Below are 72,089 nucleotides of genomic sequence, written 5' to 3'. Positions count from 1 at the left end.
TACATTTATGTTAGCTATCTGGCTAAGGCTATCCAACACTCCAACGCTTCCAATTCAAGGTAAGCTTTGGTTTTATTAATTTATTGCCAGCGGGCCCACCGGTGTAACTGCTAAACTGCTTGCTGTACACTACTGTGTGACAGTACACATGGATTGGATTGTGGGTTTACTAACATGTTAGTTCTAGTAGCTATATTGACTATGACATTAGCTAATATGGGGACAACTATGTCAAATGTGTGTAGCGGTTATGGTATGAAGGTTTGGTTTGGAGAGGTTTTATCCCCCCTGGTCTCAGAGAGCTGTTGTGTTGTGCACTGAAGTCCACAAGCAAAGGGAACATGTGAGAGGAGGAGATAATGTTGTTTGTATGGCTGCTATGAAAGTGAACTGTGTCTGCCGTGATTAGGGGTGGATCATTCTGCCAATTCTGTTACAAAATGTTTCTTAAACGAAACGAAAGCGGGGATGTCCAATATAAACTATTTTTTTAGTTGCTTTTGCAACTAAATACTGAACCAAAATGTAAATGCAACATGCTTTACGATTTTACTGAGCTACAGTTCATCGAAGGGAAATCAGTCAATTGAAATAAATTCATTAGGCCCTAATCTATGGATTTCACATTACATTTAAGTCATTTAGCAGATGCTCTTATCCAGAGCGACTTACAGTTAGAGAGTGCATACATAATTTTTTATTTCTCATACTGGCCCCCCGTGGGAATCGAACCCACAACCCTGGCGTTGCAAACGCCATGCTCTACCAACTGAGCTACATCCCTGGCGGCCATTCCCTCCCCTACCCTGGACGACGCTGGGCCAATTGTGCACCGCCCTATGGGTCTCCCGGTCACGGCCGGCTACGACAGAGCCTGGATTCGAACCAGGCTGCGATGCAGTGCCTTAGACCACTGCGCCACTCGGGAGACATTACTGGTCAGGGGCGCATCCATGGGTGGGCCTGGGAGGCATAGTTCCACCCGGCTTGGGAGCCAGGTCCACCCACTGAGGAGTCAGGCCCAATCAGAATGTGTTTTTCCCCACAAAAGGGCTATATTAAATACAGAAATACTCCTCAGAACCCCTGTCCCCCTCCTCAGATGATCCTGCAGGTGAAGAAGCCGGATGTGGAGGTCCTGGGCTGGCGTGGTTACACGTGATCTCGGTTGTGGAGGCCGGGTTGGATATACCTCCAAATTCTCTAATTGCATGCTCCCCTCAAAAGCTTGAGACATCTGTGGCATTGTGTTTCGTGACAAAACTGCACATTGTAGAGTGGCCTTTTATTGTCCCCAGCACAAGGTGCACCTGTGTAATGATCATGCTGTTTAATCAGATTCTTGATATGCCACACCTGTCAGGTGGATGGATTATCTGGGCAAGGAGAAATTCTCACTGACAGGGATGTAAACATATTTGAGCACATAATTTGAGAGAAATAAGCTTTTTGTGCGTATGAAACATTTCTAGAATATTTTATTTCAGCTCATGAAAAATGGGACCAACACTTTACATGTTGCATTTATATTGTGGTTCAGTATAGTAGCCTAAATCTATCGATGTGACATTGAGCTAGTTGTAATAAAAATAAGCCCATGCTCCTAGAAAAATAAATGTGTCCTCCCTAATCTTAAACGGCACTGACCGCCACTGGCCAGCGATGAGTCCAGATCTGAATCCCATCAAAAACCTATGGCAGATCTGAAAACAGATGTCTGTGGAAGGCACCAGTCAAACATTGAATAATTGGAGCAGTTTGCAGCTGAAGAATGGGCCAAATTGCCAGTAGAAAGATGCAGCAAGCTGATTGATGGCTAGAATAAGTGTTTGTCTGCAGTTACCTTGTCCAAAGGCTGTGCAACCAAATACTAGCTCTGGGGTGCCTTTTTTTTCAATGCCATGAGTTTTTATTTTCTCAATTTAAATTGTAAACTTAAGTTTACCCAAAAAAATTGTTCTACAATGTTGAAAATCCTAAATCTATTTATTTTAGAAGAAATAGGAAATGATTTAAGAAAAGTGCAAGGATACCAATATATTAGACCGCAACTGTATGTTAAACTGTGTCAATGTATTGAGAAAAACGTCAACCCTGTGGCACTCATCTTTTCCCATTGACTGCAATGTATTGAGAAAAACATCAGCTACTGTGACATTTTACCTTTTTGCAAAAATGTGCCAGGATGATGTTGCGTACTGAGAAAAACGTAAACCCTGTGAAACTCATCTTTTCGTTGACTGCAATGTATTGAGAAAAACATCAACCCTGTGACACTCATCTTTTCCCATTTGTATTTGTATGTGTATTTATTATGGATCCCCCATTAGCTTCTGCCAAGGCAGCAGCTACTCTTCCTGGGGATCAGCAAAATTAAGGCAGTTCATAAAATTTAAAAACATTACAATACATTCACACCACACTGTGTGCCCTCAGGCCCCTACTCCACACACTACCACATATCTACAGTACAAAATCCATGTGTACGTGTGTGTATGGTGCGTATGTTATCGTGTGTGTGTATGCATGTGTCTGCACCTATGTTTGTGATGCTTCACTGTCTCCATAAGGTGTTTTTATCTGTTTTTAAGTCTAATTTTACTACTTGCATCAGTTAGTTTTTTTTTTTTTTTTTTTTGTCATTTAGCGACGCTCTTATCCAGAGCGACTTACAGTTAGTGAATACATTTTTTTTTTTTATACTGGCCCCCGTGGAATCGAACCCACAACCCTGGCGTTGCAAACGCCATGCTCTATCAACTGAGCTACATCCCTGCCGGCCATTCCCTCCCTACCCTGGACAACGCTGGGCCAATTGTGCCACGCCCATGAGTCTCCCGGTCTCGGCCGACTGCGACAGAGCCTGGATGTGGAATAGAGTTACTTGATGTGGAATAGAGTTCAATGTCTCTTATGTAGTACTGTTTCGAACTCCCATAGTCTGTTCTGGACTTGGGGACTGTGAAGAGACCTCTGGTGGCATGTCTTGTGGGGGTATGCATGGGTGACCGAGCTGTGCACCAGCAGCTCAAACAGACAGCTCGGTGCATTCAACATGTCAATACCTCTCATAAACACAAGCAGTGATGAAGTCAATCTCTCCTCCACTTTGAGCTTGACATACATATTATTAATATTAGCTGTCTGTGTACATTCAAGGGCCAGCCGTGCAGCCCTGTTCTGAGCCAAGTCCTTTTTTGTGGCACCTGACCACACACTGAATAGTAGCCCAGGTGTGACAAAACTAGGGCCTGTAGGACCTGTCTTGTTGATAGTGCTGTTAAGAAGGTAGAGCAGCGCTTTATTATGGACATACTTCTCCCCATCTTAGCTACTGTTGTATCAATATGTTTTGACCATTCCAGTTTACAATCAAGGGTTACTCCAAGTAGTTTAGTTACCTCAACTTGCTCAATTTCCACATAATTTATTACAAGATTTAGTTGAGATTTAGGGTTTAGTGAATGATTTGTCCCAAATACAATGCTTTAGTTTTAGAAATATTCATGACTAACTTATTCCTTGCCACCCACTCTGAAACTAACAGCAACTCTTTGTTAAGTGTTGCAGTCGTTTCAGTCGCTGTACTAGCTGACATGTATAGTTTTGAGTCGTCCACGTACATAGACACTCTGGCTTTACTCAAAGCCAGTGGCATTTCATTAGTAAAGATTGGGAATTACTGATTCTACCTGGAATATGTTGGAGAGGCTTCCATTAAAGAACACCCTCTTGTGTTCTGTTAGACAGGTAACTCTGCATCCACAATATATCAGGTGGAGTAAAGTCATAACACATACGTTTTTCCAGCAGCAGACTATGATTAAATGTCAAAAGCCGCACTGAAGTCTAACAATTTCTCTCAGCCAATCATCAGTCATTTGTGTAAGTGCTGTGCTTGTTGAATGTCCTTCTCTATAAAAGCGTGCTGAAAGTTTGTTGTCAATTTGTTTACTGTAAAATAGCATTGTATCTGGTCAAACACCATTTTTTTCCAATAGTTTACTAAGGGTTGGTAACAGGCTAATTGGTCGGAGCCAGTAAAGGGGCTTTACTTTTCTTAGAGTAGCGAATTACTTTTGCTTCCCTCCAAGCCTGGGGACGCACACACATTCTAATAGGCTTAAATTGAAAATATGGCAAATAGGAGTAGCAATATCGTCCGCTATTATCCTCAGCAATTTTCCATCCAAGTTGTCAAACCCTGGTGGCTTGTTATTGTTGATAGACAACAACAAAAAATCCCTCTTCCACACTCACTTTACGAATTCAAAATTACAATGCTTGTCTTTCATAATTTGGTCAGATATACTTGGATGTGTAAGTGTCAGCAATTGTTGCTGGCATGTTATGCCTAAGTTTGCTAATCTTGCCAATGAAAAAAAATTAAAGTAGTTGGCAATATCAGTTGGTTTAGTGATGAATCTGATTCAATGAATGATGGAGCTGAGTTTGCCTTTTTTCCTAAAATGTCATTTAAGGTGCTCCAATACTTTTTACTATCATTATTTATGTCATTTATCTTTGTTTCACAGTTTTTTTCTTCTTTCTTTATTCAGTTTAGTCACATGATTTCTCAATTTGCAATACGTCTGCCAATCGAGTTGCGCAACCAGACTTATTTGCCATTCCTTTTGCACTCAACTCCTCTCAACCATTCATTTTTTAAATTCCTCATCAATCCACTGGGATTTAACCATTTTTACAGTCATTTTCTTAATGGGTGCATGCTTATTAGTAACTGAAATAAGCAATTTCATAAATGTGTCAAGAGCAGTGTCTGTTTGCTCCTCTATTACACACTACGGACCAACAAATATTATTTACATCAACAACATAGGAATCCCTACAAAACGTATTGTATGACCTCTTATACACAATATTAGGCCCGGCCTTTGGAACTTTGGTTTTCCTAGATATAGCTACTATATTGTGATCACTACATCAAATGGATTTGGATACTGCTTTCAAACAAATCTCTGCAGCATTAGTAAAGATATGATCAATACATGTTGTTGATTTAATTCCGGTACAGTTTGTAACTACCCTGGTAGGTTGACTGATAACCTGAACCAGGTTGCAGGCACTGGTTACAGTTTGAAGCTTTCTCTTGAGTGGGCAGCCTGATGAAAGCCAGTCAATATTTTAATCACCCAGAAAGTATACCTCTCTATTGATATCACATACATTATCAAGCATTTCACACATGTTATCCAGATACTGACTGTTAGCACTTGGTGGTCTATAGCAGCTTCCCACCAGAATGGGCTTTAGGTGAGGCAGATGAACCTGCAGTCATATTACTTCAACAGTATTTAACATGAGATCCTCCCTAATCTTCACAGGAATGTGGTTCTGAATATAAACAGCAACACCTCCACCATTGGCATTTCTATCTTTTCTGTAAATGTTATAACCTTGTATTGCTACCACTGTATCATCAAAGGTATTATATAAGTGATTTTCAGAGATTGTCAGAATATGAATGCCATCTGTTACTAGCAAATTATAGATTTCATGAACATTGTTTCTTAAGCTACATATGTTAACGTGGGCTATTTTGAGCACTTTTCTTCTGGATGCTTACTTGTTTTTATTGCTTTACTGGGAAGCTTAGCAGCAGTAGATGTGCTCATGTTCTTTATGTTAGTGCAGGGTGAGCTGCACACAGTGGACTTCCTCCTCAGGCACACTGGCTCAGTGCTAACAGTATAAATCTGGTTCTTAGGCACATGATTACTACATACAATAGCTGTAGGATCAGCAGAGGTATTCAGGGCAGTTAGAGGGACATAAATTAGGTTACTTATATTGTGTCTACCGACGCCTCTGGTGTAATGTACATTTGCTGAAGCATTTTGACAACTCTGCATCACAATGGTAGGGATTAGCTGAGCTGGGCTTGGGTCATTGCTAAGTCATTGTCTCAATGCAGCCTTATAATGTTTTGAAAGGATGCAGGAACCCAAATGATTTGGGTGGATCCCATCCTCCTTATAAAACATGTTTTGTTTCCAAAAGGTATCGAAATTGTCAACAAAAGTTAAAGAGGCTTCTAAATAGCTTCTACCCCAAGCCATAAGTCTCCTGAACATCTAATAAAATGGCTAACCAGACTATTTGCATTGCCCCCACCCTTCTTTTACTCTGCTGCAACTCTCTGTTTATTATCTATGCATAGTCACTTTAATAACTCTACCTACATGTATATATCACCCCAATTACCTTGACTAACCGGTGCCCCTGCACATTGACTCGGTACCAGTACCCCCTGTATATAGCCTTACTATTGTTATTTTTACTGCTCTTTAATTATTTGTTTCTTTTATTTCGTATCATTTTATATTGTATATCTTTTTTCTTTTCTTTTTCTTTTTCTTTTTCTTTTTCTGCATTCTTTCTTAAAACTGCATTGTTGGTTAAGGGCTTGTAAGTAAGCATTTCACTGTAAGTTCTTCACCTGTTCTATTCGGCATGTGACATTTTATTTTTATTTTATTTTATTTGAAGTTACACCCATTGAGCTGCAATAATCACGTAGCCAGTTGTGAAGAGCAAGAATCCTGCTAAAGCGTTCAATGCCATGATTCAGAGAGGGCACAGTGCCAGATATGATAGGTTTTTTGTTAGTGTCTAGCAGAGAGTCAATCAGCTCTTTAAAATCCAATTTCAACTGTTCAGAGCTGCCCTTCATAACCCACATGGACTACGATAGAATCGATTTCCATGTCCTGATGTAGTACATTCGGGAGCAGCTTAGTAATGTCAGTTATCCGAGCTCCGGGATAGGAAATTGTTTTTGTACCAGGAATTGTCACATTTCTTACCATGGAGCTGCCCAAAATCACGGCTGGCAAGAAGGACGAGGACGGCTCCAGGGACGGCGAAACTATTCGTTGTTTGTATCCGCTCTGGGCCTCTCGTTGGGACTGCTTTGCGGGAAGTCGCTGTCTTCGGCTTCAACGGCTCGTGACATGCGACCATCGTTGATTGCCTTTCTCCTCATGCTGTACTCCTTCGACAGCGGTATCAGATGGGGAGTTCGGGCAACACCCGGCCAGTCGGATAACGACAAACGACAAGTGGAGATGCATCCAACAAGCGCAACGCCGTCCAGCCACCGGTGTAGAAAATGTAAACATTCCACTCTGAGTTTTCCCCAGTTTCTTACGTAGGCTGGTGACCTGCGTAATCAAGGAAGCCACCTCAAGCCTATAACCCTCAGCAAGTAAATAATTGATGCATTGGAACTCCGAGTGATCCGGTTTGTCCCGAAACAAAGCGTAATAGATACAGCTCCTACAGCGCTGGAACCGTTCATTTAGTTCTCCAGACAAGAGGGCTCCATTGCAAAACAAATCTGGTACCAACCCGTTAGCTTGATGGCTAGCAGCTAAAGCGTTGAATGCAATGTGCTGAGAAAAACATCAACCCTGTGACACTCATCTTTTCCCATTGACTGCAATGTATTGTGAAAAAAGTCAGCTACAGCAACATTTGACCTTTTAGTAAAAACGTGCCAGGATGCCATTTTTCCCTATAATATCATCTTAGGTCTCAACTATTAATAAATGGACTTGGCTCTATTCAATACGCATCGCGAAGTTCAGCTTTACAGCGTGATTGGAAATGTAAAAGGCAATGTTTCCGCTTTGCGGAGACTGCATTCACGTAAACACTGCATATGTCGGCACAATCAGAAATTACCTTTACATTTCTATTGCGGAATCTGTAACACTTCAGCGTTACAGACTGTATGCATGCATGAATGAACAAGTTCTAGTCCCGTGTAGCTCAGTTTGTAGAGCATGGCACTTGCAGCGCCAGGGTTGTGGGTTCGATTCTGAAGGGGGACCAGTACGAAAAAATTATGAAAATGTATGCACTCACTACTATAAGTTGCTCTGGATAAGAGTGTCTGCTAAATGACTGTCACGATCGTTGAGGAACGGGTCAGACCAAGGTGCAGCGTGGTATGCGTACATGTTTATTAAACAGGATAAACAATAGACAAAATCAACAAAACCGTGAAGTCCTTTGGGCTATACACGAAAAAAGCCAAACAGGAACACAAACAAGGTCCCACAACCCAGGCAAGAAAACTGGCTGCCTAAGTATGATCCCCAATCAGAGACAACGAGCGATAGCTGCCTCTGATTGGGAACCACACCCGGCCAAACATAGATAAACACTACATAGTTTCACACCCTGACCAAACTACCCAGAGAATAACAGTCTCTCTGATTCAATAACAATCTGACTCATTAGAGTAGGGTCCGGGTGGGCATTCAGCCTCGGAGGCCGCTCCGGCTCCGGGCGTGACGACCTCTCCCTCTCTGCCTGCCCGTTGCACCCCTGGTCTGGTCTGGACCTCGGCGCGATGCTTCCCCTCTCCTTCCTCCCCACAATGCACCAAGCCCTGTCTGGACCCTGGTGTGGGAGGCACTGAACCTGGAGAGGGGCTGACGTCTGGGCATGGATCGGCAATCCTCCCGCGATGCACCAAGCCCTGTCTGGATCCTGGTGTGGGAGACCCCGACCCTGGAGAGGGGCTGACGTCAGGGCCTGGAGTGGAGCCGCTGACCGGAGCTGAACTGGACCCCGGTGGAGCGGACTGCTCTGGCTCCGGAGTGGAGCCGCTGACAGGAGCTGGACTAGGCATCGGTGGAACGGACTGCCCTGGCTCTGGAGTGGAGCCGCTGACCGGAGCTGAACTAGACCCCGGTGGAGCGGACTGCCCTGGCTCCGGAGTGGAGCCCTGACCGAGAGCTGGACTGGGCACCGGTGAGCGGGACTGCTCTGGCTCCCGGTGGCGCCAGTGGAGCGGACTGCTCTGACTCCGGAGTGGAACCGCTGATCGGAGCTGAACCTGACCCGGTGGAGCGGACTGCTCCTGGCTCGGAGTGGAACCGCTGACCGGAGCTGGACTGGGAACACGCACCACTGGTCTGGTGCGAGCAGGCATGGGTCGTGCCGGACTGGAGACACGCACCACTGGTTTGGTGCGAGGAGCTGGCATGGGCCGTACAGGACTGGATACGCGCACCACTAGTTTGGTGCGGGGAGCAGGTACGGGCGTACCGGGCTGGCGACAGGCACCACTGGTTTGGTGCGAGGAGCTGGCACGGGCCGTACCGACTGGATACGCGCACCACTGGTTTGGTGCGGGGAGCCGTCACGGGGCGTACCGGGCTGGCGACAGGCACCAATGGTTTGAGTGCGAGGAGCAGGTCGGGCGTACCGGACTGTGGAGGTGCACTGGAGGTCTGGAGCGTAGAGCTGGCACAACCCGTCCTGGCTGGATGCCCACTTCCGCACAGTACGTGTGTGGCGTTAGCACAGGACGCACTGGGCTGTGCACGTGCACTGGCGAGCACAGTACGTAGAACCGCGCAGGATATGCTGGACCGAGGAGGCTTACTGGAGACCAGGAGCATTGAGCCGGTACAACCCGTCCTGGCTGGATGCCCATTTTCGCACGGCACGTGCGTGGCACTAGCACAGGACGCACTGGACTGTGCCGGCGCACTGGCGACACAGTGCGTAGCTCCGCATAACACGGAGCCTGCACGGTCACACGCTTCCTAGCTCCGCCAACCACCCCGTGTGCCCCCCAATTTTTTTTTATTGGGGCTGCTTCTCGGGCTTTCTTCGTGACCGCGTCCTTTTAAGTCGCTGTTTCTCTCCTACCTGGGCCTCCTCCTTCGCCCAGAGTCCTTTATCGGCTACACTCACCTTCTCCACCCTCATCCCTTTCAGGGCCTCCATATGCTTGGCCAGATCCTCTCTTATCTTCCCCCAAGTCCATGATCTCTGCTCCTCCTCCTGGGCATGCTGCTTGGTCCGTTGGTGGTGGGATCTTCTTTACGATCGTTGAGGAACGGGTCTGACCAAGGTGCTTGCGTGGTATGCGTACATGTTTATTAAAAAAGGATAAACACTAGACAAAATAACAAAATCAACGAAACCGTGAAGTCCTATGGGCTATACATGAAACAAGCCAAACAGGAACACAAACAAGATCCCACAACCCAGGCAGGGTTATCTGTCCACTGTGTCTCGCATTGTGACCATACTACCTGGTCCATCCCTCTATGCAAATTATTTCACAGCTATTCTTTCTAAATAATATTTATTTATTTATTTATTTTAAGACACATATTGGTGGTATGAGTCAATGTTGCCTAGCCTCGCGAGTCAGCTTGATTTGCGAGCTTACATAAATGATTTGTTAGCGAAGATAAATGATAAGCTCGCAAGATCAGGCTGGCTCGCAAGGCTAAATGGTACTCACCTGTCAATGATTTGACTGGGCAGGATAATGATTATTTAAATGGTTTCACTGTCCAGATCTGTCTACACTTGTAAGTTATTCAGCCACAATGCGTTCCTGTCTACCTCCAGAAGTTCATCTGATAAGGAAGATCTGATCACAATTGGATCAAAATGCGTCTTTTAATCATCTACATTTGTCAAAAAATGTGGGAACAATCAGAATGTGGATAAGATCAGGACAAAGGACGCATGTTAGAACTAGGTATAAACGGGACTTCAGCCTATCGCTAGCCATCTTCACCTAACAAAGCTGCTACAGTACATCAGCCACACAATTATTCATGGGCGTGATATGGAACTGTTACACTCATTGCATCAACGGCAGACAAAAAACAGCACTGACAGAATTTTAACACAATGTTTGCAGTGTAACTTCACCATAGATGAGAGCAGCAACTGACACCAGACTAGTACTTTTACACAGCCTGTTCTCCCAACCAACACCTTTGGTTTCACACTCTGATGTGACTCATTAGTGTTATAGTGTTACCGATTAGATAACTTACTCATAGGGATGACTCTCTCATACAGAAGGCATTATATTATAATTTACATGATATTATACATCACATGACATTATTACACATTAGTCATTGGGGTTGGCAGGTAGCCTAGAGCAGTGGTTCCCATCCTTTTTCAGTTACTATACCACCAACTAAATTTTGCTCTGCCCAGAGTCCCCCTGAAGTACCCCCTCATGTACATTTTACCAGCAAGCCTATGGTCTCATGAGTCTTCTCAAGTGCCCCCTGTGGATAGACGAAGTACCCCCATAGGTCCTAGTACCCTGCTTGGGAACCACTGGCCTACAGGTTACGCAAATCCCATGTCTGACACTGACAAATCTGATCAGGAGTGGGCTGGCAACTGGAGGGTTGCTGGCATCATTGTCTTGATGCCATCTCCTGCTGTCGTGCCCTTGAGCAAGGCACGTAGCCCTTAAACCTCTAAACTGTTTATACATATAACTATTAAGCATAAACAGTACATTATGATTAGCAAATGCTACCAGGGGTATATCAAATTCCTGGGGATATATTGTCAGAAAATGAGCCTATTAGCTATACTTTTAGGACTACCAATGTCCACACTGGATGGAGCACTGGCTGTATAGTGGCTATGTAATGACATCTTGTGGTGCAGGAGAGCATTACTGCTTACTACATGTGGGTATCAGTATCTGTGCTGCAAAGTTATGACTCAGGAGTCACACTCCTCTAGTGGCTTCACACCTGCAATGCCGGTGAGGATATTGTGACAGTGTTTTTCCTAGGATAAATGTACAAATATTGGCTGCATTCTACGTTGACTACATTGCAGATGCCTGCCAGATCTCACAACGGCTGGATAAGTGTTTAACATTTCAGCTAATCACATCATATGATATAGGAATCTGATGCAGACTGTGTAGCCTACAGTGAATAAATGCATGTGATTGAGGCTCTCTCTCACTAAATGATTTCATAATGTACGCACATATGATTTCAGTTTGTGAGTGGGTGACTTTTTTTTCGACATTATAAAGAAAACCTTTTATAAACAACGGCAACACTGCCATGTTGATCTGAGCCTTGCTGTTGGAAAACCAGATTAGTGTCTGACTTTCGGCTGTGGCAGATGCACCTCCCCTGACTTCACTCCTCGACTTTCGTCTAGTCGGTTTCTTAAGCCATACCACTCAAACACGTCCACAATCTGGGGCCCAGATTTACTAAAGGTTTGCACCAGATTGATGCAGTTTTTAAATAAAACATCCAAACGGAATTAAACAGTGAAGACCCAATCAAAGAGATAAAATAAAGAAGAGAAATAATAAAACATAAGGTGAAGTATAAATTAAGACAGTTTTATGTTTTAGCTTAAATTTGGATGTTTTATCCCTTACTGAAAAAAAAGCTGCAAAACTTTGCACCTGGTGCAAATGCAGAGTAAAACTGGCCCTGGAAGTTTAGCTGTTTACCAAAAAAGTGCCGGGTGAAAAGTGCCGGGTGAACGCTTTGTTGTTGTTTGAATCCCAGATTGCCCACTTACCACAGAATGTTGGCCAAATTCAATTGGTCTGGTTATAGGCCTACAGTCAGGTAACCATGGTCAGTAGTACAAATTAAAATACAATCCAAAAGAAAGCAGACATCAATCATATTTAACATAATTTGTATTTTATTTTGAACAAAATTTTAATAAATGTAGCTGTAGTTCTCTTACGTTCAAAAAAGATGATGACTTCCGAGACGCATTATAAATTATTTAATCAAACTCTTTTGTAGAAAAAGAAAAGATAATTGCAAACTAAAGCATCTATCGTATGACAATATGACAATAGTAAGATAAATAAGGTATCTGTGTATATTTTTTTTTACAATTTTCATCATAATTCCCACCTTTTCCTTTATTATTTTCCTTGCACACACCTATCACACCTTTTCCCAATCCTCCCTCTCCTACTGATCTGACTTACAATGCTGTAGACAGTTCTTAACATTGTCCCACTTTAAACAAAGGTCAACTTAAAAAGGCTTTATAAAGCATACATAAAGTCTTCATAAGCACTACATACTGTAGATGCTTGTAGTTTGTTTGAAGTGGGACCATTAACATAAAATGCAACCAAAAACAAGAAAAACAAACACAAGAAGCTAACCCTAAAAATAAAAAATGAAAAATCTCCAAGAGGCGGACATCTTGAATATCTCACTTCTCTAGGACATATTTACAACAGAGATAGGCCCAGTAAACACTCCGTTGTACAACTGAAGTACAATGCATATGGCATAACATTTGTCATTTTCTCACAAAAATAATTACACAACCATTGTGCAGACAAACTCTCTGTTGAATCACAAAAACATCAGTTGTATCACAACCACTGTGCCAAATGTGTTGTACATCAGTTGTGCAACTTGAGTATGTACTGGGCCAGACAGGGGTAGGACATCTGCATAGATCCACAAGGTTCAGATCATGAATATTTGGGGAAGGTTGTGGGAGGTTATTTCTACATAGAGGGGGTTACATCCTCTGCTGTCTTTTAGGGGAATAAAGTAAATATGAGGGAAACAATAAAGTAATGTTGTTGATTGATGGTTACAAAGAACAGTTCACCTCGATGAGTGTCTGTGAGAATATCAACTGTAACAAGAACCTAAGGGGGAAACAGTATAATGTGAGAAGACTAAAGCACATAGTCTTTCAGTGTGAGCTCTGGGGTGAAGTTTTCCCTAGGTAAAGATCTAGGATCAGTTTTTCCCCCAATTCTAACACCTAACCATTAGTGGGTAAAATGCTAAACTGCCCAAGATCAGCATCTTGGGACAATTTCACCCTACTCCTCATGTCTGCATGCCCGAATATGGTTGACTTCAGAGTAATTCCGGCAGTACTGATTATATGTACGCGTAGAAGAACAAATGTGCCATCATATGCACTACTCAGTTGAACAGGAATGATAAGACAGGGATGTAAGGAGCCTATCAGATTTCTTCCCCTATGTGCCGTATCAATGAGTACCGGTTAGCAGCAGTCACACCAACGGAAGGAAATACAGTATGTAGAGACAGCCCTTGAGACCTCCTTCCCCTCACACAAACACCTACTAGCTAAGGCCTTAGCTCTGTGTAAAGATACAAGGTGATTATCTTGGTCACGATGATATTAAGGTCAAATAGAGACAAAGAGGAGAGGGTATGTATGATCCGACCTGGGTTCAAATTGTGTCCGCTTTCTGTCAAATGTGTTGAGCATTTCATTGAGCCTGTCTGGAGATGCCAGATGGGCAGGGTTTTCAGTTATACTTTTGGGACTATCACATTGGTTACATTGCGCCAGGCAAGCTCAATCGAGTGCAGCTAAAGTATTTCAAAGAGAACGAATACTATTTGTTGATCTTTTCAATGCTGCTCAACTAGCACTTTCACATAGAAAAATGACTCAGTAGGAGATGTATTTTGTTTCGATTTGTTCCTGTGTCTCACCTTGTGACACCTCTCCCACTGTGTGAAGAGAATTGGCTGTAATGTACTGGTATGATGTACCAGAGCCTTATATTGAGAAATATATGAGTCAAATATAAAAGCCAAACATACAGTTCTGGGATGTACTGCTTTAGAAAAACAGAGTCTATCTAAGCCAACAGGTCACTTGATTTGAGGTAAATTGAGGTTCGCTGATCCGACGTCCCCTTTGGGCCCATCACATACAAACACATGGACACAGGATAATGAGAGAGAAACTTATTGGCTCAAATAACATGAACTCTGAGGTACACTGAAGCCCATTGGTGGGATAGTTTTGAATCCAAGTGACAAGACCTCCTGCTACCCTATTCACACTACTGAGCCAAGCTAAGACAAGCTGAGCTGAGCTGTACTGTACTGCACTGGCCCAGTTACACATTCAGCATATTTGCTGGAACCATGCAACCGTGTAAATAAAATAATCCAAGCGAGCACAATACGGTTCAGGTCGGCAAAATTGTGTGAAAAGGTATTCTACACCTGCTCTTCACTGGCTCTGTATTAGAGTCATATGTACTGCCATGAGAGAACCCTGTTATGACTGATCTCTTCAATGTCTCCACCACTCTGTGTGTGAGTGTTTGAGTCAAGAGTGTTGTTACCATATCCAGTCTGGCACCTCAAAAGCAGCTAAATGTTACTGGTGAAGAGAGGGGTGGATAGAAACACACAGGTTGGTGATAACTTTTTCAAAATTCTCTGCCTCTTATATGTTCTAAGACAACCCATTTACATTCCAACAAACTCCACAAAAAAGTGAACAAGGAGGAGAGAGGAAACGATATAGTACATTCTGATGAAACAAGAGACTGAAACGGTGAACTCAGGTTTAGATTGACACGGTAATATGATGTTGATCCTTTGGTCTGAGGTGTGTTAGCCCCTCCCACGTCATCACCGCTCTCACTTCCTGTGACCCAATGAGGCTTCGACAGCACATACCAGTGACCTTCCAGGGTTGTCACTGAACGGAGACACAGCAGTCAGAACTGGTCAGAACCGGTTTTGCAACTCACTCATTCCCAGATAAAACCCAGAGTTTTCTTACAAATTTGTTCCCATCATTCCTCGCTGGGGGAGCTTTCCTCCAGGGGGAAAATGGCCGCCACGCCGACGACCCCAGTGGAATTGTGGGAGGTGGTGGTGATGGTGACTACGGTGTGCAGGAGAACGAAGACCAGCAGGCATAGCTTCAGCCGGCCGCTGCTGCTGCACAGTCTGGTGGGTGTGGCGGCCGAGGTGACTGATGTCGACACCCCCTCTTGGTGATGGCAGGAGGGAGTTGGAGTCCTTTTCAGTGTCCCACGGGAACGGTTGTCCGGTTTAGAGTCCCAACGGACGTCGCAGCACTCTGCCTGGCTGTTAGGCTGCCCATGGCTCCCTAGTAGCCCTGTGAGGGACGAAGAGAGTAGTGGGTAAACACTGATATAAGCCATAGATGCTCATGTCTCTGTGCATCCCTATCATGTATCCATGTGTGTTTGTATCATCCTGTGTCTGATGATGATGACAAACCCAATTTCCCCAATACCAATAAACTGTGTTCATTCATTCAGATGACCCACAATAAGCTAAATAAATGACCCAGCCTAGTTCCAGCCTTACTTGCAGTGTGGTAATGCAGTGTTTTGTTGAAGTTTATCACAAAAGACAGATTACCATGTGCATAAGAACATAAATACCAGTCAGTATGCACATTTAAACCAGTCTTCATATGATTCAACTATCAGTATCATTATGTCATATGTTATATCATAACCTAACAATAATGACCTTTTACTGAACTCAAAATGAAAAAAATACGCAAGTGACATTTTGTAACGACCCCATACTGCAGCACGGTAAATATAATCTACACCACTGATGTCACGCCTTGTGTAATCTCTCTTCAAAGCAACTGCCAGTGCACACTAAAGGAAGACATCAAATGAGCAGGAGAAAATGAGGGATCTCAAAAGGCAAAGCCTAACATTTAATCGCTGACGCACAAGTAATAAAAAAATATCAAAGGCTGTTCTAATTACAGTATTGAAAACCTTCGAACTTTGGGGGCTGGGGGAGGAAAATGACATGTTTTCAGAGCACCCCACTGAGATCAAATCAGGACAGGGCAGGTCATGTTATGCTGGTTCTGTTTTGATCACTGTGAACTCGGGAATATTAAAATACTACCGTGGAGTTGTACCCCATCACAGTCACTGCCTCAGAAATACACTTTACACTGAGAGGGAAGTGTCATTGATTTGACTAACACTGCCTTATATGGCCACTAGATGTTGCCAGGGACAAGTTCTATAATTAATTATTGGCTAGGGTACCAGAGTTCAAAACCAAACAACTTTATCGATACCACTGAAGAGCTATTATACAAGGCATCATCAGGGGCACAAGAGCACAATTACATATATTCTGCAATATACAATTCCATCTAAATTCCTGTCAGTGGACATAGGAATGCAAATACATTCCCAAGCCCATCTATCCTAGATCCATGGTGCTTCTCAGCTAAACACAGCATAGCCCTAGAGTGGATATCGCCCACCCGTATAAGATGTGGCTACAAATCACATTGATTGATTGATTGACTGACTGATTGATCAGTCCATACCACCACACCCACCTGTACATATGAAGCTGGGGCTTCCTCCGTGGATGAGATCATCATTGTCTGGCAGTATGAATGGACACCTCTGCTGAACCTCCAGGCAGAACTGGAGACACGGTACAGTCCTCCCACAATGCCTCTGTGTGGTGGGGAAATACTGTGCACACAGCCACGGTTTGTAGGCAACCTGAGAGGTAGAAGATAGAGCATGTTAGTTAAACCAAATGAAACCCATATGTAAATTCAAACAATTTAAAGGGGAAGTTCAGTTTTAACACATCATAAATAAGCAAACTATTACTTTGACATCAAGACTAAGCTATGTCTATTCAATAACAAAGGTCTCAGTGGTCTTCTGTATGGCTCTGAATGTTAGTAAATAACATCTATCCTGTCTTCATAACGAGAGATTTTTCAGTACACATATTTCCAGAAAAAACTACAGGCATTTTTCAGAAACAGAGATTCAACCATTTCTCACAGATCTTGCAGACTAAAGTCCCATTCGATGTGATTCAGCCTTATACGTTGATATGTGTGAGCGATACATGACTGTATAAAAGACAACCAGATGCCAATCATCATTTGTCAACATAATCCACCCATGACGTGACTAAATCATATTTGTTGTAATTAGGATTGCTTTGATTTAATTAAAGTATCTCGAGGAGAACTAGGTGAGCTATTTTGGTAAATACAGAGGCAATGTTCCTCTCAAACAGTGGTGTAAAGTACTTAAGTAAAAATACTTTAAAGTACTACTTAAGTAGTTTGTTTGGGTATCTGTACTTTACTTTACTATTTATATTTTTGACAACTTTTACTTTAACTTCACTACATTCCTAAAGTAAATTATGTACTTTTACTCCTTACATTTTCCCTGACACCCAAAAAGTACTCCCAATTCACACACTTATCAATAGAACATCCCTGGTCATCCCTACTGCCTCTAATCTGGCGGACTCACTAAACACAAATGCTTTGTTTTTAAATGATGTCTGTGTGTTGGAGTGTGACCCTGGCTATCTAAATAAATGTAAAAAATATATAAGGAATTTAACATTATTTTTACTTTTACTTTTGATACTTAAGTATATTTTAGCAACTACATTTACTTTTGATACTTAAGTATATTTAAAACCAAATACTTTTAGTATTTTACTGGGTGACTTTCACTTTTACTTGAGTCATTTTCTATTAAGGTATCTTTACTTTTACTCAAGTATGAGATTTGAGTACTTTTTCCACCACTGCTCTCATACTACTTGTCCTTATGTCCTTCCTCTTATGCTGCTGCCATACTTACCTGGTACCTAAAGGTATATGAAAACAACATGAAAACAATAGCAGAAGGTAAAGATTCCAGTAACTTTCCCACATTTTCCCAGTTTTCCCGTAATCCTGGTTGGAAGATGATTGGTATTAGGAGGGAATAAGCAGGAAGTAGCCTATGGCAATCCTCCAACTGGGACTTCTGGAAAAAACTGGGACATTTTTGGAAAGTTACTTGAATTTTGCAACCCAAGGAAGGTAGGCTAGATGGGGTTGCTGCCATATTACTTTCAAATGTCCAATTATACAGTATCAGAACCTAAGGAAGACAATTATTTTGAATTCAATGATTCTACTAATTACTGTTCAGTACATTGTATTTGGAATCACCTGGGCCTGTATTCATAAAGCTTTCAGTTCTTCAGCACTCCTGCTCTTGCTGCTATGACCTATATACAACCAGTAGAGGGGGCTGTCTCTTCCTAATTGATCATCAGGATAAGGTTATCTGATACCAGCCAAGCCCCATAACGTATGACATTTACCATAGTACGTGCATACATTTACATATTGGTTGGCCCAGCGGGAATCAAACCCATGACCCTGGCGTTACAAGCATCATTCACTACCAACTGAGCCAAACAGGACAATGGACTCTTCCCTTAAACAAATCAATGGCCCCCATCCCCAAGTGCACGCTTTCTCCCAGTAGACGACACTACCTTTACACAAAAACGCATAATGTTCCTAACAGGGATTGACTGGTAAAAAAAATATCAAATCACATACACATATTTAGCGGATGTTATTGCCGGTGTAGTTGAAATGTTTGTGTTCCTAGCTCCAACATTGCTGTAGTATCCAACAATTTACAACAATACACACACATCTAAAAGTAAAAAGAATGGACTTAAGAAATATACAAATATAAGGACGGCATTGACTAAAAATACAGTCGAATAAAGTATATACATATAAAATGAGTAAAGCAGTATGTAAACATTATTAAAGTGACTAGTGTTCCATTATTAAAGTGACTACTGTTCCATTATTAAAGTGACCAGTGATTCCATGTCTATGTACATAGGGCAGCAGCCTCTAAGGTTGAGTAACCGGGTGGTAGCCAGCTAGTGATGGCTATTTAACAGTCTGATGGCCTTGAGATAGAAGCTGTTTTTCAGTCTCCCAGTCCCAGCTTTGATGCACCTGTACTGACCTCGCCTTCTGGATGATAGCGGGGTGAACAAGCCATGGCTCGGGTGGTTGATGTCATTGATTATCTTTTTGGCTTCCTGTGACATCGGGTGCTGTAGGTGTCCTGGAGGGCAGGCAGTGTGCCCCCGATGATGCGTTGGGCAGACCGTACCTCTGGAGAGCCCTGCGGTTGCGGGGGGAGCAGTTGCCGTACCAGGAGGTGATACAGCCCAAAAGGTTGATCTCAATTGTGCATCTGTAAAAGTTTGTGAGGGTCTTAGGGGCTAACACAAATGTATTCCGCCTTCTGAGGTTGAAGAGGCGCTGTTGCGCCTTCTTCACCACACTGTCTGTGTGGGTGGACCATTTCAGATTGTCAGTGATGTGTACGCCGAGGAACTTGAAGCTTTTCACCTTCTCCACTGCGGTCCCGTCGATGTGGATAGGGGTTCCCTCTGCTGTCTCCTGAAGTCACGATCAGCTCCTTCGTTTAGTTGATGTTGAGGAGAGGTTATTTTCCTGGCACCACTCCGCCAGGGCCCTTACCTCCTCCCTGTAGGCTGTCTCGTCATTGTTGGTAATCAGACTGTTTAGTTAGTGGTTCAGTGGATCAGTCTATCTAAGCCCACACAATAGTGAAGGTCAGGGGATCAAAGCTGGCAAAGCTTCCTAGGAGTTGTAGTGTAAATTAGTCTTTGAGCATGCTAAACAGTGATGATAATAATGATATCGACCCGAACGGCCCGTGTCATTGGCTGAGAGCCAAGGTCAGAATTTAAGTGCCCCTATTTCCAATGGCTTCAGCATGGCCATGTTCCATTCAGAGGAGAATCAATAAAGAGTGAAAAAGGCAAGTGATTAACAACTGGTGACATGATATTAGTCATGTTCAGGAGTGTGCAAAAACACTAAATGTTGCAGATTGAAATGTCACGAACACAGCAGACATTATTCCTTACCCTACATATACTGTATGAGAGGCATGTCTGTTCTCATAATGTATTTCTAATTGAACGTTACACAACATTGTGCCGTGCTGAATGCGGCCCTGGAGTGACCTGAACACAACTCTAACTCGTAAAAGAGATAAAGAATCCTTTACAAGAGAAGAAAACATAATCACCACTCATTCTCCATTTGTGACGCAAACCGCACAGCATTCTTTTACATGACCAAACACAGGTGTGTTTGAGCAAAAACTGCATTTGAATGAGACGCACATGCACGCAGGCACGGACCCACCCACCCACGCACGCGCACACACACGCGCGCACACACACACACACACACATATATACACACACACTCACTCACTCTGTTCACACACCCTCATCAGTTCACACACACCCTCAGGACCACGGTTAGATAAAGCTATGTCTGTATTAACTGTGAATAAATATACATCAGCTTTGCAAAGGACATCACTTTTTTCAGTACCATGGACAGCATCTATCAGGTTACATTAGACTCCCCACCAGACTGACTGTAAATCGGCACTGTCCATTTCAGCACCATGGACAGCTTCGCCAGGCCTCCCCAAAACTGGTTGTAGAGCTCATAGAGATAGTATCTGTGACATTAGGGCATCTGTGACATCATGGGCAGCGCCATTGAGGCCATCTTCATTTTAAGGTAGTCCATTTATTTCTTATTTTGTGGTTGAAAAAAGCGTAAAGCTAATATTGGTGATTCACAGCCACCTACAGTGATGGAGTCCTGAACCAAATCTTGTGTGTCATTCAATTATTGTGGCCATTTGATGGTGGTCCACTGTAGCCCATTAGGTAGAGCATGTCGCTTGCAATGCCAGGATAGTGGGTTTGATTCCTGGGACCACCAATACGTAAAATGTATTTGACTGTAAGTCGCTTTAGATAAAAGTGTCTGCTAAATGCCATATATCATATATTATTATATTATGACGGTAATATAGCTTAAAGCCATACGCTTTAGTCACGCAGCCGCCATTTTGAAACGAAGCGAGGCTGAGGTGGGAAATCCCTAGGGGGAACCCTGGAAGTCAAAACAACAATGGCGTGACTTCTCGGTTTTCAAATTTGAAGTTTGAAGTTTTAATGTCACGTGCACCTAGTTTAAAACTGTTACCGGCTATAACATCGACTTATATCGATAAATGGGCAGATGAAAACGTCAGACTGCCCAAGGAAGTCCAACTAAAAGGTTACAGTAACTGGATCGGGGGTTACATTTGCGATGTACAAGGTCAGATAATGTATATACGTGCTTTTCGCAGCCAGTTTGTTGCTAGCGCGGTAGCTAGCTATCTATAGCTAAAGTAACATCGTTGACAATATTACTGAATGCTTTCAGCTATTGCTACATTCAACCTTTGTAGCTAAGTAGTTCCCTGTTGTTGTTGTGGCTGTGCTTGTCATCTTGACTCGTCCAATGGTTTCACAGTCAGGAGGAGTGAGGCAGGCAGGTGTAGTGTGAGGGCAAGGTCATTTCGCTGAATGCGAAAGGAATGAGACTGTGCATAATTGAGATAGTTTGCTGGTCAGTTAGGTAAGTGGGGGTGTCAATTGAGTATGGCAATTTCTATGTGCAAATTAGGCAAGTGTGGTGGTATGCATTCTAGTCATGCGCTGGGATGCCATGAGCTGCGGAATCCACAAATAGAAGGTACTGCATGTGTGTAAAACATACCCAATTCCCATTTTCATTTGAATCTAGAATAATGCAATATTAAAATAATCAATAGCCACTCTGCCATACTCAAAATGTAGCTGACATGACACCACCTTTATATTCAGCTTGTTTCATTTCGCAACATGATTTCAAATCTGCTTGCTAAACATGCTGCTGAAATGGAAATGGTTTATGGAGCTTCAATTAGATTTAATAGACCCAAATTGAAAATAAATAAACTTTTTTTATTTTTTTACCTATCACTACTGAAAACCCGATATCTATGCAATAATCAAACCTCTAAGTTTTGTTTTCAATTTCAGGTAAGTAGCCTTTTTTGCATTGTTCTGCTTTTGGTTTCTGCTTTGTTATAGCTTAAGTTAATGCATTATGGAATTATATGGACAATCCATATCATTATCTGTTCTTCTTTTGTGTCCCTTATGGTATATTAAATAAATATTAGGTTGACTTGTCTTGTCTAACTCAATTCTATTTTTATTTTGTTTCCAGGTGGAGTTCTCCCCTGAAAGTCCATTCATCATGGAGACTAAATGGAACTACAAAGCTGGCCAGGAACGGTGCAACCATGCCATCGGTTTACTGTACACCGTAGCTCATTACATTAAAATGGGCTACACAGAGCGTGATCACACAGTCGTCCAGAACAGCTGGTGCTCTCATGCATGGTTCAGTGTTGCTTGCATCAAGCGGCTTAAAGGCTGGGTTTCCCCTTCCTCAGTTTGCAAGACCTGGCACATCCGACAAGCGTCAGAGCCAGTGGAGTAGGATTCAATCTTAGTCCTGTATTGACCCTTTGCCTGTTTGATGACTCGTCAGTGGTTGTAGCGGGATTTCTTATAAGCATTGGGATTAGTGTCCTGTTCTTGAAAGCGGCAGCTTCTGGTTGGGATATGTATGTACGGTCACTGTGGGGATGTTGTTGTCGGTGCACTTATTAATGAGCCGGTGACTGATGTGGTATACTCCTCAATGCCATCAGATGAATAAAAATATAAATGCAACCTGCAACAATTTCAAAGGTTTTACTGAGTTACAGTTCACATAAGGAAATCAGTCAATTGAAATGAATTCATTAGGCCCTAATCTATGGATTTTGATGACTGGGAATACAGATATGCATCTGTTGGTCACAGATACCTTAAAAATTGGTAGTGTGGTCAGAAAACCAATAATTATCTGGAGTGACCACAATTTGCCTCATGCAGCGCGACACATCTCCTTCGCATAGAGTTGATCAGGCTCTTGATTGTGGCCTGTGGAATGTTGTCCCACTCTTTAATAGCTGTGTGAAAAGCCTGACACACCCACTAACTCAAAGGCTCCTCTCCGCCTCCACCACTCTCCAGATTTATAAACAAAAATGTCGGTCGGAACTGGTACCAGAACACAGGTCCCCTAAAAAGGGGACTATACATCAAAGAGGTTAAAATCCTTCTTTAACCTGTCTCCTCCCATTCATATACACTGATTGAAGTGGATTTAACAAGTGACATCAATAAGGGATCATAGCTTTTACCTGAATTCACCTTGCAAAAGTATTCATCCCCCTTGGTGTTTTTCCTATTTTGTAGCATTACACCCTCTAATATAAATGGATTGTCATTTGGATTTCATGTAATGGACATACACAAAATTGTCCAAATTGGTGAAGTGAAATGAAAAAAATAACTTGTTTCAAAAAATTCTAAAAAATAAATAACGGAAAAGGGTGCGTGCATACGTATTCATCCCCTTTGCTATGAAGCTCCGAAATAAGATCTGGTGCAACCAATTACCTTCAGAAGTCACATAATTAGTTAAGTAAAGTCCACCTGTGTACAATCTAATGTCACATGATCTCAGTATATATACGCCTGTTCTGAAAGGTCTGCACACACCACTAAGCAAGGGGCACCACCAAACAAGCGGCACCATGAAGACCATGGAGCTCTCCAAAGAGGTCAGGGACAAAGTTGTGGAGAAATATAGATCAGGGTTGGGTTATAAAAATATCTAAAACTTTGAACATCCCACAGAGCACCATTAAATCCATTATAAAAAAATTGAAAGAATATGGCACCACAACAAACCTGCCAAGAGAGGGCCGCCACCGAAACTCACGGACCAGGCAAGGAGGGCATTACTCAGAGAGGCAACAAAGAAAGATAACCCTGAAGGAGCTGCAAAGCTCCACAGCGGAGATTGGAGTATCTGTCCATAGGACCACTTTAAGCCGTAAACTCCACAGAGCTGGGCTTTATGGAAGAGTGGCCAGAAAAAAGCCATTGCTTAAAGAAAAAAATAAGCAAACACGTTTCGCGTTCGCCAAAGGCATGTGGGAGACTCCCAAAACATATGGAAGAAGGTACTCTGGTCAGATGAGACTAAAATTTAGCTTTTTGGCCATTAAGGAAAACACTATGTCTGGTGCAAACCCACCTCTCATCACTCCGAGAACACCATCCCCACAGTGAAGCATGGTGGTGGCAGCATCATGCTGTGGGGATGTTCTTCATCAGCAGGGACTGGAAACTGGTCAGAATTGAAGGAATGATGGATGGCGCTAAATACAGGGAAATTCTTGAGGGAAACCTGCTTCTGTCTTCCAGAGATTTGAGACTGGGACGGAGGTTCACCTTCCAGCTGGACAATGACCCTAAGCATACTGCTAAGCAATACTCAAGTGGTTTAAGGGAAAACATTTAAATGTCTTGGAATGACCTAGTCAAAGCCGGACCTCAATCCAATTGAGAATCTGTGGTATGACTTAAAGATTGCTGTACACCAGCGGAACCCATCCAACTTAAAGGAGCTGGAGCAGTTTTGCCTTGAAGAATGGGCAACAATCCCAGTGGCTAGATGTGCCAAGCTTATAGAGACATACCCCAAGAGACTTGCAGCTGTAATTGTTGCAAAAGGTAGCTCTACAAAGTATTGACTTTGGGGGGGGTGAATAGTTATGCACGCTCAAGTTTTCAGTTTTTTTGTCTTATTTCTTGTTTGTTTCACAATAAAAAATATTTTGCACCTTCAAAGTGGTAGGCATGTGGTGTAAATCAAATGATACAAACCCCCAAAAAATCCATTTTAATTCCAGGCTGTAAGGCAACAAAATAGGAAAAATGCCAAGTGGAGTGAATACTTTCGCAAGCCACTGTATGTCATGGAAGGAGCAGGTTTTCTTAATGTTTTGTATACTCTGTGTATAGACACACAACACAACATGTGGTTGTAAAGGCGTATTTAACTCAAACTCTCTCACAGGCAACACATTGTGTTTGATAAAGCAGTTTGATCAATGAAGAACACACACATATGCAAACACTATACACAATAGTAGAGACACAAGTGTATTTGGATATGACAATTTTTTTTTCCTACTCAGCACATATGCATTTAGATTATAAAGAAAAACCTGGATGACTCTCTCTCTCTCTGCCTCTCACTCTGCCTCTCTCTCCCTCTTTCTCTCACTCCTCTCCATCTCACGCATGCCTTTCTCTCCTTTTTCGCCTGGAACTAACGTATCCCTGAGATCCTAAAGCATGTAACGTTGCTCTCCCTTCCCTCCTCTCCTCTTCTGTTCTGTTTCTTCTCTGCCCAGGGAAAGAGAGGAAATGTGCACACCACATCAGGGAAGGAATTGAGAGTTGCACACTGTACACCTTCTATTGTGTGAATGCCATGAATACTAGAATACCCTATACAAGATGTCAACGTAACATGTTGGTTCTCATCTTTCTGACAAAAAGTGTCTGAACAGAGGACAATTACTACACAACAGAGTCTGACTTTATTTAACCTAGGTAATTATGATTAGCTAGGCTAGGCTATGCAAGGCTGAGCTATGCACTATAGACCTATATGTAAGAACATGTTGATGTAAAATCCTACAAAAATTGGTAAAACAAGCTAGAGAATACAGGCAGCGAAGAATCAATAAGGAGATTAGATGACCCAATAACACAGAGGTATCGCATTAGTTTGATGTGGCACCAACGCTGCCATTTCCTAAATAATACTAATGCAAAGTGAACCTGTTGCAAGGCACTGGATAATGCTATGCTCAACAGTGGAATGAAGTTTAGCTCTGGGTAGGTTGGCTGAGTTGGTGCTCACAGTTCAGCAAGGATTGAGCTAGTTTTGTAGAAATTGGGCTCAAATCTGATGCCTGATGAATAAAGAATGAGTCAAAAGCTGTGATCTGCTATACTGTATATCATTGCCATTCCCCATCCTAACATCACAGAAACATGCAATCCCAAATTAACCGCCCATATCCCTATATTCCCCTTACCACGTACAGTTGAAGTCGGAAGTTTATACACTTACGTTGAAGTCATTAAAACTTGTTTTTCAACCATTCCACACATTTCTTGTTCTTCTTGAATGGGCCAACATTCACCCAACTTACTGTGGGAAAGCTTGTGAAGGCTACCCGAACGCTTTGACCCAAGTTAAACAATTTAAAGGCAATGCTACCAAATACTAATTGTGTGTATGTAAACATCTGACCCACTGGGAATGTGATGAAATAAATAAAAGCTGAAATAAATCATTCTCTCCTACTATTATTCTGACATTTCACATTCTTAAAATAAAGTGGTGATCCTAACTGACCTAAGACAGGGAATTTTTACTAGGATGAAATGTCAGGAATTGTGAAAAACTGAGTTTAAATGTATTTGGCTAAGGTGTATGTAAACTTCCGACTTCAACTGTATGCGATCTGTGAGGACTGGATAGCAATATGGTGGAAGGTCTACACCTGTTGTATTCGCCACATGTGACAAATAAAATTTGATTTGAAAATATACATAACCTATCAGATCGCAAGGTGGAGCTACTTTCATATTGCCTATACCCACACAATCCTCAAATGTACACAACTGCCTAGGAGCTAGGGGCTGATTTGGGATTGGGCAGAAGGGTAGTGGGTGGGGTCATGCCTTGGCAGCATAGCACGTTTGTTTGTAATTATCTCTCCATCAAGCTGAGGCATGTACTTCGGGTGGCAAGTCCATTTATCCCCAAATGAGGCACAACTGAATCAGATGCGCTTCACTTCAGTCTGAGGCTGTGAGTGGTGTAGCAAAACAAAGCGTATCCCCCTGATATGGGGGAGCCAGCCAAAATTCCCTGCCACCGCTGCTAGGGCCTTAAATCTGTTGGCTCTTTGAGGTAATGCCACCCGCCACAAACAAAAAAAGCTTAAAATACAAATCACATTGTCTGTGATTGTCAGAATGATTTTCATTAAGGCGCAGAGTCATGAAGTGCCTCTCTCCTCTCTGTTGGCTTGACCTGTCCTTGTGCACATCCTGCCCTGCTCATGCTCCCCTCCCCCTCTCCTCAGTCTACACATCCTGGAAGCCCCGCTGGAGCTTTCACTGGGGAAAGATATGGTGCATCACAAATGACACACTATTCTCTACAGATGTGGGATCTTAATGTGATCACTCTTTTGTTGCTGAGAATTTGTAGTGCATTCAATGTTTAAAAGGCTTCTAAAGATTGTAATTTCCACTTTAAAAATGTCAGACTTGATTTGCCCCTACCTAAATAATATCAACCCCTACAAAAAATGTTCATTAATTATCATCCACATAATAATTCACATTTCCTGTTGCTGCAGTATTCGTTTCCTGCTGTAGCAAACTGGTTCAAATTAAGATCCTACATCTGTATATAATGCACAGGGCCCTGATCAAAAGTAGTGCACTACATAGGGAATAAGTGCAATTTGGGACGCAGACCAGTTACAGAAAATCATACATGCTTTCGAACAATATATAATCTCCCCTGTCAATTGACCATGTGAACCAATTCCTTTAACCAAGTCCTCTGAATGAGGTATAAATTAATTACATGATGAATAGGCTTATAGTACCTTCAGAAAGTATTCATACCCCTTGACTTAACTTCCACATTTTGTTGTGTTAGCAGCCTGAATTCAATATGGATGAAATAATTGTTTTTACTCACACATCTACACACAATACCCCATATTGACAGAAATAAAATGTGTTTTTAGAATTTTTTGCAAATGTATTGAAAATGAAATAGCAGGAATTTCTCATTTACATACTGTAAGTATTCACACTCTTGAGTCAATACTTTGTAGAAGCACTTTGGGCAGCGATCAGCTGTGAGTCTTTCTGGATAAGTCTCTAAGAGCTTTCCACACCTGGATTGTGCAACATTTGCCCATTATTATTTTCAAAAATTCTAAGCTGATCATTGCTAGACAACCATTTTCAGGTCTTGCCACCAGCTTTTTCAAGTAGATTGAAGTCAAAACAGTAAATCGGCCAAAGGAATTATTCACTTTCTTCATGGTAGTCAATTCCAGTGTAGATGTGGCCTTGTGTTTTAGGTTATTGTCTTGCTGAGGTGAATTCATCTCCCAGTGTCTCGGTGGAAAGCACACTGAAACAGGTTTTCCTCTAGGATTTTGCTTGTGCATTCCATTTCTTTTATCCTGAAAAACTCCCCAGTCTTTCACAATTACAAGCATACATAACATGATGCAGCCCACCACTAATGCTTGAAAATAGAGAGTTGTACTCAGTAATGTGTTGTATTGTATTTGCCCCAAACATAACACTTTGTATTCAGGACAAAAAGTTAATTGCTTGGCCACATTTCTGGTTGTATACTTTAGTGCCTTGTTGCAAACAGGAGGCATGTTTTTAGAATATTTGTATTATGTACAGGCCCTTCTTTTTTCCACTCTGTCAATTAGGTTAGAATTGTGGAATAACTACAACGTTGTTCGTGATCCATCCTCAGTTAACTCCTATCTCATCCATTAAACTATGCCCAACTGTTTTAAAGTCACCATTGGCCTTATGGTGAAATCTGATCGGTTTCCTTCCTCCCGGCATTTTAGTTAGGAAGGGACACCTGTATCTTTGGTAGTAACTGGGTGTATTGATGCACCATCCAAAGTGTAATTAATAACCTCACCATGCTCAAAGGGATATTCAATGTCTGCTTTTTATTACCCATCTCCGAATAGGTTCCTTCTTTGTGAGACATTGGAAAACCACCTGGTCTTTGTGGTTGAACCTGTGTTTCCGAAATGCACTGCTCGATTGAGGGACCTTACAGATAATTGTATGTGTGGGGGTACAGAGATGAGGTAGTCATTCAAAAATCATGTTAAACCACTATTATTGCACACAGAGTTCATGCAACTTATTATGCTGACTTGTTAAGCAATTTTTACTCCTGAACTTATTTAGCTTGCCATAACAAAGGGGGTTGAATACTTATTGACTCAAGACATTTGAGCTTCTAATTTTTATTAATTTGTAACATTTCAAAAAACATAATTCCACTTTGACATTATGGGCTATTGTGTGTAGGCCAAGTGTCAAACAATCTCAATTCAATCCATTTTAAATTCAGGCAGTAACACAACAAAATGTGGAAAAAAAAGTCAAGAGGTTTGAATACTTTCTGAAGTCACACAGACACAGCTTGGATGCACACACACACACACACACACACACACACACACACACACACACAAATACACACACATACACACAACACACACACACACACACACAAATAACACTGCGTCACCTACAAAGACAAACATGTATTGTTGTTGTTTTCTATTGAAAAAGCCAAGGCAATAGAGAAAACAACAACAATACATGTTTGTCTTTGTAGGTGAGCAGTGTGTGTGTGTGTGTTGTGTGTGTGTGTGTGTGTGTGTTTTGTATGTGTGTGTGTGTGTGTGTGTGTGTGTGTGTGTGTGTGTGTGCTGTGTGTGTGTGTGTGTGTGTGTGTGTGTGTGTGTGTGTGTGTGTGTGTGTGTGTGTGTGTGTGTGTGTGTGTGTGTGTGTGTGTGTGCATTCAAGCTGTGTCTGTATGACTGACTGTGTGTTGTGTCTGTGCGAGGAAAGAGAAACGTGTCGAGGGGAATTGAGTTATGTGTATGACTGCAGGAAGCAGGCCTCTCAGACAGATTAGATCAGTCAGTGTAAATGTGCTGGCTTGCGCTCTCATTACAGGAGCGCACACACACACACACACACACACACAAACACACACACACACACACACACACACACACATACCAGGCCAAACACATTGCAGACATTACATTGCATCAACCATTGGTTGTGTCACATCAACATCTGCGCAGTTGGGCATCAGATTGCTATATGTCACACCAGCCTTCGCTATGGCTCCCCTCCTGTCCAGCTCAGGCGTTCGGCGTCGCCAGCCTTCTAGCGGCTGCCAAACCTACTTCTGGCAAACGCCCTTCACTCATCAACCCCAGACTTGTCTCGTCATCATTACACACACCTGGTTCCAGTCCCCACTCTATCTCTCTACTATTTCCTGTGTACTTTATATTTTGCACTTTGGGTTCGCCCTGTGTCTTTTTGTTTATGAAGATATATTTTGAGAACAACAGCGTTTGGGTTTTGTCCCTCTTTGATCTATGTTGCTTAAATAAATTCAGTAGTTCTATCACTGCGACTGCCTCCTGCCTTCTCCTCTCTACACCAGTGACACTATATCATATGATGTTAAACACATATAGGCATTGTAAGATCTGGCAGGCGTCTGCAATGTAGTCAGCCTGGAACTTGGCCTTCATAACTAATTTCAGCATTACATCCTGAATTGAGAGAAAATGTACACCCCTGCAACCATGCACATCTGTGGAGAGATGAATCTACTAGAATACTGAGGTAATAATGCCAGCAAATCGTATTGTTATTTTACTCTAGTCTCTCTGATTGCTGCCGTTTGAACAGGTCTCTCTTGTAATAAAATGTAGGTTTAATCTCAATGGGATCCACCTGTATAAATGATAAATAAATCAAAATGAAAAACAGTACATTGAACAGAGCATCATCAGCTGAGCAAGTGCTGCTCTTCTCTGGAAAAGACAACCTGACATTCCTCCTCCTCCCCCTCTCTTCCATAAAGAAATGGGAAATCCCTATTTTTTCCTTTATCTCCTTTTAAAATCCCTCTCTTCCAAACAAAACACAGGTCTCCATCAGTGCACACGGCCAATAGAGTTAGGTCCTTTTCCTACAGAGAACCACACTTCAAAGGAAGCCCGCTGCCTTTGAGTGACAGCTCCTAGATCTGAGGTGCCTTGACTGCCACCGTCTCTTCAAAAGCAACCTCTCGTTCCCATTCTGTTTAACACACTCATTCAGGCTCCGGCTCCTTTTAACATACCTGTCGTCTGCCTGACTGATGGAGAAGAAATGAAGGAAGAGTAATTGTAGCAGTCAGTGAAAAACGAGTGCAGGGAACACTGTAAAATTCAGTTGTTTGAATACACCAAAAGGCACATTCTGTATATCAGGTGGGTGTGATTACAACCATGTAAAAACATAATTTTCTTTGTCGCAAAAAAATAACATCCTTCTGCAACCAGTATACAACCTGACCATGTGCACAATAGACATCAACAAGATGTCATTGCAACCACTTTTGCTCCATGGGTTACATTTTTGTTTTTGTTATTGCTTTGGTGCTATTTTCACAAGTATGTGGAGAATTTAGAAAGTCTGGTAACACAGCCGGTCTTACATTCAAAACCTTTCATTGTGCATTCATTTTGTCTGGAGACATCTTTCGCCACACAACCATTGATCCAAAATATAAGTTTACTGTGAAATATAATGATAACATTGATTTAATCACCAAAACACAACATAATGATATCTTCTCAATTTAGTTGTTTTAACAACCAGTTAAACCAATAGCAAGTGCTGAAAGTATGCTACAGTACTATAAATTACAGTACATTACACTGTTTCACATTAGGCTATTCACTTGCACTACCCATCAAAATTGACAGAAATTCTAATTTTCCATATTTTGTGTGGTCATTGGTGTGATCATTGAAGACCTCTTCCACAATCATGTATTGTTTTTTACAGTATTGTATTGTACTTATGTATTGTAATGGTCCTTTGTGGCTCAGTTGTTAAATACATGGCACTACCAACACCATGGATGTGGGTTCGATTCCCACTAGGGTGAAAATGTATGGACTTACTGTTGTCACTTTGGATAAAAGCATTTGCTATGTAAATGGAATTTATTACAGCACTCTATTGGCCAATGGAGTTTTAGTAAAGCAGCAACTTTCATTTTGGATACATGCTTACTGTAAGTCAGTGGTTCCCAACCTTTTTTGGTTACTGTACCACCAACTAAGTACCGAGTGACTTCTCACAAGGTGGAGTGTGGGTGAAGGGCCACCCGGTCTAAGTGGGGGTGAAGGGCCACCCCGTCTACGACCAGGTGCAAGGGGTATAGGGTGAAGTTGCCTTTAGATGCTAATCTTGGGTCAGTTTTGTATTTTTCACATGAATGGTTACGATTAGGATTGGGGAATGGGAACTGATCCTAGATCTGACTTCAGCAGTGCCAAAAGTGTTAACATCACAACAACCCCAGAGTGGTGCTCAGAGCTGAGGGAGACAGCCAGGAGGTCAAGCCCCTGCTTTAGATCACAAGACTGTCATGTCACCAGTCATCTGTTGACTTTTCAGATTTGTTCATAAAACCCATTCACCAGCCAGAGAGCATCTCAATTGCAGAGCAGAGAGAGAGAGTGTGTGTTTAATTTCTATTTTTGAGCTGTGTGAGCTATTATCTCCATAGAAACTGTTGAAAAGTCAAACAGTGCCATGTCAAATACAGTATATAACAGCTTGATTATGTCAACAAGATTCTATGTTCTCAGGTAGGCAATGACACTCAGTGTTGCAAGTACAGGTAGCTGGCTGGTAAGATCAATGAATAATTTCCCTTAGCACACTTCTCTGTTGCCACCCTATATGCAGTAGTAAAATGTGTCTCAGCATTTCTCCAAAGAGGCAGAATTCACCACGCTAAGACTAGCAGCCTTCCTGCCATTCCCTTTTACCTCCGTTTCCCACTCGGCATCTCCTCACAGACTACAGACATGTCACGACCATGCACAATGACTCTCTCAGCACTTACGGTAAATGGGCAATCTGGGAATCAAACAACAACAAAGTGCACCACCCGCCACTTTTTTTGGTAAACAGATTGCCCCTTTACGCTTTCAAACAGCCCCGACATCGCTCATGTCATTCATCTCATGTCTGCTTTGAGAGATGACATCCTGAGTGAGCTTGCTATTCATCCACCGGAGCGCTGCAATTAATCGGTCAGCCATTCAATCCAGAGCCCAAAATTCTTGGTCTTTGCCATAATTACATAATTACAATTCTTTGTCTATTGCCATACAATGTTCCTCAACTAGTCATTCAAAACAGCACCATTTCTTAAACTTCTGCAACGCTTTTCCTCTCATCCTGAACTCCAGTCCAGACTAACAAACATGCCGTTTATTACCTCCAGTCTATAATGATAGCATAGCTGCATCCCAAAATGGCACCATATTCCCTATGGTGCACCACCCTATGGGCCCTGGTCAAAAATAGTCACTATATAGGGAATTGGGTGCCATTTGAGATCCAGCCTATGACTCGGAGGATAGTAGAGATTCCTCCCACGAAGAAAAAGTACCTCACCAGTGGGAATCAATGAGAAGCTGGTTTTGGGCACCTATGAACGGTGGGTGAGTGGTGAATAGTCTAATTCAGTTGCTATATCAGATATGAACATAATACATTGGTATTATAATGCAGTCCTTTTCGATGTTTAATTTATTTTCTATTCTATTCTGTGTCTGAGCATTTTACAGCTATCAATGAAGTGCAGAAGATGTCCAACCTGATGCGTAAAGGTAGATAGCTTTCTGTGAGCATGAGCGAGGCCACTGTCCAATATAATGTAGCCTTCAATACGAAGGACACTTTGAGGCTACTTTAGAGCTGGACGAGGTATTGTACCTGTGGCATCCGACCAGTGCCAGTAGGCACTTAATTCAACTGGCCGGTGTGTTTATTTCTTTTGAGGGCAGGACAATAGTGATATTGGTCAAATGTATATGCTTTCGTTGTACGGATTCGTTTACACTTCAACGATATTCGGACAAGATGTGTCTTCAACTACCGGAGGTGGTCAGAAAGATCTCATCACAATCAGATCAAAATGAGTCTTTTGATTGCCTACTCCTGTCGACAAATGTGGGCACAATCAGAATGTGGACAAGATCAGAACAACGGACACATGTTCGAACCAGGTATAAACGGTGCTCTAGACATGGCCAACACAAACACTCTCTGCCTGTCAGCAAGGCTAATGAGAGGGGACATCGAGCACAAGAGCAGACTGTTTGTACTACTATACTGGCTCAGAAGGCAGAGGAGACCCGTGTTTGAAACCCAGTCGCTCACCTTGGTGCCGTGACCCTTATGGGTCTTTGCAAAGGAGGTCAAAGGGAGGTCAAAGGGAGATAAAGTATAAGAGAGGTTGAACCACGCTCACTTGATGAGTAAACTTTCTTGAGACCTGAAGACTTGCGAACACCCCGAGCTAATGTCTAGGCTTTAGCTCAGTGGGCTAAAACGGTTTGCTGTGTTTGAACCAGTCAGTAACATATGAATGTGTGTGTCTTTGTGGGGTTGCGTTCGAGCTTTCAACGGGGCATGGGGACGCCCCAGTGAGTGAGCGACAGTCGAGGCCTCCCCGTTGGGTCTCTGTAGAGAGCCTGCACCTGACCAGCATCACAAAGCAAACACAGCAGCAACCCCCGGGTCCTACACACACACACACACACCATGTACCTAGACAGCCAGCCCTGCACTCTGCAGAGTAGAGAGGCTAATGTCACCAGATATCTAAATGCTAAAGGGGTACAAGCTACTGACCGATGAAACACTTCAAATACAGGGGCGTAAATGGTAATAGCCACAATTCGTATCTATGCGATTCTTATTATTCAACCCTCTTATTGTAACTAGCACTGATTATGACTCCAAATATAAAAGTGCTGGAATGCGTGAAAAAAAGAAAAATGGGGATTGTAAAATACAGATGGGTTGCTTACCTTACAATACCTTACAGTAAACATCTGAACACAAAACCATTTTGTTTACTGCTGGACTGTATAATTTGACTTCCCTGTACTCCCTCCATTCCCATTGATCCATATAGAAGCAGGATTGAATTGTGTTTGTGTTGTGCAAGGTTGTTCATTGCAGCACTGGGTTTAGCTTCGGATGCTCCATTAAAATTCTGGTCACAGTTGTTCATTCATAAAAGCCTGCCATGGAGTTCTAGGCTGCCAGGCTCGCTGTGTGGGTCAAAGCCTTGCCAAGGTCAATGTCCTCAAGCACTGCAGAGAGGCAACACAGCGGGGTCATGAGTGGGGGTGTGTGAGAAACGCTCGCACACACACACACCCAAGCATGCATGCACATACACGCACACACATGTATGAATGCATGAGTGGGATGTGTGAGACACATGCACACACACACAGATACACACACAAACACATGGAGGGATGCACTCGATTGAGGGAATGTCAGTTGTAAAGCTCCTCTAATGCTGTAGCAGCATAAACAGATGAACATAAACAAATATCATAAGCAGATGATCATACATTATCAAAAGTCAGTGTGTGTCACACAGGCTTCTATTGCCACAGACTGTGAGATGGAGAGGAAATGGTGCTGTGAGCGAGGCTACGTGAGTAGCGTCCCCTCTGTGCTAGGCTAATTCACCCTTCCATTGCACAATGGTAAGAGCCCTTAATGACAGTAATCTTCGCCTCCCCTACCGGCCGATCGGTCGATCAGCTGAACCAAACCGCAGGGATTACGGCCGAAAGGTCCCGCTGGGCTGATAAGACCAACAATGGATAAGAAAGACTCACACCTCTTTTCTTTTCCACTTTGAGGTGAAAACCTACTATTAGCACTACTCTTAGCAAGAACTCCTGGCTCGGGTGTGGAGGTCTCATATACAGTAAACATACACATGCCCAAGTACTGATCCTAGATTAGCACTCCTATTCTGACACGCTTTGTGCATACAGGTCTTGATCCTTCACATTAAATACAAAGAGCTATAGGGAAAAAAGACCCTAGACAACTATTTGACAGAATACACACAGGACACCAGCTACAGCTGAGTAATATACACATACACACTGTTTTCACACTGCAGACAGAGAAGTTAGATGTAAAGGTCGAGAGGGATTCTGTAAACACCTTTGATTGTGAAGCAGAGGTCCGAGGAGTCATTGGAAAGTCTGATTTCAAAGCGTTGGGGGTTCATCACATGGTCCTTCTCCACTGTTTGATGCTCTGCGTTAGGCCACAATGATCAAAAGTACTGCAGGTGCTTCATGTCAATCTCAGAGATGGACTCAAAGTAGGCCTTAATAAAAGTATGTTTTAAGAGTAGGTCTTAGTACAGCAGTTTTAAGACCATGACCAACTATTCTCAATAAGAGTTATTTTGGCCCCATTAGCTGACAAACCCCATCTATACAAACAAACGTTAAATGTTGTTGTGTGACATTTGCATGGCAGTCTATGGTGATTTACAGGATGAATCCTGGTCTTGATGTTACAGTTTAACACTACCATTCAACCTCATAAGGCTATACTGTACAATAAATACCAAACAGTGCGCTTGAATTAGTCCAATGACAATGAACTGTGTGCTGTTACTTAGACTCATTCCCATGACTTAACTACAAGCGCATACAGTAGAACATTTACATGTAAGGGAATATTCCTTTGGACCAGTGGCGACCTTACATGCGTCCTCCCTAAGACTTTAGGCTGCAATAGCCTTCACAGGAAGTATCCTATCAATCCTCCTGATATCACTTCCTTCTTTATTTCCTGTCCCGGCACCTCATGTGATAGGTTGCCTATAACAGAGAGTAACATCCAAATGGTTGACAATAGAAACATAACACCGAGGAAAAACAGACTTACTGTACTCCACATGATAGGCTGTGTCCCAAATGGCACCCTTTTTCCGTTAGGTAACACTTTATTTGGATAGTCCATATGTAGATGCGCTACATAATATCTACGGACTATCAGTAACATTTCAACTAACTATCTAATAACACTAATCCTAGCCCTAGCCCTAACCCTTATCCTAACCCTAAATGTAACCCATACCCTAGTCCTAACCCTAACCTTAACCCTTATCTTAACCCTTATTCTAAACCTAACCCTAACCGTAACCTTAGCAAGCAGTTGCTTATCAACAGATAGTATGAAAATCCAGACTTTCCAAATAAAGTATGACCTCCCTTTATAGTGCACTACTTTTGACCAGGGTCCAGGTTGTCTCCTGAGTGGCGCAGTGGTCTAAGGCACTGCATCGCAGTGCTAACTGTGCCACTAGAGATCCTGGTTCGAATCCAGGCTCTGTCGCAGCCGCCGCGACCGGGAGACTCATGGGCGGCGCAATTGGCCCAGCGTCTGTCCAGGGTAGGGGAGGGAATGGCCGGCAGGGGATGTAGCTCAGTTGATAGAGCATGGTGTTTGCAACGCCAGGGTTGTGGGTTCGATTCCCACGGGGGGCCAGTATAAAAAAAAAAAATGTATTCACTAACTGTAAGTCGCTCTGGATAAGAGCGTCTGCTAAATGACTAAAAAATGTTTAAAAAAATAAAATAATGTCCATGTAGACTATGAAAGAAAAGAGGAAATAGTGTGCCATTTGGGATTCTACCATCGGAAATAATTAAGAATGACTTTCCACTCACCTATACTGAACAAAAATATAAAAGCAACACTTTTACAATGTTTTATTGAGTTACAGTTCATATAAGGAAAGAAGTAAATTGAAATAAATTCATTAGGCCCTAATCTATGGATTTCACATGACTGGGCAGGGGTGCAGCCATGGGTGGGCTTTGGAGGGCATAAGCCCAACCACTTGGCAGCCAGGCCCACCCACTGGGGAGCCAGGCCCAGCCAATCAGAATGATTTTTTCCCCACAAAAGGGCTTTATTGCAGACAGAAATACTCCTCAGCACCTCCCCTCAGATGATCCCGCAAGTGAAGAAGCAGTATGTGGATGTCCTGGGCTGGCGTGGTTACACGTGGTCTGCGGTTGTGAGCCCGGTTGGACGTACTGCCAAATACTCTAAAACGTAATTGGAGGCAGCTTATGGTAGAGAAATTAACATTAAATTATCTGGCAACAGCTCTGGTGGACATTCCTGCAGTCAGCATGCCAATTGCACACTCCCTCAAAAGATTTTAGAGTGGCTTTTTATTGTCCCCAGCACAAGGTGCACCTGTGTAATGATCATGCTGTTTAACCAGCTTCTTGATATGCCACACCTGTCAGGTGGATGGATTATCTTGGCAAAGGAGAAATGCTCACTAACAGGGATTTAAACAAATGTGTGCACAAAATAAGCTTTTTTTGCTTATGGAACAACTCTGGGATTTTTTATTTCAACTCTGGGATTTTCTATTTCAGCTCATGAAACATGGGAACAACACTTTACATGTTGCGTTTATATTTTTGTTCAGTTTAAATCCATTCCTGGACTCACTACAGTTCAGTTAAAAACTGTTCATATATATAGCTGATAGTCAGATTGCACACAGCTTCACAGTACTCAGTACAATAGTGTATCTTCTACAGATGCAGAATTGAGAGCATCCTGTAGGGCTGTATCACAGCCTGGTGCGGCAAATGCACCGTCGCAACCGCAGGGCTCTCCAGAGGGTGGTGCGGTCAGTCCAACGCACGCCACACTGCCTGCACTCCAGGACATCTACACCTGGTTTCAAAGGAAGGCCAAGATGAGTATCAAGGACCTCAGCCACCCGAGCCACGGCCTGTTCACCCCGCTACCATCTAGAAGGCGGAGACAGTACAGGTGCATCAAAACTGGGACAGAGAGACTGAAAAACAGCTTCTATCTCCAGGTAATCAGACTGTTAAATAGTCACCACTAGCTAGCCTCCGCCCAGTACCCTGCCCTCAACTTTAGTAACTGTTACTAGCCAGTTACCACCCGGTACTCAACCCTGCACCTTAGAGACTTCTGCCCTATGTACAGTTGAAGTCGGAAGCATACATACACTTAGGTTGGAGTCATTAAAACTTGTTTTTCAACCACTACACAAATTTCTTTTTAACAAACTATAGTTGTGCTGGACAGATTATTTCACTTATAATTCACCGTATCACAATTCCAGTGGGTCAGAAGTTTACATACACTAAGTTGACTGTGCCTTTAAACAGCTTGGAAAATTCCAGAAAATGATGTCATGGCTTTAGAAGCTTCTGATAGGCTAATTGACATCATTTGAGTCAATTGGAGGTGTACCTGTGGATGTATTTCAAGGCCTACCTTCAAACTCAGTGCATTTTTGCTTGACATCATGGGAAAATCAAAAGAAATCAGCCAAGACCTCCGAAAAATAATTGTAGACCTCCACAAGTCTAGTTCATCCTTGGGAGCAATTTCCAAACACCTGAAGCTACCACGTTCATCTGTACAAACAATAGTACACAAGTATAAACACCATGGGACCACGCAGCTGTCATACCGCTCAGGAAGGAGACGCGTTCTGTCTCCTAGAGATTAACGTACTTTGGTGCGAAAAGTTTAAATCAATCCCAGAACAACAGCAAAGGACCTTGTGAAGATGCTGGAGGAAACAGGTACATTAGTATCTGTATCCATAGTAAAAACGAGTCCTATATCAACATAACCTGAAAGGCCGCTCAGCAAGGAAGAAGCCACTGCTCCAAAACCGACAAAAATATCCAGACTACGGTTTGCAACTACACATGGGGACAAAGATCGTACATTTTGGAGAAATGTCCTCTGGTCTGATTAAACAAAAATAGAACTGTTTGGCCATAATGACCATAGTTATGTTTGGAGGAAAAAGGGGGTTGCTTGCAAGCCGAAGAACACCATCCCAACCGTGAAGCACGGGGATGACAGCATCATGCTGTGGGTGTGCTTTGCTGCAGGAGGGACTGGTGCACTTCACAAAATAGATGGTATCATGTGGAAGAAAATTATGTGAATATATTGAAGCAACATCTCAAGACATCAGTCAGGAAGTTAAAGCTTAGCCCACTTGGAATTTGATGAAAGAAATAAAAGCTGAAATAAATCATTATCTCTACTATTATTCTGACATTTCACATTCTTAAAATAAAGTGGTGATCCTAACTGTCCTAAAACAGGGAATTTTTACTAGGATTAAATGTCAGGAATTGTGAAAAACTGAGTTTAAATGTATTTGGCTAAGGTGTATGTAAACTTCTGCCTTCAACTGTATATAGTCATTGAATACTGGTCACTTTAATAATGTTTACATACCTTTTTCCCACTTCATTATACAGTATATCCTGTATTATAAACTGGGTGGTTCAAGCACTGAATGCTGATTGGCTGAAAGCCATGGTACTGTATAAAGTGTATATCAGACCATATACCACAGGTATGACAAAAATATATATTTTTTGTTCTAATTACATTGGTAACCAGTTTGTAATAGCAATAAGGCACCTCTGGGGTTTGTGGTTTATGGCCAATATACCACAGCTAAGGGCTGTATACAGGCACTCTGCGTTGCTTCGTGCATAAGAACAGCCCTTAGCCGTGATAAGTGCATTCGGAAAGTATTCAGACCCCTTGACTTTTTCCACATTATGCTAAGTTACAGCCTTATTCTAAAATATATTAAATAGTATTTTTTCCCCCATAATCAATCTACACACAATACCCCATAATTTACAAAGCAAAAACAGGTTTTTAGAAAATTTTGTGGAAGCACCTTTGGCAGCGATTACAGCCTTGAGTCTGCTTGGGTATGACACTACAAGCTTGGAATGGTGGAAAAAGTACCCAATTGTCATACTTGAGTAAAATCATAGATACCTTAATAGAAAGTTACTCAAGTAAAAGTGAAAGTCAGCCAGTAAAATACTACTTGAGTAAAAGTCTAAAAGTATTTGGTTTTAAATATACTTAAGTATCAAAAGTAAATGTAATTGCTAAAATATACTTAAAAGTATAAATCACTTAAAATGCCTTATATTAATCAAAGCAGACGGCACCATTTTCTTGTTTTTAAAATGTACGGATAGCCAGGGGCACACTCCAACACGCAGAGATGATTTACGAAAGATGCATTTGTGTTTAGTGAGTCCGCCAGGCCAGAGGCAGTAGGGATGACTACGTGTTCTCTTGATAAGTGCGTGAGTTTGACAATTTTCCTGTCATGCTAAGCATTCCAAATAGTGCTTTTGGGTGTCAAGGGAAATGTATGGAGTAAAAAGTACAATCTTTCTTTAGGAATGTAGTAGTGAAGTAAAAGTAAAAGTTGTCAAAAATATAAATAGTAAATTAAAGTACAATTACCCCAAAAAACTACTTAAGTAGTACTTTAAAGTATTTTTACTTAAGTACTTTACACCACTGCAAGCTTGGCACAACTGTATTTGGGGAGTTTCTCCCATTCTTCTCTGCAAATCCTCTCAAGCTCTGTCAGATTGGATGGGGAGCGTCACTGCACAGCTATTTTCAGGTCTCTCCAGAGATGTTCGATAGGGCTCTGGCTGGGCCACTCAAAGACATTCAGAGACTTTTCCCGAAGCCACTCCTGCGTTGTCTTGGCTGTGTGCTTAGGTTCGTTGTCCTGTTGGAAGGTGAACCTTCGCCCCAGTCTGAGGTCCTGAGCACTGGGGAGCAGGTTTTCATCAAGGATCTCTCTGTACTTTGCTCCCTTCATCTTTCCCTCGATCCTGACTAGTCTCCCAGTCCATGCGACTGAAAAACATCCCCACAGCATGATGCTGCCACCACCATGCTTCACAGTAGGGATGGTGCCATGTTTCCTCCAGACGTGGCGGTTGGCATTCAAGCCAAAGAGTTCAATCTTGGTTCAATCTTGGTTTCATCAGACCAGAGAAACGTGTGCCTTCCGTCTGGCCTGATTGGTGGAGTGTTGCAGAGATGGTTGTCCTTCTGGAAGGTTCTCCCATCTCCACAGAGGAAGTCTGGAGCTCTGTCAGAGTGACCATCAGGTTCTTGGTCACCTCCCTGACCAAGGCCCTTCTCCCCCGATTGCTCAGTGTGGTGTTTTGGTGGTTCCAAACTTCTTCCATTTAAGAATAATGGATGCCACTGTGTTCTTGGGGACCTTCAATGCTGCAGAAATGTCCAATCAATTGAATTTACCACAGGGGGACTCCAATTAAGTTGTAGAAACATCTCAAGGATGATCAATGGAAACAGGATGCTCAATTTCGAGTCTCATAGCAAAGGGTCTGAATACTTATGTAAACAAGGCATTTCTGTTTTTGTTTTTTATAAATTAGCAAACATTTCTAAAAAGCTGTTTTCTCTTTGTCATTATGGGGCTTTGTGTGTAATTTAATCCATTTTAGAATAAGTCTGTAACACAACAAAATGTTGAAAAAGTCAAGGTGTCTGAATACTTTCCGAATGCATTGTATTGGTCATATACCACACCTCGGGTCTTATTGCTCATCCTATGTAACTACTGCTGCATATACCCTTTCTATTCATATACTATCCATTATGTCTACAAACACCATCATATACATATGCAGTGGCTTGCTTAAGTATTCACCCCCTTGGCATTTTTCCTATTTTGTTGCCTTATAACCTGGAATTAAAATGGATTTTGGGGGGGGTTGTATCATTTGATTTACACAACATGGCAAACACTTTGAAGATGCAAAATATATTTTTGTGAAACAAACAAGAAATAAGACAAAAAGAACTGAAAACTTGAGCGTGCATAACTAATCACACCCCCAAAGTCAATACTTTGTAGAGCCACCTTTTGCAGCAATTGCAGCTGCAAGTCTCTTGGGGTATGTCTCTATAAGCTTGGCACATCTAGCCACTGGGATTGTTGCCCATTCTTCAAGGCAAAACTGCTCCAGCTCCTTCAAGTTGGATGGGTTCCGCTGGTGTACAGCAATCTTTAAGTCATACCACAGATTCTCAATTGGATTGAGGTCTGGGCTTTGACTAGGCCATTCCAAGCTTTTAAATGTTTCCACTTAAACCACTTGAGTGTTGCTTTAGCAGTATGCTTAGGGTCATTGTCCTGCTGGAAGGTGAACCTCCGTCCCAGTCTCAAATCTCTAGAAGACTGAAACAGGTTTCCCTCAAGATTTTTCCTGTATTTAGCGCCATCCATCATTCCTTCAATTCTGACCAGTTTCCCAGTCCCTGCCGATGAAAACCATCCCCACAGCATGATGATGCCACCACCATGCTTCACTGTGGGGATGGTGTTCTCGGGGTGATGAGAGGTGTTGGGTTTGCGCCAGACAAAGCATTTTTCTTGATGGCCAAAAGCTCAATTTTAGTCTTATCTGACCAGAGTACCTTCTTCCATATGTTTGGGGAGTCTCCCACATGGCTTTGGGTGAACACGAAACGTGTTTGCTTATTTTTTTTCTTTAAGCAATGGCTTTTTTCTGGCCTCTCTTCCGTAAAGCCTAGCTCTGTGGAGTGTACGGCTTAAAGTGGTCCTATGGACAGATATTCCAATCTCCGCTGTGGAGCTTTGCAGCTCCTTCAGGGTTATCTTTGATCTCTTTGTTGCCTCTGATTAATGCCCTCCTTGCCTGGTCCGTGAGTTTTGGTTGGCGGCCCTCTCTTGGCAGGTTTGTTGTGGTGCCATATTCTTTCCATTTTTTAATAATGGATTTAATGGTGCTCCATGCGATGTTCAAAGTTTCTGATATATTTGTTTTACCCAACCCTGATCTGTACTTCTCCACAACTTTGTCCCTGACCTGTTTGGAGAGCTCCTTGGTCTTCATGGTGCTGCTTGCTTGGTGGTTCCCCTTGCTTAGTGGTGTTGCAGACTCTGGGGCCTTTCAGAACAGGTGTATATATACTGAGATCATGTGACAGATAATGTGACACTTAGATTGCACACAGGTTAACTTTATTTAACTAATTATGTGACTTCTGAAGGTAATTGGTTGCACCAGATCGTATTTAAGGGCTTCATAGCAAAGGGGGTGAATACATATGCACGCACCACTTTTCTGTTATTTATTTATTTGAATTTTTTTGGGAACAAGCTATTTTTTAATTTCACTTCACTAATTTGGACTATTTTGTGTAGGTCCATTACATAAAATCCAAATAAAAATCAAATTAAATTACAGGTTGTAATGCAACAAATAGGAAAAACGCCAAGGGGAATTAATACTTTTGGAAGGCTTATTATACAACAATTTTTCAATTACATAGACTGACCAGGTGAATCCAGGTGAAAGCTATGATCCTATATTGATTTCACTTGTTATATCCACTTTAATCAGTGTAGAGTAAGTGGGGAGGAGAAAGGTCAAAGAAGGATTTTTATGCCTTGAGACAATTCATACATGGATTGTGTATGTGTGCCATTCAGAGGGTGAACGGGCAAGACAAAATATTTAAGTGCCTTTGAACAGAGTATGGTAGTAGGTGCCAGGGACACCGGTTTGTGTCAAGAACTGCAACACGGTTTGTGTCAAGAATGGTCCACCACCAAAAGGACATCCAGTCAACTTGACATAACTGTCGGTAGCATTGGAGTCAACATGGGCCAGAATCCCTGTGGAATGCTATTGACACCTTGTAGAGTCCATGCCCTGATGAATTGAGGCTGTTCTGAGCGCAAAAGGGAGTGGGGGGTGCAACTCAACATAGGAGGATGTTCCTAATGTTTGGTATACTCAGTGTATATTTATATTCCGATTCTGACATTGATATTTCTAATATTTCTATATTTCTTAATTCCTTTCTTTTAATTTTTGGATTTGCGTATATTATTTTGTATTGTTAGATATAACTGCACTGTTGGAGCTAGGAACATAAGCAAATCAAATCAAATCAAATTGTATTTGTCACATACACGTGTTTAGCAGATGTTATTGCGGGTGTAGCGAAATGCTTGTGCTTCTAGCTACAACAGTGCAGTAATATCTAACAAGTAATATCTAACAATTTCACAACATATACCCAATACACACAAATGCAAGTAAGGAATTGAATTAAGAAAATATACTGTAGATATATGGACGAGCAATGACATGCATTTTGCTACACCCGTGATAACATATATATAGATATTTGTACTCAACCAATAGAATTGTATTCCGTTTGTTTGGAAGCTAAGCTCCAACTATAGAAATCTGTAGCGTATGCACCCATTATGCAGAATTGCATTGAACACCTCAGTGTAGGTTAGTATCTGCTCTCTGGTAGGGATGAGTTAGGTTGCGTCCCAAATGGCACCCAATTCTTTACATAGTGCACTACTTTTGGTCAAAAATAGTCCACTATATAGGGAATAGGTGCTATTTGGGACATAGCCTTAGTGCACTCTTGGCTAAGCTGCATGCATCCCATCAGGATGATTAAAATGGCCAGGATGATGACATGGCCAAGCCAGCCTCCTAAATGAATTGAATATGTCAGTGGAGTGAGGGACTTGACTGTGGATAGAGAGATAGAGGCATAGTGGATATCAAGATGCAAGTGGAGGGAAGGGAGACTTTCATCAACACACACACACACATACAGACTTACTGTACACTTACTGTACATTTACACACATACACACACATACAGACACATATACAGTACCAGTCAAAAGTTTGGACACACCTACCCATTCAAGGGTTTTTCTTTATTTTTACTATTTTCTACATTGTAGAATAATAGTGAAGACATCAACACTATGAAATAACACATATGGAATCATGTAGTAACCAAAAAAGTGTTAAACAAATCTAAATATATTTTAGATTTTAGATTCTTCAAAGTAGCCACCATTTGCCTTCATGACAGCTTTGCACACTCTTGGCATTCTCTCAACCAGCTTCACCTGGAATGCTTTTCCAACAGTATTGAAGGAGTTCCCACATATGCTGAGCACTTGTTGGCTGCTTTTCCTTCACTCTGCGGTCCAACTCATCCCAAACCATCTCAATTGGGTTGAGGTCGGGTGATTGTGGAGGCAGCACTCCATCACTCTTCTTCTTGGTCAAATAGCCCTTACACAGCCTGGAGGTGTGCTGGGTCATTTTCCAAGCAAGTCTCTTCTTCTTATTGGTGTCCTTTAGTGCACAAGCACTAGTACTTGAATAGGACTTGGCACGGGTGTTTGGGCACTTTTTATAATATTTTGTGTTTCATCACTCTCTCTCCCTCTCTCTCTCTCTCTCTCACACACTCTCTTTCTCTCGAGGGGCCTTGGAGCTTTGCCAGGCATTGATAGGGATCTCGTCCTGTTGGTCTGCCTAATGAAAGTTCTATTTGAATTGGGGAAAAAGGGGAGGGAGGGAGGAGAGTGAAAGAAAGAAAGACAGAAAGAAAGAAAGAAAGAAAGAAAGAAAGAAAGAAGGAAAGAAAGAAAGAAAGAAGAAAGAAAGAAAGAAAGAAAGAAAGAAAGAAAGAAAGAAAGAAAGAAGAAAGAAAGAAAGAAAGAAAGAAAGAAAGAAAGAAAGAAAGACAGAAAGAAAGAAAGAAAGAAAATAAAAAGAAAGAGGAAATGGTGAGGGGGAGGCAGGGGAGACAGAGAGGGAAGAGAGGGATGAGGGAGAGAGAAACAGAGAAAGAGCTCAGTGCCTCATGAAAAAAGTGAGAGGGAGACACTGACATAGAAAGAGAGGAGAGTGAGAACACACAAAAACATGCTGGGTTAAAACCAAACCAGCGCTCTGTAAATAGTGGACAGAACACACGTTGTTGTTTTTTTACCCAGCCATTTGGGTCGATCCTAAGTACCAGTTTCTATAGCTAAGAGTCCGATGCAAGAGTGGAATTTTTTAGCTAAAGCGACTGATACCCAGGCTAAGTTGGGTCACTTAGTTGGGTTGTTTTCTTTGAATACTGGAGGTGTGGCTTTCAGATTGTTCTTTTTGGCCACCCGTAAGACTAAATGTCATTCCGGTTCATCTGTTCTGTTGTATTGTCATCACATGTTAAGGTTGAACCCCCAAATTTTTTTTTTTTTTTAAGAATTAGCACGGGGACTATTGTAGTTTTAACCTTTTCACATGTGAGTTCCAAATATCTCTAACCGTTGCCCCTGCGTGAGTTTTTTAATGCGCGTGATGTCAGAATGCTCTCACTGTTCCAAAATGTGATTGTTACGCAACAAGACAGTTACCCGCGCTGCCCTCAAACCAAGGCATGCTGCCTGCTAATTATCTATAGGCTATGTTTCAACTTGTCAATTTCAAAATATTTTCTAACAGTACATTTTCTGGCTGGCGCCCGCATTGCCTTCATGGTTGTTTTCCTTACAAATTGGACTTTGGACATGTGTGCGTTCCTATCAAAGTAAGTTGCTTATTTTCTGTATATCGTGTTGTTGTTTCTGCTGTAGCACACCGTATGAATGTATGGATCATTACTGTTTTATTCACGTTGTCAAGTACTGGTGACAAATCATGCTTTCTGATTCTTGCATAGATTGTAATGGACACATATGATGTGTGTAAAATACTTTTTTGAATGTTGTACAGATTATGATTAGCTAATGCTAAGCTATTTGTTGGCTATGTGTGGCGCCATGTTTGTTGACATTATACAATGCATTCTGGTTGTCACGTAAGCGTCTGTCAGACCAAAGATGTTATAACAAGGGATAGTTCACTCGACTGACTTATGTTATTTTCAAGACTACTGTGAACTCTGAAAAATACTAGGTAAAATCATGACGTCAATGATCTTCAGGTCGTGAGTGCAGCCATCTTTGACACTATTTTAGAGTGGCCTTTTATTGTCCCCAGCACAAGTTGCACCTGTGTAATGATTATGCTGTTTAATCAGCTTCTTAATATGCCACACATGTTAGGTGGATGGACTATCTTGGCAAAATAAAAATTCTCACTAACAAGGATGTAAACATATTTGAGCACAAAGAAATAAGCTTTTCATGGGTATGGAACATTTCTGGGATATTTTATTTCAACTAATGAAACATGGGACCAACACATTACATGTTGTGTTAATTTTTTTGTTCATTGTAGATCTACGAAGGGTTTTCTAAAGCTAACCCGCTTCAGTTAGCTTCACATTCTAGTTCAGGCTTCAGTTTTTTCTATGACGGTCGATATTTCTCGTCAGCCTGCCGCTAACTCTAGCAGGCTGATACTGTGCCTTGCAAAAGCATTCATCCCCCCTTGGCGTTTTTCCTATTTTGTTGCATTACAACCTGTAATTTAAATGGATTTTTATTTGGATTTCATGAAATGGACATACACAAAATAGTCCAAATTGGTGAAGTGAAATTAACAAAAGAACTTGTTTCAAAAAATTATACAAAATAAATAACGGAAAAGTGGTGCGTGCATATGTATTCACCTCCTTTGCTATGAAGCCCTAAATAAGATCTGGTGCAACCAATTACCTTCAGAAGTCACATAATTACTTAAATAACGTCCACCTGCATGCAATCTAAGTGTCACATGATCTCAGTATATATGCACATGTTATGAATGGCCCAGATTCTGCAACACCACTAAGCAAGGGGCACCACCAAGCAAGCGGCAACATGAAGACCAAGGAGCTCTCCAACAGATCAGGGACAAAGTTGTGGAGAAGTACATATCAGGATTGGGTTATAGAAAAATATCCGAAATTTTAAACATCCCTTGAGCACCATTAAATCCATTATTACAAAATTTAAAGAATATGTCACCACAACAAACCTGCCAAGAGAGGGCCGCCAACCAAAACTCATGGACCAGGCAAGGAGGGCAGATGAGACTAAAATTGAGCTTTTTGGCCATCAAGGAAAACGCTATGTCTGGTTCAAACCCAACACCTCTCATCACCCCCCGAGAACACCATCCCCACAGTGAAGCATGGTGGTGGCATCATCATGCTGTGGGGATGTTTTCATTGGCAGGGACTGGGAAACTGGTCAGAATTGAAGGAATGATGGATGGAGCTAAATACAGGAAAATTCTTGAGGGAAACCAGTTTCAGTCATCCAGAGATTTGAGACTGGGACGGAGGTTCACCTTCCAGCAGGACAATGACCCTAAGCATACTGCTAAAGCAACACTCAAGTGGTTTAAGGGGGAAAACATTTAAATGTCTTGGAATGGCCTAGTCAAAGCCCAGACCTCAATCCAATTGAGAATCTGTGGTATGACTTAAAGATTGCTGTACACCAGCGGAACCCATCCAACTTGAAGGAGCTGGAGCAGTTTTGCCTTGAAGAATGGGCAACAATCCCAGTGGCTAGATGTGCCAAGCTTATAGAGACATACGCCAAGAGACTTGCAGCTGTAATTGCTACAAAAGGTGGCTCTACAAAGTATTGACTTTGGAGGGGTGAATAGTTATACTCGCTCAAGTTTTCAGTTTTTTTGTCTTATTTCTTGTTTGTTTCACACACAAAAAAAAAGTGCATCTTCAAAGTGTTAGGCATGTTGTGTAAATCAAATGATACAAAATCAATTTTAATTCCAGGTTGTAAGGCAACAATAGGAAAAATGCCAAGGGGGGTGAATACTTTCGCAAGCCACTGTAATTGCGAATGCTCTTCGCACATGGCTAGATGAACGCCGAACTCTTCATTGAGACAATGCTCGAACATCAATCTATAGGCAAGTCAGTGCCACTTTTTCATTTGTGCCGAAATCAAAATGAAAGAAAAGTTATTTAGCAAATTAAGCAGGCTATGGTGTGAAATAGGCTTTTAGAAGTGCTGTCTTTATTGTATTACTTATCGTTAATGCCGACTTTAGTGTGTTTTGGTGTGCCTACAGTGACGGAAAAAAGTATTTGATCCCTTGCTGATTTTGTACGTTTGCCCACTGACAAAGAAATGATCAGTCTATAATTTTTATGGTAGATTTATTTGAACAGTGAGAGACAGAATAACAACAAAAAAATGTAATGAGGGGAAATGAGTATTTGACCCCCTCTCAATCAGAAAGATTTCTGGCTCCCAGGTGTCTTTTATACAGGTAACGAGCTGAGATTAGGAGCACACTCTTAAAGGGAGTGCTCCTAATCTCAGCTTGTTACCTGTATAAAAGACACCTGTCCACAGAAGCAATCAATCAATCAGATTCCAAACTCTCCCCCATGGCCAAGACCAAAGAGCTCTCTAAGGATGTCAGGGACAAGATTGTAGACCTACACAAGGCTGGAATGGGCTACAAGACCATCGCCAAGCAGCTTGGTGAGAAGGTGACAACAGTTGGTGCGATTATTCGCAAATGGAAGAAACACTAAAGAACTGTCAATCTCCCTCGGCCTGGGGCTCCATGCAAGATCTCACCTCGTGGAGTTGCAATGATCATGAGAACGGTGAGGAATCAGCCCAGAACTACACGGAAGGATCTTGTCAATGATCTCAAGGCAGCTGGGACCATAGTCACCAAGAAAACAATTGGTAACACACTAAGCCGTGAAGGACTGAAATCCTGCAGCGCCCGCAAGGTCCCCCCTGCTCAAGAAAGCACATATACAGGGCCGTCTGAAGTTTGCCAATGAACATCTGAATGATTCAGAGGAGAATGGGTGAAAGTGATGTGGTCAGATGAGACCAAAATCAAGCTCTTTGGCATCAACTCAACTCGCCGTGTTTGGAGGAGGAGGAATGCTGCCTATGATCCCAAGAACACCATCCCCACCGTCAAACATGGAGGTGGAAACATTATGCTTTGGGGGTGTTTTTCTGCTAAGGGGACAGGACAACTTCACCGCATCAATGGGACGATGGACGGGGCCATGTACCGTCAAATCTTGGGTGAGAACCTCCTTCCCTCAGCCAGGGCATTGAAAATGGGTTGTGGATGGGTATTCCAGCATGACAATGACCCAAAACACACGGCCAAAGCAACAAAGGAGTGGCTCAAGAAGAAGCACATTAAGGTCCTGGAGTGGCCTAACCAGTCTCCAGACCTTAATCCCATAGAAAATCTGTGGAGGGAGCTGAAGGTTCGAGTTGCCAAACGTCAGGCTCGAAACCTTAATGACTTGGAGAAGATCCCTCCTGAGATGTGTGCAAACCTGGTGGCCAACTCCAAGAAACGTCTGACCTCTGTGATTGCCAACAAGGGTTTTGCCACCAAGTACTAAGTCATGTTTTGCAGAGGGGTCAAATACTTATTTCCCTCATTAAAATGCAAATCAATTTACAACATTTTTGACATGCGTTCTTCTGGATTTTTTTGTTGTTATTCTGTCTATCACTGTTCAAATAAATCTACCATTAAAAATTATAGACTTATCATGTCTTTGTCAGTGGGCAAACGTACAAAATCAGCAGGGGATCAAATACTTTTTTCCCTCACTGTATCAATGGACAACCACAAGCTTCTATTTTCCCACTCCTGTCAATAAAATAATTGTATTAAGTCGTACAAAAGTTTTACTGTGTGTGAAGTTTAAAATGCATTATGTCATTACTAAATATGTAATGTGATATATTTTAACATAAAAACATTTAACACACAAATAAACATTTGATTAATAAAATATTGAATCAGTTGTCTTCCTCAAATGAAGGGGATGACGATGCAATCTTTGGGAATCTGATTTCATTAGTCCTCAACTCGAGGCTCAGCAGTAGCAGTGCGTAGGTAAAATCACTGAGGGAGCCAAACCAGAAAGAAAGCCATATTACAACCTGTGTGTTTTGATAATTGCGTTGTTTGCTTTATTACCTTTTAGTTTATATGCCTTAACACCGTGATATATAGGCCTAAGGCCGAGACAATAAGAAGACACAGTGGCAGAATAAATTAAACCACACATTTGTTTCATTACAATCCCGGAGAACAACATCTGTCCGGTGAAGAAGTCCACAAAACATATTGCATGTAATAAACAGTTACATTGTTTAAGCAAGGTAATGTTTCCGACATTTTTGGACTACTAAACAACTATTGATTTAGAACCACGGAGAGTTACCACAAGTTGCAAAGAAAACAGGAGCTGCCTCCACTATTCCAGTACCATTTAAACTTCAACATTTCAACATCATCTAATCACATATGCTTAGTCTAATACAGCGAACAGTCAAAACTGTTCGCTGCTCTGCACCCCAATGGTGGAACAAGCTCCCTCACAACGCCAGGACAGCGGAGTCACTCACCACCTTCCGGAGACATTTGAAACCCCACCTCTTTAAGGAATACCTGGGATAGGATAAAGTAATCCTTCTAACCCCCCCCAAATTGTAAAGTGGTTATCCCACTGGCTATAGGGTGAACGCACCAATTTGTGAGTCGCTCTGGCTAAGAGCGTCTGCTAAATGACGTTAATGTGCCCTTGAGCAAGGCACTTAACCCTAATTGCTCCTGTAAGTCGCTCTGGATAAGAGCGTCTGCTAAATGACTAAAATGTAAATGTAAAATGTAATGTAAATGTAAAATATACCAAAAAGTATTTAGTCCAATAAACGTAAGCTAAATATGATGTGGCTGTGTGTATGTGTGTGCAATGTGTGTGTGTGTGTGTGTGTGTGTGTGCGTGCAAGTAGAACAAAAAAACATGTTGACTCACCCTAGTTGTAGGGAAACACCAATGCCTTCCTCCTCTTTCATGTTGCCTAAACGCTTTTAGTTTTTGTTGTCCTAGGCAACAATTCAAGTTTTTTTCTGTCAATAATGACGTTTGGCTTGTGATGTGATTGGTCTGAAGCCAAATTCAAACTGGCTTCCCTTGACACTTTGTTTATGTGCACCAGGACCATTCACAGCTGAGCTTGCTCAGATTAGCTTAAAAAAGCTGATTGGCTATTATTTTATATTTTTTCTATTGAGGGAGGCCAAATGCTCGCTGGCTTCCCTTGCATTCAATGGTACGGGCGGAAAGAATGGCATACTCTTTCCCACCAGACAGCATCAGCTAGATACACTACATATACTGAGACAGAGGGGCACTGTTTCGTTTGCTCGGATGCTTTCTCCGGCGAGATACATTCAGCCTCTTGCGAATTGAAAGAAAGTTATGAAACACAGAGAGACAAAAGATAAATTATGTAGCATTGTGTTTCTTTTTTTCTTGGTAAATTTTTTTGGGAAGCCTTGCTTCCCTTGGCATCAATGAATACACGTCAAATTTCATTCAGGGTAAGTGGAGTTAGCTGTCAGTTAGCCTGCCCCGGAGCAGGTTAGTTCTGAAGGATTCGTTACCTGGCTAAAAGGTTTACCTCGCTACCTCCTCAAACCTGTTTCGTAGGATACCCCTCTTGTGTGTCATTGCTCAATAACCCAACAACCCAACTAAGTGACCCAACTGGCTGGGTCAAAATAACCAACGTGTGTTGTGTCCAATATTTACCCAAACTGGGTTGTTTTTAACCCAGCATTTTTTTTTTGTTAACCAGAGAGAGAACTGAGAGAGAAAGCTCAGTGCCTGTGCTCCTCCTGCCAGGCCCTATAAGACGATAGCATTGGTGCTAATGAGAGACACAAAGGCCCCTGTGCGCATCTTTGAAACAGAGACCCCTCCATTCATGAACATAATTAGAAATGTCGCGCAACGCTAACTAGCATTTGCATTTTCTCTCTCTCTGTCTCTCGCTCCCCCTCTCACTGCTAATACTCAATTGTAATGTCCAGGCCCTCCAACATGGAGATACGATTTCAAGAGGCAGACCCCCGGGGCAGACCCCCCCACACACACACACACACACAGTCATTATGAACATACACACACACAGTCATGAACATGCACACACATACACAATCATGAACACACAGTCATGCCCACACAAATCAAATCAAATCAAATGTTATTTGCCAAATGCACCGAATACAACAGGTGTAGACATTACCGTGAAATGCTAACTTACAACCCTTAACCAACAATGCATTCATTTTTTTTTTTTTATAAAAAAAGTAAAATAAAACAACTAAAAAGTGTTGAGAAAAAAAGAGCAGAAGTAAAATAAAATAACAGTAGGGAGGCTATATACAGGGGGGTACCGGTGCAGAGTCAATGTGCGGGGACACCGGCTAGTTGAGATAGTTGAGGTAATATGTACATGTGGGTAGAGTTAAAGTGACTATGCATAAATAATTAACAGAGTAGCAGCAGCGTAAAAAAGATGGGGTGGGGGTGGGGGTGCAGGGCAAGTAATCCGGGTAGCCATGATTAGCTGTTCAGGAGTCTTATGGCTTGGGGGTAGAAGCTGTTGAGAATCCTTTTGGACCTAGACTTGGCGCTCGGTACCGCTTGCCGTCGGTAGCAGAGAGAACAGTCTATGACTAGGGTGGCTGGAGTCTTTGACAATTTTGAGGGCCTTCCTCTGACACCGCCTGGTATAGAGGGCCTGGATGGCAGGAAGCTTGGCCCCAGTGATGTACTGGGCGTACGCACTACCCTCTGTAGTGCCTTGCAGTCGGAGGCTGAGCAGTTGCCATACCAGGAGGTGATGCAACCAGTCAGGATGCTCTCGATGGTGCAGCTGTAGAATTTTCTGAGGATCTATGCCAAATCTTTTCAGTCTCCTGAGGGTTAATAGGCTTTGTCGTACCCTCTTCCACGACTGTCTTGGTGTGTTTGGACCATGATAGTTCGTTGGTGATGTGGACACCAAGGAACTTAAAGCTCTCAACCTGTTTCACTACAGCCCCGTCGATGAGAATGGGGACGTGCTCAGTCCTCTTTTTTTTCCCTGTAGTCCACAATCATCTCCTTTGTCTTGGTCACGTTGAGGAGAGGTTGTTATCCTGGCACCACACAGCCCTATAGGCTGTCTCATCGTTGTCAGTGATTAGGCTACCACTGTTGTGTCGTCGGCAAACTTAATGATGGTGTTGGAGTCGTGCCTGGCCATGCAGTCATGGGTGAACAGGGAGTACAGGAGGGACTGAGCATGCACCCCTGAGGGCCCCCGTGTTGAGGATCAGCGTGGCAGATGTGTTGTTACCTACCTTTACCACCTGGGGGCGGCCCGTCAGGAAGTCCAGGATCCGGTTGCAAAGGGATGTGTTTAGTCCCAGGATCCTTAGCTTAGTGATGAACTTTGAGGCACTATGGTGTTGAACGCTGAGCTATTGTCAATGAATAGCATTCTCACGTAGGTGTTCCTCTTGTCCAGGTGGGAAAGGGCAGTGTGGAGTGCAATATAGATTGCATCATCTGTGGTATGCAAATTGGAGTGGGTCTAGGGTTTCTGGTGTTGATGTGAGCCATGACCAGCCTTTCCAGACCAGACGTCAGTGCTACGGGTCGGTAGTCATTTACATTTTAGTCATTTCAGCAGACGCTCTTATCCAGAGCGACTTACAGTTAGTGCATCCATTTTATTTTTATTTATTTTTCATACTGGCCCCCCGTGGGAATCGAACCCACAACCCTGGCATTGCAAACGCCATGCTCTACCAACTGAGCTACATCCCTGCCGGCCATTCCCTCCCCTACCCTGGACGACGCTGGGCCAATTGTGCGCTGCCCCATGGGTCTCCCGGTCGCAGCCGGCTACGACAGAGCCTGGATTCAAACCAGGATCTCTTAGACCACTGCGCCACTCGGGAGACTATAGGCAGGTTATCTTAGTGTCCTTGGGCATGGGGACTATGGTGGTCTGCTTGAAACATGTTGGTATTACAGACTCAGTCAGGGACATGTTGAAAATGTCAGTGAAGACACTTGCCAGTTGGTCAGCACATGCTCGGAGTACATGTCCTGGAAATCCGTCTGGCCCTGCGGCCTTGTGAATGTTGACCTGCTTAAAAGTCTTACTCACATCGGCTACGGCGAGCGTGATCACATAGTCATCCAGAACGGCTGGTGCTCTCATGCATGCTTCAGTGTTGCTTGCCTCGAAGCGAGCATAGAAGTGGTTTAGCTCGTCTGGTAGGCTTGTGTCACTGGGCAGCTCACGGCTGTGCTTCCCTTTGTAGTCTGTAATAGTTTTCAAGCCCTGCCACATCCGACAAGCGTCCAGAGCCGGTGTAGTAACATTCACTTCACTGTTACAAGGTAAGCTAATGGTTGATAGTAATATGACATAATGTTCCATTTATGTCCATTCATGATGCCAATGTGGTTCATTAAACATAAAAGGTAAATTACTCATCATATGTCTTACAAGCCTGGAAAGCAAGGCTGTTAAAAACCTCTAAAAGGAGGGGTTCTACTAAGCTAATGTATGGAATTGTTTTTAAGATGGTCATACCATGGATCATTTAGCTATTTGATTTAGAATTTTAGGACCTCTTTAGGTATCTTATTTTGTATTTTATTTGTATTTTTATAAAATATAGAATTTGTCCTTTACTACTATAGCCCATAGAAACGCATTGAATAACACATTTATATATGGCAAAAAGACAGTAAAAATGTAATCATGATGAAGGTTTTGAAGTGTCTGTCCTATGTCTATGAGATACAAGAAAGCTCAGGAAATCTTTTGGTTTTTTTGGACACATATTTAACCCCTTATTTTTGGTGCCACAAAACTACCTCCATACTTCCATTCATTTGTATGGGTTACCTTCAGACGAGTCCCGTGACCATTGTGGGGGCCGTAGAGCAAAACAGAAAACACCATTGTGGTCGTGAGATTCTGATATTTACATAGAGTGGTCATATTTGTAGGCCAAATCGTTCAAATAAAATTACATTAATGACATAATGCATTTTTTCGGACGCTACAGTCGTTTTGGTGAGAAGACCGATTTTTGGGATGTCTCATGGTCTGACAAACACTGTTGTAGCTCGGCCACCTTCCACTGCAGATGCGGAAGGCCGACATAGGCGGATGCAGTGGATTGAGACGCAGCCCCTGCAAAAACCTGATCTCTATCTTAAACTGACATATTTTGACTGGGGATGTTTTTATTATGTCACTTAGATTGACACACAGATCCGTCGAAAGACGATATTAACAGTGAAACCCTGAAATACATTCACTCAGTTCTTTCATCTTTATGATTCACCTTTCAAGTCCACTGAGTAACTTGAATTTCGGCATTACTTATTGTAGCTTATTATAGCTTTACTTTAAGCATGCTTAAAGTAAATCTATAATAAACCTTAGAGCAAAGATATTTTAAAGGATTGATGGATGGATGGGTGGGTGGGTGGCTGGATGGACGGGCTGACTGATAAATGGTAATTGATCGATTAATTATGTTTATTATCTTTCAAGAGGAAAATATGTCAAAAGCTCACAAATTACTTACACAACATACAGTATGTGATGTTGTACTGTATATACACCTTATACAGTACACCACGCTGACAGTGAAGACACGGATGACAACTTTCCTACACACAACTTCCCTTAGTCATATGTATTTCCTGTTGTAATCCTACACAAGCACACACACACATATCCTGAGACATCATTCATTGCCTTTCACTTAGTCACAGTATCTTTATCCGCCCCCTCGTGGGAGACACCTGTCAAGTCCTCCTCCTCCTCCCTCCCTCCTCCTCCTCCTCCTCCTCCTCCTCCTCCTCCTTATCCTCCTGAGTTTCCCTCTCTACTCATCACAGTTTCCTGTGGCTGTTGTTGTTCTCTCTCTCTCTCTCTCTCTCTCTCTCCCCCCACACACACAGAATATTTTTTTATCTCTCCCTCTCTATAATATAATAATATATCTCACACACAAACACATTCATAATCGATTTTTTCCCTCGCTCCCTCATTCTCTTTCTCTCTCTCCCTGCCTCTCCCTCTCTTTACTCACACATACACAGAAACGCATACAGAATCTCTCCCCCTCTCTCTCTCTCCCTCTTTCCTCCCTCATTCAGGAAAACGAACTGTAGCTGTAGCTGTGATTGAATTGGGTTGTATCTTATTCAGGGATGGTGGGAGGAAAGGGAGTGAGGGGAGTGATGGTGCCCACCATGGTGCGGGTGGGTGATGAATGGGGAGCTGCCAGGCCACTGTCAAGGGTGTCTGGCAGGGTGTACCCACAGCACACACACACAACAGAGCACACACACATGAGAGGAGAGTCTGGCAGGGTGTATCCACAGCAGGTAGTATAACACAACACACACACACATACACACACACAAACACACACACACACACACACACAGACAGACACACAGGAGAGGAGAAGAAAGGAGAGCCTTATCCTCCAAGGAGACACACACAGCCACAATGCTGTTCCATCGCCAAGCTCCCTTCATTGAGATTACCACGCTTAGGGATATAGAACAAGACAATGAACGTTAGACTTTGTCAGTTCTACCCATTACATTTCCTAAGGATGGGGTTGGGTTTGGGGTCACACACAACAGAGCGCACACACTGGAGAGGAGATTCTGGGAGGCACACACACACAGTGAGGTGAATTCTGTAAAGGTATCAGAAGGTTTCAATCTCTCACCCACTCTCACTAGTGGAGAGAACTTTACTGGAGCCGTAAAGCATGAAGCAACGACAAACAATCATTCAAGAGGAAACTCAAGTCAGTAGGTGCCAAACTTTTGCCTCGCTGCTGCTCTAACGGCCCTCCCTCTCAGCAGTCAGGTCAAGAAACAGAGCGAGAGAGAGGGGGAGCGAGAGACCCTGGGGTTTGTCCCCTCCCAGAGTGCAAAGAACCTTGGCGTGACCCTGGACAACACCCTGTCGTTCTCCGCTAACATCAAGCGGTGACCCGATCCTGCAGTTTCATGCTCTACAACATTCGCGAGTACGACCCTACCTTACACGAAAGCGGCACAGGTCCTAATCCAGGCACTTGTCATCTCCCGTCTGGATTACTGCAACTTCGCTGTTGGCTGGGCTCCCCTGCCTGTGCCATTAAACCCCCTACAACTTATCCAGAACGCTGCAGCCCGTCTGGTGTTCGACCTTCCCAAGTTCTCTCATGTCACCCCGCTCCTCCGCACACTCCACTGGCTTCCAGTTGAGGCTCGCATCTACGACAAGACCATGGTGCTTGCCTACAGAGCTGTGAGGGGAACGGCACCTCCTTACCTTCAGGCTCGGATCAGACCCTACACCCAAACGAGGGCACTACGTTCATCCACCTCTGGCCTGCTAGCTCCCCTACCTCTACGGAAGCACAGTTCCGCTCAGCCTAGTCAAGGCTGTTTGCTGCTCTGGCGCCCCAATGGTGGAACGAGCTCCCCCACGATGCCAGGACAGCGGAGTCACTGACCACCTTCCGGAGACACTTGAAACCCTACCTCTATAAGGAATACCTGGAATAGTATAAAGTAATCCTACCCCCCATAAAAAAAAAGAAAAAAGTGGTTGTCTCCACTGGCTATCATAAGTTGAATGCACCAATTTGTAAGTCGCTCTGGATAAGAGCGTCTGCTAAATGATGTAAATGTAAATGATGTAAATGATTTAAATCGTTATTTCCTAGGTTACAAGGTCAAACTCCCACGGCAGTGAAGGGGGGAGAGAGGGAGGGGCAGTACGGAAAGTCCAGACTCACGGTGACCGGTGACCGGTGGCGGTGCTGACATGCTAACTCAATCAGCGGCCAGTCGAGCCAGCCCACAGCCCTGGGAACCGAACTGTAGCTATATGGCTCCTATTGCAGGCTGGTCATTTGAAAAGGTCCTGAGGACTTCAATATATGCCGTCCTCGGCGCTCACCATAAAAACAAAATGATGAAGGCACAGCACTGGGCTCAAACTCACAGAGCCAGAGCACGCTGCATAAACCACTGCGCCACGGCAGTTCACAATTGTCTAGCAAGCAGGGAGAGCACTTGATGATACTACATTTATTTTTATTTAATTTTATGCTTTCCCCCAAACCATAGCCTAACCTTAACCACTCGGAATTAATACCTAAACTTAACCCTTTGAGTTGTTTCTGTTTTAACCCTGTAACCACACGGAATGAACCCTGTAATCACGCGGAATTAATGGTTCGAAATCTACGTTCATCAAATTACGTCAAATCCCGAAGTGAAACTATGAGATCAAGTTGCCTCTTATAGGCCCCGTTCACACTCAAGTTGTACAACTGATGTACAACACATTTTACAAAATGGTTGTGAACAAAGATCTTCTCTGCACAAAACTAGTTACACAAGCATTGTGAAGAAACCGCCAATGGTTTTGTAAATATTTTTTGTGCAGCCAAACTCTGCATTGTATCAAGCATTTCGCTACACTCGCAATAACATCTGCTAAATATGTGTATGTGACCAATAAAATTTGATTTGATTTGATTTGTATCACGGAAATATCCATTGTATCACGACCTTTGTGTCGAATGAGTTGTAGATCAGTTGTAAACCTTGAGTGTGTATGGGGCAATAGACATGAGACCACACCTGGTCTGAAAAAAAACTCAACAGTAGAATTGGTGTAGATGCTAAAACACAGCACAGGTTTTGATCTTAGTATGTTACTGTAATCATGACACTAACAAGTTCATATTATGAAATATTTATTGTAGATGATAAACCACGGCATAGGCATAGACTTTCAGATTGAGATGCTAAGTAAGTGTGTAAGTGTTATTAATAAACAAACAGTACATAGACACACACACAAACACACACACACAAACAGACATTTGACACACATAAATGCCACTCATAAACCCTCTGCCACAGTTTCTTTGCAGCAGAAAATAACTCAGAAAAACCACATTCTACAAAGTGGTACTAAAGACCAGGATTCGGGTTTCCCGATAGCGATGAAACTTAAGCTAACAAGCTAACCAATAATTGTAACGATGTATTTGAGAGACAACAAGTGCCTCCTGTGCAAATGTATTTATGTTTTCAATACAAGATTTTGAGAGGAAATGTTGTCAACAATCCTTTGATTCTAAGCCAACCCCACCTGTTTTGCTCCACGGTTGAGCACGCATTGCTTTTGTTGCTAAACAACCTACCCGTCTATTAGGGTGCTTTTCAAAATGTCAAGGTAGCACAGTTTGACATGCGGTGTAACAACATCTGTGTGTGTGTGTGTTTTGACTGAATGAGAAGTTCCACGTCACCCTTCACCTCTCAGCACCAGTTCTGCCCCGCTCAATCAACACACACACACACATACACAATCTCTTTGATGGGTTAATAGTGACTCATTATATTGATTGTAAGTGATCTGGGGGTCAATGACCCAGAGGGATCACCACTCACTTATGGTGAGGGAAGGACGGACTCAATTGCTTAAACACTAAAACCCATTGGCTGAACAAAGTTCTCAGTTGCCTGGACTCATTTAGCTAATTATGCAGTCTGTTGTCAATACCTTAAACCATTTCACATGGTAAAACACAATTGCAAGATCTCACTTAGACTTTTCAGCAAAACTCTAAACACATTCTCATTCTCAAAACACATTCTGCACTCTAATGCACATGTCATCCATACTGGTAAACACAAGTGGCAACAGTCAAATACAAATAGAGAACACATGTCATTGATTGAACACAACCACTCAAAATGTATTTAACCTGTTTCAAATGATGCGACACAACCAATATAAGCCAGTTCAGAGGCAAACAGGTTGTTGAAGGTGGGAAGGAGAAAGTCTGAGAATGGAAAGAAGAAACAATGTGAGAGGACGAGTGCGTTGCAGGTGGGCGACGAGGAGGAAGAGGAGGAGGAGGGCAGAAAGAGGAAGAGGAGGACGAAGAGGAAGAGGACAAAGAGTGGAAATATCCGATAGACCATGTTCTTGTCCATGGACTGACAATGGGGGAAGCAGGACTTAATGTGCAACCCAATTTGAGCCGATTTTCTGTGTCCACCATAGTAAGGACATTCAGAGAAGAGAACAGGTACAGTATACTACTGTATTTTTGTAATTGCACATTTACTGTACTACACTATATGCAGCTGTTTCAATAGACATTTGTAAAGTTAATCACTGTATGTATTGTACTGCATGAATATGTTTTGTAACTGCACAACTACTTTTTTGTAGAATTGCAAGGCTGTCACATACAGGTGGAAGGACAGCTATATTCACTCGGGAGCAAGAGCCTTATAGTTGGCATGGTCCTTCAAGATAATGCAATACGACTTCAAGGGAATCAACAGTGTGAGCATTTCCACAATTAAACCGTGTCCTCCATCGTAACAGGATGCGAATGAAACAAGTATACAGAGTACCTTTTGAGCGCAACTCACCAAGGGTGAAAGAACTGCGAGCTCAGTATGTGCAAGTAAGTGTACATTCAGAAACATTTACTGTAATCCAGATTGTCTACAGTACTAACACACTCACTATGTGAATGACATTACTCTTCAGTACATACAATGTATGTGAATCAGAAGTGCATAGCAGTAGGCCTAATTGTACTCTACAGCATAGCACTGTCTCTGTCACGACTTCACAAAATCCTACATACAGTATATTGTATTTCTCACAGACAATGTTTGACTTGGAATCCTTGGACAGACCCCATGAGTTCATCTTTGCCGAAGAACCAGGCTTCAATCTAACAAAGAGGAGAAGGAGGCCAAACATGAGTTGGACAGAGGGCCATTGTTGAAGTCCCTGGTCAACGAGGTGGCAATGTCACAATCTGTGCTGCTATCAGCAACCATGGTGTTCTACATCACCATGTTACACTCGGGCCATATAACACCCAACACCTTCTTAAGATGTATTGCCAATCTAAGAGATATTTTATTTGAGCAGCAGGTTCAAGAGCAGCAGGATCAAGAGCTAAATGAGAATCCCATTCCCACCTATGTGATAGTGTGGGACAATGTCAGTTTCCACCAAGCTGCTCAGGTAAGGGAATGGTTTAACATCAATGGGCAGTTCATGAACTCTGTACCTCCCTCCATACTGCGCCTTTCCTGAATTCGATTGAGGAGATGGAAAGTATATGATAGACAACCCTACACTAGAGTAACTCTACTGCAAGCCATGGTTTAGCCTGTGGTGATATAGGTGAGGAATCATGTCAGGGCTGGATACGGCACACTAGAGCTTCTTTCCCCATTGCCTCAGGAGGGCAATATTGCTTGTGATGTCGACAAAGTGCTCTGGCCTGACCCAGCCCAAAGACAAGAAGAAGCACATTGATCACATGTTTACTCCTTTGATTTTTTGTCCCTTTTAGTATTGTATACTGTAGTACAGTGCATTGTAGGCTGTACTACTGTACAATGGACAAATTGTATGGCCCTGAACATTGTGCTTTCCATTTGTTAACAGTACTGACTGCTCAATAGATTTTGACTGGTTGCAGGTTCATATCAACAAAGAACAAGAATTACAGTATCACAGAGACAAAGGACAAGTTTGTGAGATGCAGGGTACAGTACTGTAAAAATAGGGGTACAAGGAGGAGGAAGAACAAAAAAACAAAATTGCAAAGAACAAAGCAGAGTAGTAATTTCTCCGATCAATTTGAGCTACTATGACAGAACATGTTTTTCGTTCATCAAAAGAAAATTCTCCCTGAGAACTGTATGTTTTGAACAATGTGTTTTCTATTTTTCGGTGTATTGTTTACTGACTGCTTGAGAGTGTATATCATTTTGATCACTTTGTTTATGATTTGAGAGCAGTGTTTGATTTTGAACACAGGTAAAACTGTTTTGAGGCGAATGTTTCATTTTACGAGAGGAGTCAGAGGTTTTGTAAATAGTGCTTGAAGATGAGGTTTTGTGTTTAATGTTTTCAGAAAATGGAGCAAGGTTTCAGAAATTGTGTTTTAGCAATTGAGAAAAACTGTAATTCCGTTCAAGCCATTTCCAGGAGCCTGTCCACCAATTTAAAGTGCCACCAGCCACCACTTAAACACACACACGCAGACACACACCCACAAGTGCCATGCTCTACCAACTCCAGCCACACGACCACATGTATCTATGTCCAGATCTTTCCATCCAACTCTCTGAAGTGTGACCTCTCTGTGAACCTGCCCCTTGTTACAGCAGTCATTTGGCCAACAGAACGCACTACATCAGGCACACTATATTGTGACACATAGCGACTCTAGCCTGGTGGCAGATCTGTTTTGCGCTGTCTTATCAACTCCTATTCTCATTGTCACACCAAACATTGATGATAGGAGTTGGCAAGCTAACACAAACAGATATAGGACCAGGCTCTATGACAAAAGCAAAAAACTAAAATCACCCTATTCCCTACTTAGTGCACTACTTTTGAGGGCTCTGATCAAAAATAGCGCACTATATGGGAATAGGGTGCTCATTTGGGATGCAGACATGATTGTTTGGATGGGAATAACTGTTCCAATACTGAAGCTCTGTAGATACGTTACCGTGTTTGGACAGTGAGATATATACCAAAGTTAATAAAGGTGGGTGACCGTGCTATCACCTCTCTGAGTTCATACACACACCACTCGGACAAGACTCTCTGTCCATGTGCCATCAATTACACACACGAGACAGAGACAGAGAGACAGAGAGACAGAGAGAGAGAGAGAGAGAGAGAGAGAGAGAGAGAGAGAGAGAGAGAGAGAGAGAGAGAGAGAGAGAGGAGAGAGAGAGAGAGAGAGAGAGAGAGAGAGAGAGAGGAGAGAGAAACACACAAGGTTTAGTACACACATCACAGATCAGCAACACACCCCTCACACTGTAAAACCCGGATAAGTTCTGGCTACATTTTGAGGAAACCAATTACCTAAAAAGTAAAAAAAACAAGAAACGTAAATAGTGAGCAGTACTACCTTCATATGAGTAATACAAATGTAAGGTATACTATAAAGTTAACGCCTCCACTAAGCCACGCCAACAATAATTTCCCAGTGTCGTTGCCTTTTCGATTGAATTGTATAGTTACCACCCATGACTGTATTTGTTAGTGACAGAACATTGTTGTTGAATTAATCCATTTTCAGTCCTGTGGCCTTCCCCCAACTGAGTTCCTAGGCGAATATTATCATTATAATTGAATCATTACATATATCATAAGGTCTTATACAGTGGCCTGAAAGCTCATAGTTTACAGGCCACATCAGGCCTGCAAGTAGGGTTGCAAAATTCAACAAACTTTCCCAAAAGAAATTCCAGTTATCTTCCAACCAGGATTTCTGGAAAACCTGGGAAATCTACCAGAATTTTTGCAACCCCTAAGTGTAAATGACATTATGCTGGCTTGCAAAATGATGTGTAATTCCTATTGAAATCTAGCCTGCACTATTCAACAGTTAAGATTTGTAATCACCCTGCAACCTGCATTTATAATGACTCCCAGGGTTAAGTAACATTTCAGTAACGGTGCAAAAAATTCAATGATTGGATTAGTTTAGGAAAAAAAACGAATTTTTGTGTAGCATAACATTGAATTAATCAATCACTCAATGTACATGCAAAAACACAGATATTAAAAACAATTCCAAAAAATCTACCTGCAGTAGAAAATGCTGGGAAAAAAAGTTAATTTGTTATCATACTGTATCTTTAAAAAATGTAGTTGGTGTGACTTCTCATTTAGTTTTGAGCCAGTACCACATAAACATTTTAAGTAATAAGGACTTTTCATTGACTTTGAGTACAACTTACTAGAAGTATTTGAGTTAAAAATGCCTTGGGGTTTACAGTGATATCCCTCAACATCCATCATCTGCCTGTCAAGACCAGGGAGAGGATGAGACAGCATGAGCTAGAACGAAAAATAGGATGAAAGTCAAAATAAAAAATAACAAAATGAACTGAAAATACTGATAAGACAGAAAACTAATCTTAACCAACATTTAGTAGTGATGGATATGTCCCTTGATAATTATCAAACAAATATGAGCATGTAGGCCAATGTTTTTGTTTTGTTATCTCATCATTATTGAACCACAATAAGCTCCACAAGGATGAAAGCATCCTGCCAAAAGACAAAAGTATCCTGCCAAAATCATCATAAAATAGTGTGGCTATTACTGCATCCTCATCACAGTGATTCCTGGCCTATTTGTGGGAGGCTGGGAGCTGTCTTTTCAGCACCACACACACACACACACACACACACACACACACACACACACACACACACACACACACACACACACACAACACTATTATCATGACTCATGAATCGGGTTTACAGACACCTGTGTTCATAGAGACTTCAGGTGGTTGTCACTGACTGGTTCATGAATACTGACCGCCTGCTGCCATTCGCTTGGAGAGTCGGCTTTCTATAGATGGATTTCAGCACCATGGACAGCTCTCATCCACGTCCATAGTGGCTGACTGGCTGTCGACCATAAACATAAAATATAAATAAATATCAAATGCTATACTGAAACTCTAAAGGCATAGGAAATCTCACACCCAAAACCGTGAAAGCGCTCATAAAGGATGTTTTCCAAGCAGGCTACTCGTGAATGTTGCATACAATTACCGAATAGAGATGGCAAGGGCACACTGAAACATAGGCCTAGGCTCTATTTTATAGCTATTGTCCAACCAGTCGGTGAAGTGTAAAACACAACTACAGGGTCGGAGCTTCCTCCAGGCCACATGGTCATATTTGAGGTATAAATTGTGTGATAAAAAGAGAGCAGCTGTCGTAATTCTGTGTCAACGCCATTGTCGAGTTTACGACTGATAAAAAGACCGCCTTCACAACAGCAGGCGAATAATGAGCAAACAGTGCCAAATGATACGGGGGAAAGGCCCTTCCTGCGGATTAGGCATGGAAGCCACCGGTGCCCTATTAACATTATTGAAATGTACTCAATGTGGAGTGGAGTGGCCATGGCGGAACACCTGGCACCGAGTGGCCCTACACCATCCAGCACAATTACTGAAAAAAGACCACCACCTGCGTGCGGTGCGGTACGGGATGATGCATGAATAGGAAAAGAGTAGCAGCTATTGTAGTCTTTGCAATATACTAGTCTAGCCTAGCCTAGCATAGCACTAAAATAAAATATCTAAATCATTTTACAGAAAGAATTAACATGTAAAGCTGGCTGATATTTGCTTGGATATAATAGCCTATTTCTGGTGATATTGTGAAGCCTGTGGAAGGAAAGTTATGACACCTCAAGGCCTGGCTCTTTCTCCATTCCACAACCGATTTAAAACTCCTAAATTGTGGAAAAAAGCAACCAAAGACACACACATGCAAGAACTTAGGGTGCGAGACCATATGCTTCTTATCCTGCTTGAGCCTTCTGGTAATAAAGCAGAGGATATCCTTGAATCTGCCATCCGTTACCATGACGATCGACGACCGTATGGGACCAAACTGCATCTATTTAGGCAAAATCAACAGATTGGGGAAAGATCCCCGTCAGCCTACCTTGCATTCATCCATGCATGTTCTCACTGAATATGCATCCGTTTCATATTTCTGAGTCATAAGCTCAAATTCCTCATATTTCTCCAGGGCGTGTTGGTCACTAGCGCTGGTACGCCTGGACGCACAGGCTGCACTTCGCCATATCGCCATCAATGCACGTCAAGACTGCAGTTCAAATTGTCCGGACTCGTAGACCCGTAAAACAAATCCAAAAGAGAATAAGAATTACAAAAGGAAAGGTATAAATCACTTATATTTACAGTCCGGGTCCCTTCTTTTCCGAAAGGTCCTTGCACAAATGGTCGGCGTCATCAAAAGTAAAGCAGTTTTTGGATAAACTATCGTGGTGGCAAGTTTCAAGTCGCCACAAAGGTTTGGTAGAATTCCCTATAAAAAATAGCATATTCGTTTTCTCTGAGGCTGCTGTGTGCTAAATGGAGGTTGAATGATGGGATGTGGTTTGCAGATGGGTAAGCTCCCATGTCCGTCAATGCAAACTTATCACGGGTCCTTGTCAATTTCGCCTCGGCGCAGAACCACAAGTGATCAGAGAGCCAGAATGGTTAGAAACAAGAGCGAAGCCAAAGACAGTCGCCATCTCTGGGCCCTCTCTGAATCGGTAAATGGCTTTTCGTTCTCGCGGGGTTCTAGCCAGATTTTGAAGCCGTCTTCTTGCTGCAGACTCGTCCAAGCACCCCTGGTCATATTTTGGGAACGCCTTCTTCACCGGCCGACTCCACCGTGGGGGCTTCTCTGCCACAACATTCATTGACTTGTGGTCTAATTTGCGTTTTTCGCCTCTTAAATGTTGGGTCGTAGGTGGTGCTGCTGGTTGAACTCCGCGATGATCTGTAATTCACATTCAATTAATGTGTTGGAGGAGATTAAGCCGTGCATTGATGGGACCGCGTTCTCCATGGCTCTCCGATGAAGATGAAGATGCTAGTTTTCTGTAGCAACATGTCTCGCTTCCCCCTCCTCTCCTCTGCCTGCGCTCAGCACTGGTCCTTTGCGTAGACCCGTTTTACGGCAACCTTCATTTACGTTCGCCTTGAACGTGGTGGCTCTGGGATGAGTGGTGGGTTCTATGTCAGCCCAGTGAATTTCGCTTCCGTGTCTGCTAGGCAAAATACCTGAGATGTTGTCTTTTGATGTCCACTGTCATCTTGGTCCTGGGTTAGTTGTCGCCATCATGTTCTTCTTGGAACACTTTTTTGGAGGTGCTATGTCGTGCGCGACTTTTTGAATTCTGACCACTTGAAGGGTCTGTTTTCAGAATGTGCAGCATCAGTAGCCATCCAGCTACTCTGAAAGCTAAAACAGAGTCTAGAAAATAGTGAGGACTCGAGAGCAGGAGAGTCTGCTCAACAAGTAGCCTAATGGATAACACAATTGAATATTAAATATTTAGCATCAGTCACAAAACGTAGCCATAGCGTTCGAGTGAGAGCTGTCTATGATCCTGAAACCAGGAATTATTTCATTTCTATAAGGGTTCCCCCACTAGAGTTGAATGCAACAAAAAAAAATACAGATTCAAACTTAGCACCTAGTGTATATGCTTAGTTGATCTGGCCCATAGGGGTTGATGTGTGTTGTGTAAGTATAGCATGCATGCATTATTTTTGAATTATTACTGAATTATGGCCATGTAAATACTTCCATCAAGGTCAAAAGAAAGAAAAAATACACACTCCTTTCTTTTGCTTTGAATGTCATGTTCATCGGTGCAAGTCCTTATAAAATCCTTATAACATTTATATAACAACATTATAGCATGTAATCATCATAAAATATCCAGGTTGTTGTCATGTTCTAGCACATAGATAGAGCAGTCAGTCATTCAGGGTGATATGGGTTCAGGATTGTATCCAAGGCAACGATCATTGTGTGGTTTGTTTGGCTGTGGACCTGTCTTTTCAGAGTGATCTAATGTTTTTTTTGTGTGTGTTTGTTTCTCTTTTATCCCACAGGCTTATCTTCCAACAGCCCTTCAAAGACAAAACAAATAATATAGCCTATACACTACAATAAAACCAAAGATACATTTGAAATACACCATTTAAAAACCAAACAAAAGTTTTTCGTTCTCATTTACACAGTTAAATAACTGACACTCCAGAGTGGTATAGTTTGCGTAAAACAGGTGAATAGCTAGATGAGCTTTGGTAAAGATTCCTGGCAACAAAACTCCTTGAACTAATTTCAGCACCAGGCGCTGTCCACCATTGCACAGATAGGTGGTGAACTGTACTCGCTCTCTTCCTTCTCTCCTGTAGAATACTTCTTAGTTCCTCCTCCATTCTCCATACAAATCTCCTTCACAGCTTTGTAAATACCCAGTCGACCCAAAGTAAAGCATGAGAGAAGGTCAGTGGAAAGAAACAACCCATCATGCATTTGAAGTCTTCCGATCACTTTCTGTCCTTGCTATTGATGACTGCAATCTATAGGCAATTGGTCACAGACGAGAACTGAACTGAGGTCAGGGGTCATATTTATAAAGCATCTCAGAGTGGGAGTGCCGATCTAGGATCCGGTCTCCCTTGTCCATGTGATCTTATTCATTATGACCCAAAAGTTAAAACTGAAGCTACATCAGCACTCCCACTAATATGGGCCCATTTGTCTGAGAGCTAGCTGGTCTGAGAGCTGTGCTACAGTAGAGTGTAGTGTAGATGGTGCAGAAAGATACTCTGATCAGAGGTTTGCTGTAGAGGCAATGGAGCAAAAAATATGTTTATTTCTGTCTGTCTGTCTGTCTGACTTATTGAATTTCCTTCTTTATCTCTCTCTCTCACACACACACACACACACACACACACACACACACACACACACACACACACACACACACACACACACACACAGACAAACATGCAGAAAGTAATATAAACACTCAGAAACCCCAATAAACCACAGAAACACAATCAAACACTCATACTGTATATACACAAATCCAATGGCCACATGCATACACACATACAGTATGCAAGCAAACACAATGACACTATGACACGCAAACACACTTGACATGGCAGGTGGGCCCCCGTGTAGCTCAGTTGGTAGAGCATGGCACTTGCAACGCCAGGGTTGTGGGTTCGTTTCCCACTGGGGGCCAGTATGAAAAATTTATGCACTCACTAACTGTAAATCGCTCTGGATAAGAGCGTCTGCTAAATTACTAAAATGTAAAATGTAAACAGGAGGGACGGATTGAAGATTTTCAGGATTTACACAGAATTGGTTATGCAAACATAGAGTGCATTCCAGGAAACAATTATTGATAATAGCATGCACGCGCACACGCACAACACACACACACACACACACACACACACACACACACACACACACACACACACACACACACACACACACATACACACACGTGCTATGGAGTAGACAGGCTGGCTATTAATTAATTGCTTCTAAGAAACACCTGCTATTGGTAGTTTGTTGCGTGGTGCCTTTTTGAGATATCATGTACTGGTGTTGGATACTTTTTGCTACCTTGTCTTTTTTTTGCTCTCATTAAAAGCATCATAAATTAGTAAGTATCAGTTCTGAATCAAGTATGGGGGTATAGTGGGGGTTAAATGTTTTCCTAATGATCAAGTTTTTGGTGGTGTTCCTCCCCAACTACATTGCAGGCGTTGCATTGCATCAACCAATGTTTGTGACCACGTCATTGACTGCACAGTTGGGCATCAGATTGCTATTTCATTTGATGTGGTTTTCTGATATGTTAAACACCTACCCTAACATTGTGAGATCTGGCAGACAAATGCGACCTTTGTTTACAGTGCATGTAGACTGCTTGTGTATTACATGGGCAGGTGTACTTTTGACTTACAGTTGAAGTCGGAAGTTTACAACACTTAGGTTGGAGTCATTAAAACTCGTTTTTTAACCACTCCACACATTTCTTGTTAACAAACTATAGTTTTGGCAAATCAGTTAGGACATCTACTTTGTGCAGGACTGTCAAGAATGCTGAGTGTGGATGTGGTGTGAGAAATCAAGCGCAGGAACAAGGGCGTACTTCAACAGACTTTAGTAATCCAAACAGGTGAAAATAGCCAACCCAACCGGGAGGCAAAAACAGATTACGCACACACACAACAGTCGTAAAACAAGAAAAAGGCGCACGTAGTCTGGACTCTCGAAAATACACGACACGAGAGAAAAACCCAACAGCAACAGCTGACATTACAATCACACATAACACCTGACCCAACACACGATAACTAAATAGGAAACAAAATCAAACACTAACAAGGGACAGGTGTACAAACAGACAAAACCAAACAAACATGAAACATCGAACGGTGGCAGCTAGTACTCCGGGGGCGACGACCGGCCTGCCCGAACAAGGAGGAGGAGCAGCCTCGGCGAAACCGTACAGTACCCCCCCCTTGGCCGCGGCTCCAGCCGTGCGCATCCCGGCCTCGGGGGCGACCAGGGCGACGCGGAGCAGGGCGCGTAGGATGACCCCGATGGAACTCGGTCAGCAGGGACAGGTCTAATATGCTCCCTCCTCGCACCAGCACCCTCCTCCGGGCCTACCCCTCCCACTCCACGAGATATTGAGACCCATCCGGCGTCTCGAATCAAGGATGGACCTCACAGTGTGCGCCGGAGCCCCTCGATGTCCAACGGGGGCGGAGGAGTCTCCTCTATCTCATAGTCCTGGAGTGGACCAGCTACCACCCGGCCTGAGGAGAGACACATGGAGCGAGGGGTTAATATTCCTGTAATCAATAGGCAGTTCTAACCTGTAACACACCTCGTTCAACCTCCTCAGGACTTTGAATGGCCCCACAAACCGCCGACCAGCTTCCGGCGGGCAGGCGGAGGGCAGGTTTCTGGTCGAGCCAGACTCGATCTCCAGGTGCGTATCGGCCCCTCACTGCGGTGGAGATCGC

The 72,089-nt window shown here is 42.6% G+C and overlaps 1 protein-coding gene across 1 annotated transcript; it reads right to left on the bottom strand.

Annotated features, from left to right (window-relative positions):
• Nucleotides 1-14,651: 14,651 nt before the first annotated feature.
• LOC121558723 (transmembrane protein FAM155A) lies at nucleotides 14,652-67,251 on the bottom strand. Its single transcript, XM_041872119.2, has 3 exons — nucleotides 67,162-67,251; nucleotides 16,969-17,140; nucleotides 14,652-15,738 (listed from the first exon to the last, which is right to left on the bottom strand). The coding sequence occupies exons 1-3, from the start codon at nucleotides 67,219-67,221 to the stop codon at nucleotides 15,410-15,412; spliced, it is 561 nt and encodes a 186-aa protein (XP_041728053.2). The 5' UTR covers nucleotides 67,222-67,251; the 3' UTR covers nucleotides 14,652-15,409.
• Between the last annotated feature and the right edge of the window lie 4,838 nt (nucleotides 67,252-72,089).

The sequence above is a fragment of the Coregonus clupeaformis genome, unplaced genomic scaffold (assembly GCF_020615455.1).
Source record: "Coregonus clupeaformis isolate EN_2021a unplaced genomic scaffold, ASM2061545v1 scaf0330, whole genome shotgun sequence".
In the NCBI taxonomy this organism is placed as follows: Eukaryota; Metazoa; Chordata; class Actinopteri; order Salmoniformes; family Salmonidae; genus Coregonus; species Coregonus clupeaformis.
This window is presented reverse-complemented; position numbering and strand designations above follow the sequence as displayed.

Bases quoted from the DNA above. Each gene is read 5' to 3' on its own strand.
- LOC121558723 (XM_041872119.2), bottom strand. From the start codon at position 67,221: ATGACTCAGAAATATGAAACGGATGCATATTCAGTGAGAACATGCATG. The intron at 17,141-67,161 runs GTAGGCTGACGG...TCTACCTCTCAG, and splicing joins CATGCATGGATGAATGCAAG to GTTGCCTACAAACCGTGGCT. The intron at 15,739-16,968 runs GTGGGTGTGGTG...CGTCCCTCACAG, and splicing joins CCCCAGCTTCATATGTACAG to GGCTACTAGGGAGCCATGGG.